Raw genomic sequence first — 72089 nt, forward strand, 5'->3', positions numbered from 1 at the left:
TATACCCCGGAGGTTGGATTTATTAACGAGTGGTGTCAAGGTGAGTAGTGAGCGTGCTGAGTGTTCTTGTGCTCTCCGTGCGAGTCTCCCGGTGCTGGGTGCTCGTCTGTGCAGTTTCTCGTGGGTCGTCACACACAGTGTTTCTCGTCACACACTGGTGTCTTCAGAGAGAGGAGTAAACACAGGTTAGATCTCAGCCGCATTGGAGATATCAGCCTCCTCGTTGTGGCGTCGACCACGGCTTATCTGGCCGGCGGCGAACGAGCTTCAGGTGTGGCCGATCAGCTCGTGATGAGGCTCTGCAGGTGCAAGGTGTTTGTTTCCAGGGCAACGCTGATCTGTCCTCGGGACGCTCGTCACAGTAAATATATGTACATATATGCACACATATACATGTACATACATATGAACATATATGTAGGGGAATTTACAGTTAAAACCCAAGGACCAGATATGTCGCAATGAAGACCAGGAGTCAGAGATGAGTTCAATTAATAATAATAATTTTACTTAAAGAAAATAGTTTGCAATTTCATCAGCAGAAGTGTTGAGTGTCTGAATTAAAAGCAAATGCAATCCGTCTCGAACTGTGTGTAACCTCCCTTATTTCTCACACTTCATCTCACTTCTTCTTTATCGCTCTTCCCACCTTCACACAAACCGAGAGCTCCCTCTAGAGGCTAACTCAGAACACCACATATCCCTCTCTCTTAAGAACAATGATACTATAGGGACAAAGTCACAGTGCAATTAGTTAACAATTAATCTACAAATTACTATTCATTTTTTATTTCTTTGCAACCTTTCAATCCCAACATTGATTTGCAAACAACCCTTACTGAACGAATAGTGGTACAGTAATCCCATAACAGCATCACATAACAGTGCTCAAACACAATAATCAAAAAATAGCAAGAACATTATTTTCCTTATACTGTGTAGACACCTACTGTGTACTAGTAATGCATAAAGCACATTTCACATTACATAATCCTGAGTCCATGCGGGTGCATGCCTGCTCCGAACAGGCCGTGTAACTACTACAGATTGTTCACCCCCTGCAGGATTAGTATCCCCAGAGTCAAACAATGGCAGTTCACTGGACTCGTCTGCTCTGTATTGAGCAAGTGCGGGTGCCAGGTGGGATGCATTCCAGCATCGTCCATCTGATAACTTGTTTGTGTACAACCCTTTCTTACCCACAACCTTTAGGGGTTTTCCAAATTTAGACTGGGTCTTTGGCACAATTCCGGGTTTCTTTAAACCGACATATGATCCACGCTGAAATGAAACATGCTTTGTGCTGCGTTTTCTGTCACTGTACTGTTTCATTTTTTTCTGTTTATCTCTCACATGTGAGGCAAGCTGGTGAGGTGTGGACCTTTTGCCTGCAGGTGGCAAGCAAAGACCTGAGACGTTAAGTTTGGTTAACATGGCTCTCCCATGCAAAAGTTCAGTTGGTGTGCACTGTGTTGTAGCATGTGGCGTTGCACGGTATGCCTGCAGAAAGTCTTTGGTGAACTCCTTCTACCCTCTTCCTTCCAGTGAAGCAGTTTGTAAACTATCCTTTAGCTGCGATTAAAACATTCAACTTCCCCGTTTGCTCTTGGATAATATACAGATGATGTCCTGTGTAAGATTCCTCTGTTTTGCAAGAACAGCCTGAAGTTGTGCGAAGTGAACTGTACTCCATTATCAGAAATCAGCTCTTTCGGGTTCCCTTCCCTGCTAAACACTGTAGACAAAAACTTTATCACGGCTTGGGTGGTAGGATGTGAGACGAATGCTATCTCAGGCCACTTACTGTAATAGTCCACCAAAGTGACCAGAAAACAACAATCAGCAGGTGCTGCATCAAAAGGACCCATTATGTCTATAGCCACTTTCTCCCAGGCGTCAGTAGGATAAGGTACAGCTGTTTCTACTTGTTTGTCCATGCCAGGCCACCAATAGAGCTCTCTCAGCCTCCTTTTTGTCCTCACAATGCCCTGATGTGTATCATGTGCGAGTGCAATGAACTTGGGATGGAGACCTTCTGGAACCAGGAGGCGTGTGGTTCCCCGCACCACACAACCATCCTGAAGTGAAAGTTCATGGCGTACTTGAAAATACGGCTTTAAAGCATGATCCAGTGCCTTTGCACACTTTGGCCATTTTGAGGTGAGTAATCTGCGTAGCTCAGCTTGGACAGGACAAGAATCACATGCTGCTTTGAACTCAGAGCTGGTTATTGCAGTAAGCGTAGACGTGAGAGCTATGACTTCTAAATCATGTTCCAAACTAGGCTCAGTGCTAGGGAGTGGTAAGCGAGATAAACAGCCTGCAGTCTCGTTCTCATGCCCCGGCTTATACTGAATATCATAGGTAAATGCCATCAGCCTAGCTGACCATCTTGCTATGCGCATACCTGCTCTGCCTTGACCCTTGGATGACAGAAGGGTGGTCAGAGGGCTGTGATCCGTACGCAGTGTGAAGTGTCGTCCCCACAAGGAGGTCCTCCATCGCTCTGTGGCCCAAACACATGCTAGTGCCTCCTTTTCTACTGTGGAGTTCTTCCGTTCTGCTACAGTAAGGGTGCGTGAAGCAAAAGCCACGGTTCTCTCAGTGTTATCTGAATGTATCTGGGTAAGAACACCTCCTATACCATAGTCTGAAGCATCTGTGGTGACTATAGTAGGCAGTTCTGGATTGAAAAGTGCAAGGGCAGCACTATGCACGATCAGTCTCTTAACGTTCTCAAAGCTTTCCTGAGCCTCAGGTGACCAGATGAATGGAGCAGATCCTCATAAAAGCACACGCAATGGCTCCACTACTGTAGCATAATTTGGTATGAATTTAGAATACCAGGATGTGAGACCCAGAAATGAACAAAGGCTAACCCCATCAGCAGGAGGTGGTGCATCGGACACTGCAGAGACATGGGAAGCATCAGGCTGTAATCCTTTCTCAGACAGAGTATGACCCAGGAATGACAGTTCTGCTTTTCTGAAGTGGCACTTTGCCATGTTCAATTTTAGGCCTGCTTTATCAATTCGCTGCAGCACGGCTTGTAGATTTTCATCATGTTCCTTGAGCGTTGCTCCTGTAACCATGATGTCATCCAAGTAATAATGAGCTCCAGACTGCCCTTTAAGGATTTCAGACATCATCCTCTGGAAGCAACTTGGAGCTGAGGCCAGTCCATATGGAACCCTTTTGAAACGAAATAGCCCATCATGTGTGATAAAAGCTGTAAGGTTTTGTCTGTCCTCATGCAACATTACCTGGTTATACGCACTTTGGAGATCTAATGTGGAAAACACTGTTGCTCCACACAGGTTTGCAAACATCTCCTCCATATGTGTAAGAGGAAAGCTGTCTACTACCACTGCCTTGTTAGGCTCGCGTAAGTCGACACAGAGCCGAATCTCCCCATCTTTTTTCATAGAAACAACTATTGGGGAGACCCACTCAGATGCATCCACAGGCTCGATCACATCCTGTTGTACAAGTTTCTGTAATTCCTTGGACACCTCATTGCGAATTGAGAAAGGTAACCGCCTCAGTTTCTGCTGCACAGGCTGAATACCAGGCCGAATGTGAACACGGTGCACAAATCCTCTTGCACATCCCAGCACGTTTTCTGATTTTGCATCTATAGCTGAGGCAGTTGTAAGCACAGTCCAATAAAGAGGTCTCTTCCTAGCACAGCTCATCCCTTTTGAACAATGTATAAGTCTGTGGTAGTGCAATGGCCTCCATATGTTATGCTGGCTGGCAGGCATCCTTTCACTTCAACTGCATCGCCCCCAAAACTAACTAGACTGAGTTTCGGTGGTGAAAGGGGTGACTGAAAGATCCAGAGTAAATGGACACTGGTAATATTGACACTGCCGATCCTGTGTCCACCATTAACTGAATGTCCCGTGTTTGTCCTGTGCTCACACATATCTGTACTGTGCACATTATTTTGCCACAGTCACGAGCAGAATGTTCAATATTTAACACAGTCACTTCAGGTACTGTAATTTCACTCACCCGTTTGTTTCCGCGGCATATCTTTGCAAAATGTCCTGTTTTGTTACAGATTCTGCAAACCGCATTCTTCGCCGGGCATCCGGGAAAATTAGCTGTGTGCTGATCAGATCCACAACGGTAGCAAGTACGTGCACGGGTAAATTTCGTAGGTCCCCGTGAGGCGTTGGTTTTAATTTTGCTCCGTTGAATCGTGTTATGTTGTTGCACTGCTTGTACTGAACTGTCGGATGATGCAATCATTGCTTTTGCCTCCGCCTTAGCAGTTTCAATTTGCCGGGCAACAGTCACAGCTTTCTTAATGTCGAGTGGCACTTCCAGCAACAGCCGTTCTCTAATGCGAGATGAATTAGTCTTTTCAACCAGCTGATCACGTATCAAGTTTTGATCCACGCTTTGGACGGAATGGGTGGTTCACCCGGAGTTTGCAGGAACGGGGCAGGTTGGCTCAGACTCGTCGCCAATATGTTGAGTGTCTGAATTAAAAGCAAATGCAATCCATCTCGAACTGTGTGTAACCTCCTTTATTTCTCACACTTCATCTCACTTCTTCTTTATCACTCTTCCCACCTTCACACAAACCGAGAGCTCCCTCTAGAGGCTAACTCAGAACACCACAAGAAGTCAGCTTCAACACTCTCGAAGGAGTTCGCAGGCCGCCCCGTACAACTCAAAATCAACCACAGTTATACCATGACAGAGGATACTAATTGCGTCAATACATGAGTCAACAAAATTCTGATTGGTTCCAAAACCTAGATAAACTCTCCAAAGACGTATATCTGATACTCTGGACACTGGCAGTTGATCGTTTGTCCTGGGACTGTCTGAGCTTCTCCCTGTACAGACAGATACTAACACACATACACAGAGAACTTATCTAAAATTCAAGGCTTTCTAGCACTGGGGAGTGTCTTATCATAACGGTTGGAAACACACACATAATATGTGGACATTAATCTTGAGGAAAAGAAATACAGCGCACATAAGGGTACACATTTCACTCTTGCTATAACTTGATTAATAGTCAAACAAGAAATCATGTAATAATATAATTAATATCAGTGTGAAGGATATGGCAACTCGGCATCCACTCCTATTTACACACACACACACACACATATATATATATATATATATATATATATATATATATATATATATATATATATATATATATATATATATATATATACACTTATATGTACATATATGTACACATATATATGTGCATACATATACCTATATAGGTACATATATGCACGTATATATGCACCTATATGTTCACCTATAATAGTAAAATTAAAATCCATAGCTAAACATAAATAAAAGTCCAAAATGTAGTACACAACTAAAAATATAGTACAAGAACAAAAATAAGACAAAAAACCTGGTAGGCAACATAAATAAAAGTCCAAAATATAGAAATGTACATTATGTATGTACAAGAACAATCAAATAGTACAAGAACAAAAATAAGACAAAAAACTGAGCAGTATTTATTTATTTTTTTTATTTTTTTTTTTACAAAAACATGAACAAACACTGAACGATTAAATTTTTTATTAACTAACATTAACATGCATAATAAATGTATTGTTCCATGTTCGTTTATGTACCACGTGCAAGGTTTATCAGCAAATCCATGTCTTCTTCTCCGTTTTAAGTGTATCTCTGTAGCAGAATTACAGCACCACATGCTGGTCTGGCATGTATACTACATCGGTTTCGTGTGGACTCGGATATTTCTTGAAACGAGGGAAAAAAAGATCGGGGGTCCGTCTACGTGTGGACGGGGCCGAAGAAGTAACGGGTACTTATGGTTATGGATAGAAATGTAGCGGAGTAAAGAGTACAATATTTGCCACTCAAATATACTTGAGTAAAGTCATGAGTTCTCTCCAAAAATTATACTCGAGTAAAGTACAGATCCCTCAAAATTGTACTTAAGTACTGTACTCAAGTAAATGTACTCCGTTACTGTCCGGCTCTGTATATCATGTTAATATACTGCCATAGTTAAATTCCATAACATGCCAATTATATGTGATACCAATTTCATGTGTTCGCACATACATAAGTTCTTGCTTTTTTTCCGTTAATTCTTAGTTTTTGCCTTGATAATAGAAAATATGAGCTAGGCATCATGTATGACAGTCAAAAATGAGATATGAGCTACAAAATGACCAGATCCTACCATTAGCTATATAGAAGACATATCTTGTATATGAAGAAGCAATACAGGAGACCTATATTTCCTGTATATGCACATATATGCACCTCAATTTTGCCTATATGTGGCATATATACGCATATATGCAGCATATATGCTGTATATATACACATATATGCAGCATATATTTACATTTATATTACTTTTATTCATTTAGCAGACGCTTTTATCCAAAGCGACTTACAGATGAAGACAGTGGAAGCAATCAAAAATAACAAAAAGAGCAATGATATATAAGTGCTATAACAAGTCTCAGTTAGGTTAACACAGTACACGTAGCATGGGATTTTAACTAATATAATAAATAAAAAGAAAACAGATAGAATAAAAAATAAAAGAATATAGCAAGCTAGTTACACATACACACACACATACATATACAATTGCATAATAAATTAAAAGAAAATAGAATACAAAAAGATTAGAAAGGCAGTTAAATTTTTTAAAGAATAGAATTAGAATAGTGAGTGTTAAAGTTAGAGGGTCAAATAAAGATGGAAGAAATAGGTTTTAAGCCGATTCTTGAAGATGGCTAAGGACTCAGCTGCTCGGATTGAGTTGGGGAGTTCATTCCACCAGAAGGGAACATTTAATTTAAAAGTCCGTAAATGTGACTTTGTGCTTCTTTGGGATGGCACAATCAAGCGACGTTCACTTGCAGAACGTAAGCTTCTAGAGGGCACATAAGTCTGAAGTAACACATTTAGGTAAATGGTTGCAGAGCCAGTGGTAGTTTTGTAGGCAAACATCAATGCCTTGAATTTTATGCGTATACACTTCATATAGGTTTCATATATGCGCATATATCCACATATAGGTTCTTTCCATGTGGGGTGTGGCGATCAGTTTCAGCTTGTTCCTCTACACTTGGTATAAACTGTTGAGATTCAGAAGATTCGTGGGACTCACCGGCTGTATGCTGAGGGGGTCCATGACTACGGTCTGCTGAGTATTCCGCTGTTTCGGAAGTCCAGCAATTAACTTAGTTTCAAGAATCACAATCCTTTGTAGAAGTTTGCAGCAGTTAATGCAACAAGTACAGTAGATCCAACAGGAGGCATTTTCTCTCTCTTCTGTTTGAATGTAGGCAGCTGTTATCCCGTCTCAGGAATGTAAGCTGCTAGCAGTGGGAGGCAAAGTCTTTTTTTTTGTATAATTATTCCAGTCCCAATGTTTTTAGTTTTAGCGTTCGTGCCAAAAATCTGTTGTTTGAGCACTGTGCTGAGCTGCTGAAGTAAAAAATCTTAGAAAGATTTAGAGAAATGTACAGAAATAAGAAGCAAAGCGCAGAGCAGTAAGCTAGAACGTCCAAACGGTAACAAAACCGGACAGCTTTGTAACAACTTTAACACCGTTTTTAGTATTTTCAGAGTACAAAAAACTATCATTACATTTTTTATGTTTCGTCTATGTTCATAACCTTTTTCTGATAGTTTTTGACTTGTTGAGTTGTTTTACATAAATAACCAGTAAACAGGGGTCCAAACAGGTGTCCAGAACAGATGGCTTTTATAACCCTCATCAATCAAATTTTTTGAGCAACATTTTAGAATACGGTTTCTTACTTACTACATAACTAATAAGGAATTATTGAAGAACTAAGAGGTGATTATTCATTAACACTTAACTCAATATTGTTAACTACTAAGAAAGATGTGTTAACTAATCAGTATGTAATATAATTTTTTGATTGTGTTAAGTAACAGTTAGCTAATCAGTAACTAATATATTTTGTTATACCTCCTGAAGAACTACTATTAATTATCTACTAGTTAAGGTTCAAGAAAAATAACTATGAAATAACTACTACTGAACATTTATATGCAAAAAAATCACTATAATAATCAGGATGTGCCCCACAAATCAAGTACTTGAGTAAAAGTACAGATACCCCAATAAAATATTACTCCAGTAAAATTATAAGTAGGCCTATTCATTTTCAAAATTACTTGAGTAAAAGGACAAGAATAAAGTACTACTACGGTAGCAACTTTGTTACAGCCCACTTATTAGTTTATATTGGAAATGAAATATGGATTTTGTTTGCTTCTACATGTTTAACTTTTGATTATGAAATGTTTGTTAAATTAGTTAAAATGTGGGCAGTATACATGTTAAAATTGAATAAAATATGCTGTATTAAGAAATGTTCTCATCTGAAATAAACAGATTTTAGTCAAAATGATGTAGTTTATTATTATTTACTAATAGGTTCATGTTAGGATTCGGTTTCAGGTTCTAAGTAAGTCCTGCAAAATTATCTAATAATTCTTTATTAATTACTTATGGGTTCCCTATGTTTTCACTTTAGAATACTGCTTCAGGTTCTAAGTAATTCAATCAATCAATCAATCACCTTTATTTATATAGTGCTTTAAACAAAATACATTGCGTCAAAGCACTGAACAACATTCATTTGGAAAACAGTGTCTCAGTAATGCAAAATGATAGTTAAAGGCAGTTCATCATTGAATTCCGCTATGTCATCTCTGTTCAGTTTAAATAGTGTCTGTGCATTTATTTGCAATCAAGTCAACGATATCGCTGTAGATGAAGTCACCCCAACTAAGCAAGCCAGAGGCGACAGCGGCAAGGAACCGAAACTCCATCGGTGACAGAATGGAGAAAAAAACCTTGGGAGAAACCAGGCTCAGTTGGGGGGCCACTTCTCCTCTGACCAGACGAAACCAGTAGTTCAATTCCAGGCTGCAGCAAAGTCAGATTGTGCAGAAGAATCATCTGTTTCCTGTGGTCTTGTCCTGGTGCTCCTCTGAGACAAGGTCTTTACAGGGGATCTGTATCTGGGGCTCTAGTTGTCCTGGTCTCCGCTGTCTTTCAGGGATGTAAAGGTCCTTTCTAGGTGCTGATCCACCATCTGGTCTGGATACGTACTGGATCCGGGCGACTGCAGTGACCCTCTGATCTGGATACGGACTGGATCTGGTGGCTACGGTGACCTCGGAATAAGACAGAAACAGACAAATATTAGCGTAGATGCCATTCTTCTAATGATGTAGAAAGTACGGTGTTATGTGAAGTGTTTCCGGTTCCAGTTTACCTAATTAATGCAGCCTAAAAATCCTTTAACGGATTTGGATATTAAAAGCATATTAGTATGTTATGTGTATGCCAGGTTAAAGAGATGGGTCTTCCTGCAGAATTATCTAATAATTCTTTATTAATTACTAATGGGTTCCCTATGTTTTCACTTTAGAATACTGTTTCAGGTTCTAAGTAATTCCTGCAGAATTATCTAATAATTCTTTATTAATTACTAATGGTTTCCCAACATTATCACTTTAAAAAAGGCCTAATGTTTCAGGTTCAAAATAAGTCCTGCAGAATTATTTTATAATTCTTTATTAATTACAAATACCTGTATTTTCACTTTTCCTCAGGCTTTGCCTTGCATAAAGAAATTGAATTAATGGTAATGTGGTATATGCTGATGAGGCACACATACAGTACTGTATATAAAATATAAAAACTAAGGTAAGTTATCGCAAGGCACTGGAGTCATGGTGGGGTTCCTATTGGAAGCTGATTTCCTACAAAATACACTCACAAAACAATTTACTACATAGGCAAAACCTCTATAAAATGTTTTGCATTTATTAATATTGCATTTTCATACTACTACTACTACTACTACTACTAATAACATTTATATGAAAGGGTCACAATTCAATGTAATTGTGTAAAACTGTTAATTAGTAGTTACTTCATAGTTATTTGTCTTGAACCCTAACTAGTAGATAATTAATAGTAGTTCTTCAGGAGGTATGACAGAATAGATTAGTTACTGATTAGCTAACTGTTACTTAACAATCATAAAATTATATTACATACTGATTAGTTAACACATCTTCCTTAGTAGTTAACAGTAGTGAGTTAAGTGTTAATGAATAATCACCTGTTAGTTCTTCAATAATTCCTTATTAGTTATGTAGTAAGTAAGAAACAGTATTCAGTTAACAGTTAACAGTTTAACAGTTACCATTTTTTTGAGACAAGCCGCCCAGGACTCTCTCTAATGTACTTCCTTACAGTCCACCATGGATTATTTTTAAAGTGAATGTAACATTTATTTTCAGAATATTAACAAATTGTTGCTAACTAGATCAGAGGCTGTATCTGAAGGATTCGGACTGGTCATACAGAGCACTTTTCAGCTGTCACATTTGCTGCTGAACATTGAGCTGTACTTTGCCCTATTTTTAAATTATTATTATTATTATTTTAAGTTTTTTATGCTTCATTTAAAAATAATCTGGCTTTCAAACTTGTCTATATATGATAACCATGGTCAAGAGAATAAACTATATAAAATCACACCTTTGTAAGATCAATCAGCATTTTAATGCTACGTGTGTGTGTGTGTGTGTGTGTGTGTGTGTGTGTGTTTTGTAATTTTTCATATATGTATCATTACATTATCAAGTAAGATCCAAGCCAATACCTTTCTTTAAAGTTGATATCAAGCAAGAATACAACAAACCAGTGTAACCTACTGTACCCGGCATTAGTATTGGCTAAGCCCTGAAGCATTCCCATCATCTCCTCCATTATGACGTACGACATAAAAACAAAAATGATAAATTCTGGCTCCACCTATCCTGTCAGGATTGTCATCTCATCAGCTGTCCTCTAATACCGTTGCTATACAACAGAGCAGTAATCGGGAACCCCTAGTGGCACAATTATGAAATTTTAAGAAGGTGAAGTGCCTTTCATGCACTTCGGAGAGTCCTTTGTGCACTTCGGAGGTGTGGCCTTGTAAGTCTATTACTTAACTTTGGGACACAGCTACAGTCAAATGCTTTGTTCCTGAATGAATCAGCCTTTTTGAACAAATATGCTGAAGCTCAATTGCTGTGTTCCAAACTTAAGTGCATGGACTCCGAAGTGCGCATTTGAAGTGCTAATGCATCACAGCAACGCGACGAAGGGTGTGCCAAACTGAAGTGTGTTTACTCTAAAGTGCGGATGTGAAGTGCGATTGTGTGCGCATTTGAAGTGCGAATGTGTCGCCGAGGCTCGATGAAGGCTGACGAATTTCGAAAGCGTCTTCAAAATGCGCCCCTCGCCGTTTATTTGCTAAGTGTCCTGGGACAGGTGAGGGGTGAGTGGAGCTGCTCAGGGAGGACATCAAACTCCAGAGAGAGAAAGAGAGAGAGAGAGAGAGAGAGAGAGAGAGAGAGAGAGAGGGAGGAGCACAAGCTTTCTCTTCTTGAGAGAATGCTTAACAAATACATTCTTCATTAGCCAAGAGAAAACAGTGGGGAAAATGGGTACAATACAGTTTTTCAGTATCTTTTTTAAATATCACATTGTCAATGAAACAACCTAATTTCTGTAGTTTATTTTTGTGGTGCAAGTTGCATACATTATTAATTTTTTGTGTGTAATTTATTTTGTAAATAAGTACTTTTCTGTACATTTTGTATTTTTGTTTTGCATATTCTTGTGCACAATAAAAGTACTTATGTACGTTGTTAATTTGTTTAAAGAAGCTTATACATTTTTTCTCAAAACATTCTTTTAATTTTTTCATCCTGTAAATATTTTTTATACATTAAAACAAATTGCTCTATAACTGAAAGTACTTTTTACAACCATTTACAGCATAGTTTAGGTTTAACATCAGAAAAACAACATCAGTTTGAGCCCAGCGCTGCCTCCATGTGTTCTGGGGACTTCAGGAGGTGAGTCTCTTGGTGAAGCAGAGAATCGGAGGTCAATGCAGTGACAGTGGAATGAGGCACATATCAAACACTCTGGAGACCATCTTTATGATGTTCCACTGGCAGCAGATAGAAGAGAAACACCAGGGTCTGGATTGCGGCACCCATTACTGTTTACATACACTTCTCAGAAGATCCAGCAGCACTGTCAGGCCAGACCATTAAAAAACTGTCCAGCGCTGGCACATTCAGCTTTATCCTGCACAAGGGTCTAGTCTGATTAAGGGAAAGAAGGAAAAGAGAAATTTTTCAGCTCCATGACAACGTAACTAGTAGAAGAAATATTGAGATACTTAAGTAAACTACTTTTAGTAACTACCAATACCATATTGGCTAAAATCACTAGTCATGTTTAAAACCCTTGCTAAAGGGATAGTTTACCCAAAAAGGAAAATTACAAACCTGGAACAACTTATGGGTGATTAAAGGATCACAGAATTGTCATTTTTCACTGAACTATCCTTTAAGTAGAAGTATTATCTTGCATACTCTAATATACTTAAGGTATTGAGAGTAAAGGTATGTACAGTATTGTTCTGAAAAATAATTTGCCAGGATGGTTTTACATTAATATTACTTATGTGTATGTTGCAGTTTACTTCTAAATATATTCAATGTTATTCAATTTAAAGTTGCCTACTAATACTACTGTTGGGTAGTTTAATCTACAACAATGCATCATGTTGTAAAATACCATATTTTTGTAGTGCTGCTGTCTGTGAGAAAAACAAAACAAAACATAGTACTTTATATTTGTATATTTGAGTAAACTTATCTGAAGTACTTCCTTACAGTCCACCTCTGATTAAAGTAACAACATTTATTGTCAGAATATGAAATTCAGACAGAGCACTGTTCATACTATGCACTTTTTTCAGTTTTATTTTCATGCTTCACTGCTTAATAAAAACGGGTTGAAAACCTGTCTACATGTGATCACTGTGGTATTATGGAATAATAGTGTAATAGTTTTGGAAGTAACAGGAGGTGACGTCTGTATAGGAGGCGGGGTTAGTGAAGGGCGGAGGTCATGTTATGTTCGAACACATGGCGGATGGCTGTTGTACGGAGTTGCTAAATAAAGACAGTCACCGATTACGTCGTTGTACGAACCTCTTTTATACATAACTTGACATGGTGTCAGAACGGGACGACTTGTAAGCGGAAGAGGAAAAGAAAAGTGTAACGTTATCGTTTGGCGGAGGAATGGGAGACGAGCCGGCTGATATGGCGCAACCTACACCAACTGCTACGTTCACAATACAACCTCCAGAGCCATTCGATTTTACCAAGCCTCACGAATGGGAGCGTTGGATTAGGAGATTTGACCGCTTTCGGCTTGCAAGCAATTTAAACGCAACCTCGGAAGAAAACCAGGTAAACACGTTAGTGTATTGTATGGGCGATGAAGCCGAAGATGTGCTTAAAGGGCTTACGCTAACTGAAGATCAGATGAAGAAGTACACGGATGTTAAGGCGGGCTTTGATGCATTTTTTGTGCCTAAAAAGAATGTAATATATGAAAGAGCCAAGTTCAATCAGCGTGTGCAACTGCCGGGAGAAACGGTGGATTCCTTTATCACTGCTCTATACGGATTAGCTGAACATTGCAATTATGGACAGTTACAAAAGGAGCTGATACGCGACAGGTTAGTGGTCGGGCTGAGAAACGTCTCAATGTCCGAAAAGCCACAGCTAGACAGAGACTTAACACTTGAAACTGCTATAACAAAAACAAGGCAGTTTGAAGAAGTTAGACGACGGCAGTGTGATTTAAGAGGAGAAAATGGCGGTGCTAGCAAATGCTCCAATGTTGATGCTGTGCATGCTAAAAATTACAGAAACCCCAAATTTCCCTCAAAGCCTCAGCCACAAGCACAAACACCAGGCAAATATAAACCTACTGCACGGCCACAGCAAGGTTCAAAGGCCTGTTATAGATGTGGGAAAATGCCGTCACATGGAAAATCAGAATGCCCTGCTGCAGATGCTGTGTGTCACAACTGTGGCAAAATGGGACATTATGGCAAAGTGTGCAGAAACGCTGCAAAATCTCTGAATGCTGTCACTACAGAAGATGAAGAAAGTTTCTTTTTGGGAGCCGTGGACGCTGGAAAAGACCCGTGGACAGTGCAGCTACAAGTAAGACAAAAAATGTGTGCTTTAAAATTGACACTGGTGCTGATGTCACCGTCCTGCCAGCCGAGGTGTACTATGACATTACAGGACCTGATGTGAAGCGCCTGGCAGTGTCGACACGCCCATTGTTTGGGCCAGGTGGCAATGTGCTCTCTGTCCTAGGTGTAGCCAGAGAAACACTGCGCAGAGGCAAAATGACAGCCACAGAGGACATTTATGTTGTAAAAGACCTACACACTGCATTGCTGGGAAGGCCTGTTATAGAACAGCTTCAGCTTGTGTGCAGGGTTAACAGCATCACCATGGAATCTGTGAAACAACAGTATCCAAAACTGTGTAGCGGCCTGGGTCTTGTTCGGAGGCCATACTCAATCAAATTAAAACCAGAGGCTGTGCCCTTCTCTCTACACGCACCACGCAGAGTCCCTCTGCCGCTTATGGGAAAAGTGAAGGAGGAGATTGATCGTATGGAGAGGATGGGCGTAATCACAAAGATTGAGGAGCCGACTGCTTGGTGCGCCGGGATGGTGGCGGTGCCAAAAAAAGCAGGTACTGTCCGCATTTGTGTGGATTTCACAAGGATGAATGAATCAGTTTGCAGAGAAAAGTTTATCCTGCCTTCAGTTGAACACACTCTGGGCATGCTAGCTGGCCCAACAGTATTTAGCAAATTAGATGCCAATATGGGTTTTTGGCAAGTACCATTGACAAAAGAGTCTGCCAAATACACCACCTTCATCACGCCCTTTGGGCCCTATTATTTAAACCGGCTACCCTTTGGCATAGCTTCAGCCCCCGAGCACTTTCAAAGGATGATGATGACAGAAGTGACAGGTGGCCTGGAGGGAGTACTGTGTCGCATGGATGACATCCTGGTCTGGGGACAGACGCAGGACGAGCATGATGGTCAGCTACATAAGGTGTTAGAGAAGGCACAAAAGGCCGGCATTACGCTCAACATGGACAAATGTGATCTCACACGCCATACAGTCAAATTCCTGGGTCATGTGATTTCAGCAGATGGAGTGAAGCCAGATCCGGAGAAGACGAGAGCGGTGCAGGAGATGGACGCACCCAAAAATGTCAGCGAACTTAGAAGTTTTCTGGACATGGTCAATCAGCTGGGCCGCTTCTTGCCTAACCTGGCCGAAAAAGACAAAGTGCTAAGAGACCTGCTGTCCAAAAAGAACCACTGGTACTGAGGGACAGAACAGTAGGCCTCATTTGACCAGTTAAAAACAGAGCTGTCATCCACACTAGTGCTTGCACTATACAACCCAAACAGTGCACTAAAAATCTCGGCTGATGCCTCTTCCTTTGGCCTGGGTGCAGTCCTGTTGCAGAAGAGCGATGCCAGGTGGTCACCTGTGGCATATGCATCCAGGTCAATGACACCAACAGAGCAGCGCTATGCTCAAGTAGAGAAGGAGGCACTAGCTGCAACGTGGGCTTGTGAAAGGTTCAGCTGTTTCATCCTGTGAAGACCATTCGAGCTAGAAACGGACCATAAGCCGTTAGTCAGTCTGCTGGGCGGGAAGGCCCTGGATGACCTCCCACCAAGAATCCAAAGATTTAAAATGCGACTCATGAGGTACAATTATTCAGTCAATCATGTCCCTGGCAAAAGCCTGTGGACAGCCGACACCTTGTCGCGTGCTCCCCTAAGAACCGCAACAGCACACACAGATACAAGCCTACTAGAGGACACCAACATCTATGTAGACTCTGTCATCAGCAACATTCCTGTCAGTGGAGATTATCTGAGCAGTTTACGCGAGCACCTAAAGGCAGACAGCACATGCTCTGCACTGATGGAGTACTGCACAGACGGCTGGCCTGACAAAAGCCAATTGCAGGGAGCGCTGAGACATTACTGGCCTGATAGAGCAGTGCTGACTGTGCATGATGGACTGCTGCTGCGGGGAACAAGGCTTGTCATCCCATTCGCCTTACAAGGGGATGTGCTGCAGAGAATACATGAGGGACACCTGGGGGTGACAAAATATAGAGGCCGGGCCAAACAGACAGTATGGTGGCCAGGGCTCAGTGGCCAGCTGAATGACATGGCACTGAAATGTAGAACCTGCATTCAGGAGAGAAAGAACGTCAAAAAGCCGTTGATACCAACGGAGATGCCGGACAGGCCTTGGCAAACTTTGGGAGCTGACCTGTTCATGCTGAAAGGCAAGACCTATCTACTAGTAGTAGATTATTTTTCAAGGTATGTGGAAATTGCCCTGCTGTCACCCACAAGGTCCACAGATGTGGTGGTGCACCTGAAATCCATATTTTCTCGTCATGGGATTTGTGAATTCCTTAAAAGTGACAATGGCCCCCAGTTCTCTGGTAGCCACTTTAAAGCCTTTGTAGCAGACTATGGCTTTGTGCACATCACAAGCAGCCCCAAGTTTCCCCAAAAGCAATGGGGAGGCGGAACGCGCTGTACAAACTGTGAAAAACCTGCTAACAAAGGCATCAGACCCATACCTTGCTTTGCTGGCCTACAGAGCAACCCCTCTACAGAACGGCTATAGCCCAGCCGAGCTGTTGATGGGGCGGCGCCTCCGCACTACAGTTCCTGCCCTCCCAACCCTGCTGAATCCAGTTCTGCCCGATTACAACGTGCTGGAGGCCAAAGAAAGGGAAAAGAGGGCTGCGGAACACGCTGTACAAACTGTGAAAAACCTGCTAACAAAGGCATCAGACCCATACCTTGCTTTGCTGGCCTACAGAGCAACCCCTCTACAGAACGGCTATAGCCCAGCCGAGCTGTTGATGGGGCGGCGCCTCCGCACTACAGTTCCTTCCCTCCCAACACTGCTGAATCCAGTTCTGCCCGATTACGTGCTGGAGGCCAAAGAAAGTGAAAAGAGGGGGAACGACGCATAATTCTTCAACAAGAGACACAGCGCAAGAAATCTAGAGCCACTCGTACCTGGGGAGGATGTGTGGATCACCGATGCATGAGTCCAGGGCACTGTGCTATCTACACACAACACCCCTCGCTCTTATATCGTCCAGGTGCCTCAGGGGACACTGAGGAGGAACCAACATCACTTGGTGCCACTGCAGACCAACAGTGGGGAAAGCGACGCGGATAAGCCACTGGTGGGAGAAAATCCACCAGTGACAACATCACCAGAGCCAGCTCCACCAGTGGTAACATCACCCAGCAGAGAGGGTCCTACCACAGAGACTGTGCGGACCAGGTGTGGGAGAGAGGTTAGAAAGCCGCAGAGACTTGATTTGTGAAAGAGAGAAAAAAAAAGAAGAGTGGAATGTGATTGTGAAATTGTTCTGCTTTACTGTTTACATATGCCTGAAACCTGAGAGTTTAAGTTTTGAAGAACACAGCCTGCTAAAGTAATAGTTCAGAGTATGGTAATGTGTAAGTTATTTGTTTCTGTTTTGCGTGCTTGAATCAGGGACAGGTCTTCCAGCAAAAGGGCAGAATAAACCCCTTAAGACCTGCAGAGACAAAGGTAGTCCACCCTTTGTTCTCAAAGAAAGGTAGATGTGGTATTATGGAATAATAGTGTAATAGTTTTGGAAGTAACAGGAGGTGACGTCTGTATAGGAGGCGGGGTTAAAGAAGGGCGGAGGTCATGTTATGTTCGAACACACTGGCGGATGGCTGTTGTACGGAGTTGCTAAATAAAGACAGTCACCGATTACGTTGTTGTACGAACCTCTTTTATAAATAACTTGACAATCACCATGGTCAAGACAATAAACTACATAAATCGCACCTTTGTAAGATATCAGTCAGCATTTTAACTGCTATGCTATGTATTTTGTAGTTTTTCATTTTTGCCAGTACCTGCAATTAAAGTTATAATAAAACAAAGGATGCAGCAAACCAGTGTAAATTACCTGGCCTAGGTCTTGGTTAAGCCTGAGGTACAGAGCCGGATTATCCATAAGGGCACTTGGGCACTTAACAACAATAAGAAGAATAATACATTATACATAAATAAAGATTACATGACCACTATCAGTCCCCAATTTACGTCCCCAATCTGTCAGAGTTGAGTTGGTCCACAACAAGTACACGTAAATGTGTCAATTTTGTAACGGCTACAGAAAATGAATCAAAATGGACATACGTCAATTGAGTGGTTTTGCAAAAAGAAAGTTAAAGAAAGAAGTAAGTTCGGATCCAGGATGTCATTGCGTGGGACCCATGAACGTTGGTCCTGGACCATATCCTTCCCAGTCCACTAGATATTCAAGTTGTCCACCACGCCGCCGGGAGTCCAGGATGTCTCTTACTTCATAGGCAGCACCGTCTTCTAGGAGGAGTGGGGGGTGGGGGGTGGGGGCTTTGGCTTCACCAGATTCTGTGGAGGGAGAGACAGAGGGATGCTGGGTTTCAGGAGAGACACATGGAAAGTGGGGTGAATCCGGTACTCAGGAGGTAATTTGTAGTTTGTAAGTGACCGGATTTATCTGCTGAAGGATGGTGAATGGGTCAATGAATCTGGGACTCAGGCGCCGGTGGATGTCCCGGGTTGACAGCCAGATCTTGGTAAGTTGGGGCCTCGGATCAGCGAAGGTCGGCTGTCGTTCTGCGTCTACGTAGGGCCCGCTGGAGTTGGTGGTGGGCCGCATCCCAGACCCTCTTGCTCTCCCGGAACCAGTAGTCAATGGCAGGGACATCCGAGGGTTCACCTTAACAGGGGAAGAGTGAAGGTCGGTAGCAGAGTATGCACTGGAATGGAGTGAGTCCGGTGGTAGGTTGTCGCAGGGAGTTTTGTGCATACTCGGCCCACCATAGGAACTGGTTCCAGGAGTTCTGGTGGCCGTGACAGAAGGTACGGCATAATAACTTGTCCGTTTCCATGGCCATGGGCAGACCTTTTAGGGGGAGAAGACGACATGACTTAGAAAATCTATCCACTATGACAAGAATGCAGGTATTATCTGAAGGAGGAAGATCAGTAAAACAATCCACCCCTAGGTGTGACCACGGACGATTAGGGATGGGCAGAGGATGGAGCTTGCCTGATGGTAGATGGCGTGGTCTCTTGTAGATGGCGCAGTCTGTACATCCGTTCACGTACCTTCTGACATCCGAGGCCATGTTGGGCCACCAGAAGCGTTCCTTCTGGTGAAGAGTGGAGTGCGCCGTGTCCTGGGAATGTACTGGTGTCCCGATTGGCAACCTGGCAGGGTGTTGGTAGCAGGACCGGTTGGAGGCAGGGTCTCAGTGGACCAGGTAATGGGGCTGATGATGATTTTCTTCAGGGAGCGTGACACCGGGACAGGGCGTCAGCCTTCGTGTTCTTTACCCCTGGGCGATACAAGATGTTAAAGTGGAAGCGGGTGAAGAATAGTGCCCAGCGGGCTTGTCTTGGTTTTAATCTCTTGGCAACTCGAAGATACTCCAGATTTTTGTGATCCGTGAGAACCAGAAAGGGGTGTTTGGCTCCCTCCAGCCAATGCCTCCATTCTTTCAGGGCCAAATTGATGGCCAACAGCTCACGGTTGCCGATGTCATAATTTACCTCCGCCGGGTTGGGCTTCCAGAAGAAGACGGCACATGGGTGGAGGTGACTGGGATTCCCCTACTGCTGAGATAAGACCGTTCCTACTCTGGTAGTCGAGGTGTGAGGGCTGGTGATGGTAATGTAGTTCTGGATGAATCATCTGTAGAAATTGGCAAAGCCAAGGAATCGCTGGAGTTATTTGATGGTGGTAGGAGTGGGCCAATTTCTTACAGCATTCACCTTCCCCTTGTCCATCCGGATGCCACTGCTGCTGATGTTGTATCCAAGGGGCTGCACTGAGGGCTGATGGAAGGAACATTTCTCGGCCTTGAGGTACAGCTGAAAGGCCCTCAGGCGTTGCAGGACCTACGCAACGTGGCAACGATGTTCCGCTAGGCTACGGTAGTGTATGAGGATGTCATCAATGTAGACGAGGACGAACTTATGGAGGAACTCCCGGAGCACCTCATGAATAAAATCCTGGAAGACGGAGGGGGCGTTAACCAGTCCATACGGCATCACACAATACTCATAGTGGCCAGTAGGGGTTATGAAGGCAGTTTTCTACTCGTCCCCCTTTTATATCCGGAAGAGGTTGTAGGCGCTGTGGGGGTCCAACTTGGTGAAGACAGTGGCACCAGGGAGATGTTCCAAGTCAGCTGGGACGAGGGGAAGTGGGTATCTGAATTTGACGTTTATGTTGTTGAGAGCCCGATAATCGATACAGGGTCGTAAGCCTCTGTCCTTCTTTTCAACGAAGAATAAGCTCGAAGCAGCAGGGGAGGTAGATAGACGAATGTAACCCTGGGCCAGCGCCTCCTTGATTTATTCCTCCATGGCCTTCTCCTCCGGAGTGGAAAGGGGGTAGATCCTTCCTTTAGGCACTGGTTCACCCGGCAGCAGATCGATGGCACAGTCCCACAGCCGGTGTGGAGGCAGCTTGGAAGCCCATTTGGGGCAGAGGACGTCACTGAAGGGGGCATAGCATGTATGGATGGAAATGGATTGGTTTTCCACTGGGCTCTCTATGGAGGTAGAATAAACTGTAAGAGGTGCAGGGGAAGGTTTGGCTGTGACAGGACAACCAGAGATGCAGCTCTTGAAACAGGCGTTGCCCCACTTCAGGACTTCGCCTGTTTTCCAGGAGATGACAAGATTGTGCTGCTCCAACCATGGGCGCCCTAGAATGACGTCAGCGGTGGATTCCTCCAGAACCAGCAGTTGTATCTCCTCGTGGTGGAGTAGTCCGGTTTGGAGGGAAATGGCACCCACACTATGACGTACACATCTTCTACTCAACGGCCTGCCTGTTATTGTGTGGACTTGGTAGGCTGACGGCGTTGCCGTGGTAGCGAGTTTGAGTTGACGGCAGAGGGCGCCAGAGATGAAGTTGCCGGCTGACCCAGAATCGAGGAGGGCGGAAACTGGAAGAGAGATGTCAGCGGCAGTAAGTGGTTTCATTTGGTACTTTGAAGGGAGAATGGCACTCACCATGGGACGAGGAGGACTGACGGGGCATACAATGATGATATGCCCCGGGGCTGCACAGTAGAGGCATAGATTCTGGGCCAGCCATCTTTGTCTTTCAGCCATCGAGAGTCGATATGAGTCCACTAGCATGGGTTAACTGGCTGGTTCTGGGGAGCTAACGGACTCTGGTCGGCAGAGTGGCGAGGTGGAATACGCCTGGCCCTGGTGCTCTTCTAAGCACGACTGAAAACGGGTGGTTAAGCGGATGGAAAGCTGGATGAACCGTTCAAGACCGATGGTGTCCTCGTATGCAGTGAGATGCAACCGCACTCGAGGTTCCAATCACTGATGGTAGGAAGTCAGTAAAAGTGAAAGTGAAAGTGACGTGACATTCAGCCAAGTATGGTGACCCATACTCAGAATTTGTGCTCTGCATTTAACCCATTCGAAGTGCACACACACAGAGCAGTGAACACACACACACACTGTGAATACACACCCGGAGCAGTGGGCAGCCATTTATGCTGCGGCACCCGGGGAGCAGTTGGGGGTTCGACACCTTGCTCAAGGGCACCTAAGTCGTGGTATTGAAGGTGGAGAGAGAACTGTACATGCACTCCCCCCACCCACAATTCCTGCCGGCCCGAGACTCGAACTCACAACCTTTCGATTGGGAGTCCGACTCTCTAACCATTAGGCCACGACTTCCCATGACTTTAAGGCCTGTTCGTTCCATCCACTGGAGGCCGCTAGAGTCCTAAACTGAAGAGGATATTCATCGACAGACATTTTTCCCTGTTTGAGGTTATACAGCTTCTCACCAATTGATGAGTCCCAAACTGGTCTGCCAAAAACTTCTCGGAAATGGTCGATGAAGCTGGAATAAGACTGGATAACTGGGTTATTTTGAGTCCATACTGAATCTGCCCATAGAAGGGCTTTACCTTGCAGTTGAGATATTACGAATGCTACCTTGGATCTCTCTGTGGGGTATAAGTGTGGTTGCATCTCCAGGACCAGCGAGCATTTAAGGAGGAATCCGCTGCACTCCTCCGCCGAACCAGAGTAGGGCGCCGGCCTGGCCATGGGACTGACGTGAATGGAAGGTGAGGAAGTGCTGGCATCGTTGGCGGAAGTGCTAGCTGGGAGTGTCCTACGGAGTGCATCAACCAGGTCTTGAAATGGGTCCGTGAAGCTCATGCTTGTGCCAAGCGGTGTTGGTCCAGTCTTCTGTTACAGAATACCCAGGAGGCTGAGGAATAACAGAAAGATAGTTTATTAAGGCACAAGCAGAGGAGCGGGAAGTGCTGGGTAGAGTGATGAATGGCAGTGATGAATGGATCCGTAATAGCAAGGTGAGGACGTCAGAGGAGGGAGGTGTACCACACACACACACACACACACGCACACACACACACACACACACACACACACAGTCATTTTTAAGAAACAAAAATTACATACAAAATTTTCATTTGAGGTCTTTTTTCATAATATAACTGAAAAAAAATGCATTTTTTATTTTTTTTAAAAAACATGCCAAGTGGGGACCTGAGTGACGTCTACCTATCCAACAGAGGACCTCCATAGACTGCAATGCAACTGTGTGTGGAAACATTAGGGCAATTGTACCAAGTGTTTCTTTACAATCTAACTGTATTTAAATGCAACTCTAAACTTTGAAACATGCACACTATATCACCATTGAAGAAATATTCTGATAGAAATCCAAAATGTTTAATAAATTAGTATGACGTGCAGATATTTTCTGGGCTTGACACTAATACAAATACACTTCTCAATAAATGAAAGCAATCACACGGATATATATATATATATGTATATATATATATATATATATATATATATATATATATATAATTTGAGTATAGCATAAATAAAGTAAAATGAAGAGCTCTTTAAGATAACAATTGCATGTCAATACTTCTGACAGTAAAGAGTGCATGTGGTAGATAATATGAGTTTGGTCCCCAGTTAGATGGTGACGTGTGACGCCTGTTAGACTGAATCACCTCTTCTTACATCACAGACACATTAACATTATATGTTAAGTTAAGAAACAATATTATATATTAACTTAAGAAACAATATTATATGTTAACTTAAGAAACAATATTATATGTTAGCTTGCTGCATTGAAAATTTTCAGTTGAGTTCAGTAAAATATCTTTTAACCAGGCTACTTTAGCTGTTTAACACTGACATTTTTCAGAGGCTCCATTTTTAGGGTATTATCAGCATTGCCATTATATTCAGAAATAAATAAATAAATAAAAGTAATTTGTTAAATGTAAAGGCAACCAAACAGATCACGTCATGCTTCACCATCTAACTGGGCACCGGTTTGATCTTGGAGGCTAATTTTTTTTTTTTTTTTTTTTTTTAAAGATAGATAGATAGATAGATAGATAGATAGATAGATAGATAGATAGAATAGTGCTAATGTTGATCTGAACACGTAGGTCCCCTGTTAAATGGTAAACTGCGACATCTCTTTGGTTGCTTTGACATTTCTTGAAGATTTCATGTTGACTGAAAATATTCACTTGGCTAAATTTCTAAATCAATGTTACAATCAACATATATTGTAACATTGTATTATCATCCTTGCCATAGCATTCAGAGATGGTGAGAATGTGAATTATTGTTAAATGTAAGGTCAGCCAATCAGGCGTCACACTTCACCATCTAACAGGGGACCAGTGTTTTTATTTTATTTTTTTAATGCAACAATCAATATATAATTTTGAAAAACTCTGACATATTATAAACAGAAATTCTTCATAAAGTGGACTACCAGTAAATCTGCTAAAAATTTGGGACCAAAAATTATTCTGCCAATAGACCTGACCATTTTTTGCTTAAGTGCTATCTGACATTATCAAGATGAATTTGTTCTGACAGTTTAACTCTGAGTTCTTGTCATCTTTTATTACCATTATCTAAACTATAGCAAATAAACTGTGATAGCGTTTGAAATGTTCAAGGTGTCTGAATAAATGTAGTTTTTACTGTATAAATATATATACATACACAATATACGTATATGTACGTATAATACTGACACATTGAGAAGTGTCTTTATAGTTAGTTTGTAGGTACTTAGTTTCTTTATTTTTCAAATAATAATAATAGTAATAAAAAGTAGTAATATAATTAGAGTCAGCCAGCTGTCAACAGTTCAAGGGCAGAGGTAATGCCTCTTATAATTAACTATATATATATATATATATATATATATATATATATATATATATATATATATATATATATATATATATATATTACATTTATTTGACATTTTCTTGACTTAACCCCAGTACACTTCTCAACGTATGAATGCAACCAAAACCCATTCCTGAGAAGGTCCTATCAGTGATGATAATTTGATCAGACAGATAGATAGATGGATAGATGGATGGATGGATGGATGGACGGATGGATGGATGGATGGATAGAATAGTGCTAATGTTGATCTGAACACTTAGGTCCCCTGTTAAATGGTAAACTGCGACATCTCTTTGGTTGCTTTGACATTTCTTGAAGATTTCATGTTGACTGAAAATATTCACTTGGCTAAATTTCTAAATTAATGTTACAATCAACATATATTGTAACATTGTATTATCATCCTTGCCATAGCTTTCAGAGATGGTGAGAATGTGAAATATTGTTAAATGTAAGGTCAGCCAATCAGGCGTCACACTTCACCATCTAACAGGGGACCAGTGTGTTTTAGTCTAGAGAAAACACCACTACATGCACAGACCTGTTGCTTTGTACGTTTAGTATGTACAGTTTAGCTTGTGTGGAATTGTTTTTATTATTTGACTTTTTTTTGTTCTACACAAACAAAAATGACCCTCATTGGCCGATAAGAAACATCAAAGGAGGATTCGTTGTAGAGTGTCTGTCAAAATTAATGTCTTGTAATCTATAATGTACGCTCAGCACCGCCGAGTGATCCCGCGATCATTAAATCGAAACATGTACGCGTATTTAAAAGCAATTTTAATACCCAGCATTTTGAGAGTGTCTCCCTGATGCTCGCAAGTTAGGCTTCATAACATATCTAGACTGTTATTAGTATGTAGACTATAACAGGTTTTGTAGTTGTCTACAGATCTGTCTTGATTGAAAAATTTCTCTATTTGCACTATGAATATATAGAAAGCACTTATTGTTTCTACCTAATACGACTATTATGTTATTTGTTATGTGTTTATTTGTATGTTCAGTTTGTGAAAAGGATTTCACTTTCAGTCAGTCACTCTCAACGTCACATCGGTGATGACTGACACATTGGGATCCCACTTCTAGAAGCTCATAATTCATGTACGGTTTCAGTGTCTAAAGAGACTCACATAAAATCATGCAGGAGAGAATCCAGTCAGTTGAACAAAACCTTTTACAGAGCTTGAGTGTTGTTGTTTTTACTGCATATGATAATTCATACTCAGAAAGTAGAACTGAAATTATATTGATTTCAAGATTATTTTTCCAGTCAAATATTTTTAGACCAGTAGTTGGTCATTGAGATTCCTTTTTTTTTATCTGTAAAAATCTTGTTTTGTGGCTTGAGTTAAGTGTTGGTATTAATGCTAATCAAACAATAAAAGGCGAGGAGAAAATAATTACATTAATTTCTCAAGTAAAGCATTATTAGTTTGTTTAATTTACATCAACAAAACAAATTTATGGGTTAAAAAGAGCAGAAAGAGCTCTTTAAGATAACAATTGCATGTCAATACTTTTGTCAGTAAAGAGTGCATGTGGTAGATAAAATGAGTTTTGTCCCCAGTTAGATGGTGACGTGTGACGCCTGTTAGACTGAATCACCTCTTCTTACATCACAGACACATTGTAAACATTATATGTTAAATTAAGAAACAATATTATATGTTAGCTTGCTGCATTGAAAAATTTCAGTTGAGTTCAGTAAAATATCTTTTAACCAGGCTACTTTAGCTGTTTAACACTGACATTTTTCAGAGGCTCCATTTTTAGGGTATTATCAGCATTGCCATTATATTCATAAATAAATAAATAAATAAAAGTAATTTGTTAAATGTAAAGGCAACCAAACAGATCACGTCATGCTTCACCATCTAACTGGGGACCGGTTTGATCTTGGAGGCCAAATGGGAATTTTTTTTTTTTTTTAATAGAGTTACATAGAATGCAACCAAAACCCATTCCTGAGAAGGTCCTATCAGTGATGATAATTTGATCAGACAGATAGATAGATAGATAGATAGATAGATAGATAGATAGATAGATAGATAGATAGATAGATAGATAGATAGATAGATAGATAGATAGATAGATAGAATAGTGCTAATGTTGATCTGAACACGTAGGTCCCCTGTTATGGTAAACTGCGACATCTCTTTGGTTGCTTTGACATTTCTTGAAGATTTCATGTTGACTGAAAATATTCACTTGGCTAAATTTCTAAATCAATGTTACAATCAACATATATTGTAACATTGTATTATCATCCTTGCCATAGCATTCAGAGATGGTGAGAATGTGAACTATTGTTAAATGTAAGGTCAGCCAATCAGGCGTCACACTTCACCATCTAACAGGGGACCAGTGTTTTTATTTTATTTTTTATTTACTTCATTAAAATCTTCAGTTGGCTGCAGTAAATTAAATGAACTGAATGTCTTTTAACATTTGCACATTTGTAGAACCAACTGAAAATTCTCAATGCAACAATCAATAAATAATTTTGAGTTTTGACCTTCATGTGTGTATTAGTGTCAGGTGTTGTATGGAGAGCTACAATAAAATACTTTTTAAGCATTGGCACTTTAGTCGTTTAACACACTGACATTTTTCAGAGCAGCACTTGATTTAGGGGCTCCATTTTTATTATCAACATTGCCAAGAAAAGTAAAACAACAAATCAAAATGAAAATAATAAAATTTGTTTATTTAAAAAAAAAATTAAATAGTTCAAAATTACAGTGGCTTACATCAAAGTTATAACAGGTCTAAAACAGAGTCCCAAACAGGAGCTGAAAACAGCTGTAGTCAATCATTTCAATGCTATGAGGCACTGATGCTGCATGTACATGGACCTTCAGTGTCACGGCACAGTTAGGACTCAACACTGATACTCCACATCACAAGCTCTCAGGGTTTATGGGCTCAGTACTGTTCACCCAAACTTCTCTTAACTGAAATTATTCTGTTGAGCACAAAGTATTTAACTGTTTTCCAGTCTCTTCCATTACCCTTTAGAATCCTGTTTTCATTTATGCATCTTTCTCAGTCCACTTTTCCAGGAGCCTTCATTTCCTCAAAGTAGTTCTTGAAACAGTGTTCTATGACTTTCCTCTCTGTTTCTGACCAGGGCTTTCTGGCTCTTGCTATTTAACAAAATTAAAAGATAAAAAATATATATAGTGAATAAATATATGATTGAATTAAAAAAAATTATGTCAGTAATACATACTTTACAAAGTTGAAAACACGAAAAGACAATGATCTTTAGATCTTGTGTATTGTTTATGGTGAATGGAACATACCGTTTTGATTTAATGGCACTAGTGATTTACTGATGTATCCGAGACTGAAGGCTGAAGTCTTTTCTGAGCTGTAGCTGTTTGTGGTTGATATTTGATAAGACTGGTGATCAAACCTGTAAATTCACACTAATACTTATATCCAATCATTTTAATGCTTATTGTAAACTCTACAATAAGTCTTTGCACATAGTTTTGACTTCCTGAAGGCTTTCCTCAATAGTAGGATGCTCTTCCAATGATTTGCTCATCATTCTGCTTAAGATATGTTTAGTCTTTCATCCCATTGAAGACTGAAGTTACTCGTTCTGACATGTAGAGACAGACCAAGTGGATCCTTGGTGTAGGGTGTAGTTGTCTGATCAGGGTGTTGTCCATCCGTCAGGATGTAATGGACCAAGCATCCTGCTACCTGTAATATAGAAGATTCATTTATAACAATGTCTAGTAATGGCCACCTGACTAAGCTGTACAGAATTAATACAATTAATAATTATATTGTTAGGAACGCTGAAAGTGACATGCAGAACAATTCAACAAGTGCTCTTTTTTTGTAAAACTGATTTTATCATTGCATACATTAAACTTGTTGACTTGCATCCCCTTTTATACTCAAACCCAGACCCAAATTAAAATATGTAATTCATGTAATAACACACTAGTAATTAGTGATTAACCTAACATTTTAAGGATCCAGAATTGTGTATTAGTTAAGAATAAACAAACCAGTAATTAATTATTAACTTTTTCACAATTATTGAGTGGCACTTACTAAGTGATATTCAAGTTTATTGACCAGAATAAGCCAATAATTATTGATTAATTAATGCATTATTCTGGATTACTAATGCATTATTCCCTTAAAATAAAGTGTTGAAGTGTAAAGTTTCACTTTACAATAAGTCAGGTCAAGTCAATTTCTATTTATAGAGCACAACATTAACACAACCATCATTGATCCAACTGCTTTACAAGAAAAGGTTACTTTAAAAGCAACAGAGATCAAAAATTAAAATAAAAAATATGTATATATACACATTTTAAAAAATTAAAAACATACATCAAATTTTCTTCACTTTGATCAATAATCTCTATTGTGTTGTAGTGCTATGTGCCCTGTTCATGCTCTCTCTCTCCCCCACAAACATTCACACCTCTCACAGGATCAACACACCTGACCAGTGAGTCTGGGATCAGGAAGATTGGTTTAATGTTTTTAAAAGAAGACTTTTCTCAATCAAGGCTGCATTTACCTGATCAGAAATATTGTAAAATGAATTTAAAATGGTGAAATATGTCAGCATCATTACTCCACTCTTCAGTGTCAAATGATTTTCAGAAATCATTTAAATTAGCAGAATTGATGTTCTTTTATGATCAATTATTATTGGTTCTCAATCATTAATAATGATTCTTATATTATCAGTGTTGAAAGCATATTTTCCTGCTTCATAGTTTTGTGGAAACTGTGATATATATATAGTACTTTTTAGGATATTCAATGAAAATAAAGGTCAAAATTACAGCATTTATTTAAAATAAACTGAATAGACCTATTGAGAATGAGAAGTTGTCGTCATAGCACAAAGCCCCTCCCTCGATATCACGGTCTCCGCCATGTTGGAATCCTAATCAGAATGAGCTTTATTGACAGATATGTTTACACATACGAGGAATTTGTTTTCGTGACAGAAGCTCCGCAGTACAACAGAATGAAAGCGACAACGAATGATACCGGCGGCGAAACAGGATTGTTTAAATGTGTTGTTAAGAGGAGGTTCTCGCAATTCTGCACTGTTTTACCATGCCTGGAAGTTACTGCTGCGTTAAAAACTGCTGCAGTACCTCACACGATACATATGGAAAACATAGGAACATTGAAATACAGTTTTTTTAGGTTACACCAAGCGCAAAACAGCGGTATTTGGAGAAGCTCTCAAGCGGCACAGAGACCTGGACCATTTACCTCCACGCACACATATGGACATTGGGAATTATATTGTTTTTGGTTTAAGTTACTACATAATGCAGAAGTTTAAAAGCCACAAGTCTTTGGAAAGTTACGAGGCTTTCTGCTGTGGCTGGGTCCATTTACAGCAGGTGATGAAAACAGTGTTGTACTGGCCAAAGTAAGTTTATTCACATGCGTTTTAGCGTATTGTAATTACATTGCATTTAGAATTAACTGCGACTGAACACTAGATTGTAACGAGATGTTCAATGTATACGAACGTTTCCAACATGTTTTGATGTATGCTAAAGCTGTGTATGTTTAGTTATAATTTGATTTTAACCCAATGACACATACTGTACCAGTTTTTTTTGTTGGGGGCTGCAAAGTGGACAAACCAGTTCTGGGTTAGCTAGGGTAGTTAAGTGTGTGATTGCGAGATGTAAATGTCCTGGTTAGATTAAAGCCATTAACAGCGTGAATGCAAAGTGACTTACATCGTAAACAATATAATTCCCAATGTCCATATGTGTGCACTGAGGTAAATTGTTCAGGTCTCTGTGCCGCTGCAGGGAGCTGCCTGAGAGCTTCTCCAAACACCGCTGTTTTGCGCTTGGTGTGAGCTTGTTCCTGTAAGGTCCACTTTCTTTCGCCTTATGTTTTTGCATTGCTTTACTTTCTTCCTTTTCTTTCTCGTATTCGTAGATCCGTCTAGATCTGTTCCGCCGACAAAATAAATGCGCAAAAATGAAAGCGCTCTGAAATGTTTAGTCGCGCCTCTGTGAAGTTCTGAAGGCATTGCCCCTGGCAACAGATAGCGTATCCTTCCATCAGGGACGACCGGCTCAGACCCCTCCCATATCAACCCAAATCGGCACGTGACTTCTCATTCTCAATATCGAGATATCTATAGATATCTTGCCTATATATATATATATATATACATATATAATACTTGATAATACTTGCAGACTTGGTGAGCAGAATATTCTTTTAAAGACATTTAAAAATCGTACTGATCCCAAACCAAACTGATTTAACATTGTTTGTAACAAGTTTGCCAAGTTAATTCCATTATTTTACATTAAAACTCAAAGTAAATTTGATTTACTACAAATAAATAACAATTCATGAAATAACTCAGAAATATGAGCTAATTGAAATAGAAATGTATCTGTCTCCATGAGCAGTCAGGATCTCCGCAGTCGAACATCATTTCTTCTCCTGTAGTGATGTTTGTGGTCACAAATGCACACAAATGTGCTCTTTTCTGTTCATCAACAGTCTGTTGGTCACAAACACATACACATGCACATATTAGCTTTAGAGAATACATACATTTATGATACATGTTTAATATGCGTCCCAGTTGTTTTCGAGTTCCAATGATTATCAATATTAAACATTTTATCAAGTATGATTATCAGTACATTACAATCTTTATAACTGTGCATCAAAATTAAAATACACTAAATATTCAAGCCACTGATTATCTATAATTTCTGTTTCTGTATTTTTTCACACTGCACACTATGAACAAGTAATAACATTGCACAGTACACTTCTAGAAATTCATAAGCTACTATGCCAAGTATTTAATTAATATTTGCAGTCATACAGTATTGGAGACAGAGTCTTAAATGATAACTTACCTTTCTCTTGACTCTTGACTGAAATGTGTCTTTATCTTTCCCAGATGCGATGAATTTCAAAGCTTCCTTTTCAGGACAGACTCTTCTGGGTCTCATTTTCCTGTGAAATATTCAAGATCTTTTTAGGGTACACTGCATTTGCCAAAATGAAAAACAATATTTAGAAACAACCACACACAAAAAAATCAATCAATCAATAAATGAACAAATATATTCAGTAAATAGAGATTAAACAGCACTAACATTTACTAAGAGACTACATACAAATTTTAACAGTCTGCATGCATTTTTGACACATTTATTTTTTAAGTATACTATTTACATATTATCAGAATCTAAATTCAGAATGTATAACTTACCTTTTCAGTCTTGAATGGAAAAAAGAGATGAGAAATGGCCTTAGTAGGCTTTGTTGTATGTGGTCCCTTGTAGGCAATGTAGGAATCTCAAAAAGCTGTTTGTCCTTCAAGGTTTTAGAATTTTATTTCACAAAAAAAAAAAAAAAAAATCAATGAAGATTCTGTCAGGAAAACAGTATATATATAACCCCACCCAGCTATCTGGAGCGTGATTGGATGAGACTCAGTTAGTTGTTGGTACTGTTGCGTTGAAGAGCCAGGTGATAATGCTCAGGAATGTAGAGACATTGGTTCCATTAACATATAAAAAGAGAGAACAATCAGTTTACCAGACGCTGCTGGGGGAATTGGGGGATGTGGGGATTCTTTAAAACAAGTCACTTTGACCGGGATTGGTTTGCTTTAAGATTATGTAGTTTGAAAAATACTTTTTAAAAAAAGATTATAAAAGTATTTAAAAGTATTTGTGTTGTATTCAAAGTCTTCTGAAGTCATACAATAAGTTTCTGTGAAAAGTTTCAACATTGAGGTATTAATAACTGAAAATGATTCCACTCCATAAACACAGTCATCATAAAATACAGCTGAATTAGAGTTTGAGATAAAAGACATCAAAACTGACGTAATAAATGTCCCTGTCCACAGCGTTTGTCTGTTGATGCAAAGGTATCTTAATGAAACCAATGAAATACCCTGCACATGGAAAAACTGCACTAAATGGACAAACTAAAAATTGACGCCAAGGGCTCCTGACCAAGAGTCAAGGATTGAGAAAGTGTAAAAAATGGTCCCCAATGAGACTGTGTATTGTGACGCCTGTTTGGTTGCCTTATATTTATCATTATTTAATATTCTGTTTATCTATGAAACAACAATGTTGATAATAACACTAAAACAGCCATTCTTTCCATCAGAAATAGTTAAACTTAAGTAAAAAACATAAGACAGAGTGACTCGTCAGGTCGAGATGCATTGCATAAGAGAATGGCCAGCATGCTGATGACTGGTCATACAGAAGCTGATCATACAGATGACCGGCCATACAGACCGCATCGTACAGACAGTGATCACATCCTGATGTAACCAATCGCTCTCCAGCTGGAGGAAGTGCTGCTTTATAATCACAGAACATTCACTCACTATTAAAATGATTCTGGCTGCTAGAAGGGAGAACATATCCTACAACATGAGTAAGTTCTACATTTTCTAATCACTTATTCTACAAATTTTGCAACTATGTTTAAACATGTTTAACAAAACTGTCTTTACTTTTTTCTTTTAAGAAAAGTCAAGTCAACAGTTCACATTGTTCACTCTAAACAAGAATTTCACTTCATCAGAAAGTACAGTCCTCAAAAAAAAGGTATGTTGCTACTCAATATATTTTGAATATAAAATGTTCTGAATACAAAAATATATACTCCCCAAAACAGAATTGCCACAATCAACAAGAATAATAGATGTCAATCTCATTTCAAGACAAGTAAACCTCTTAGTGTTAGTGTATAGTAATTTGAATATCTTTCAGTTTCAGGGACCAGCTTTAACGTTTAAACCTGTGAATTTTGGCTGTCCATGTTAAAGACTGGAAATGTAACAATAAAATAAACATCCTATAAACAAATTTTTAAGCAATTATGGAACCTCCAAAGATTTGAGCCATAATTAATAATTTGTATTGTATATTTTCTATCAGCTGCATGCAGAATCTGGATTGTTGGGACAGCTACATTGGACGTGGTGAAAAGCGAGCAAGGGAAACCATGGACACCAATCTCAGTGTGTCCTCCCAGGTCCAGTGGTTTGGGGTGACCTCCTTCCTTTCTTCCAACAGTGTCTTAAAGAAAGAACTGAACAAATGAAGATTATGCTTTCTTCAATCGACCCGAGCCACCACTGGAGGAAAGGTGGACAAAGTCAGGAAGTTTGTGAACAATGTGATGGCCAAGTTTGTTCTCTGTGTTAATGGAGCATTGTCCAACATCCACACATAGTGCTTGACAAACCTGAGCTATATTTAAATGATGAGGTTCATTTAAGCCCTAAGGGAAATGATATATATTTTTTAACTGATATTATCCAGTGTTTGAGAGACCACAGACCATAAGCCTGATGCTGGATTGGTGCATGTTATGGGAAAGAAGGTCTCCTGTATTTTTTTTAAGTACCTGTAAAAGTACCCAGCAGTGTGTTCAACAAATGCCTGACTTAATAAAAGTATTCCCCTGACTTACTGCTATGATCTTATTTTATTTATCTAGCATTTAAAAATAAAACAATATACAATGCATAAAATATAAACAGCTTCTTTGTTAAAATGTTGAGTTTTAACCTAAATTTAATAATAATAAATTAATATCTGGTATAATTAAATACTATTTGTATCATTTCATTTATAAAATACACTTAAATGGACCTGCTTTCTTTTCTGTGCTTTGCTTGAATGTCCAAATATCTGCTCGCTGTGAGAGGGCAGGTGATAATGTGGAGGCATTAGTGTTATTAGCATATGAAGAGAGGAGACAATCAGTTTACCAGACAGGGAACTGGGGGTGTGGGGAGTCTTTAAAACAAGTCACTTTGATTCGGATTGATCTGATTTAAGATTATGTAGCTTGAAAAATAATCTGATTTTATTTTACTTTTTTATAATGCACTAGCCAGGAAAGACCATCATATACATTGTAGATACTGATATATATATATGTTTCAATGTTTAGGTCTCCATTTTGTTCACTATTGCATGGTCATTTCTACACAGACTAAACTGTACATGCTAAACTTACACAGCAACAGGTCTGAACCTGAACTGTACTACTAACTTAAAAAGAACACCGCAATTAAAGTCTTTTAAATCATTGATGCAACTTATAAAAATTACATTTTCTGAATGAGGAATTGTTTTATTTTTTTGTGTGGCTTAACGTGGGGTTTTGAGTAGACTTTTCTATTTAAATTATTAATTTAAAGTTTACTCCGTGACGTCACGTTGTTGTTCTAATCGACGTTCAGAAGAATCCGTTCAACACGGCGGATAATCACAAGCGACTGGAGCAAACTTATGGAACAACTTGTAAGTACATCAAAACAATTGTGAAAATGTCTTATTGAATATCACGATAAAGGGATGTTTTTATTTTTGGGAAATGCTGTTTTTACACAGTGCCCAAGTGCTTTTGAATGTGCATTGATTTGGATTCTATTTTAGCATCACTGCTTACAGTATGATGTTCACGTCAAAGAAGGACACTAATCTTAACGTTAGCTGGCATTTCGTCACTAAACGATTTGAATGTCACTGATGTTAACTGTGATGTTTAGGACTGCGTTTATCAAAAGCATTATGAGCAAGTCGATTGTTGAGACCATTTGGTGTCAAATGTTTCTACGCTCATCCTAGCCATACAGTGCTTTTTTGGGGAAATGCCCTGATAAACGTGTGTTTGTTTGTTTTTTGGTCTGTTTCTAAACAACTAGCTTCTAAGAGTACTAATCCAAAATTAGGTTTAAGCTTACACACAGACATGAATATTGTAATATATTAAAATTACAAAAGAAATGTACAAACTTGTAGTAAACCTTTACAAATCTTTCTTAAACTGCAGGCTGAGCTGGATGCTGAATATAACAGAGTGAGCCTCAACACTTAAGGTACTGTAACTTCAAGTTGTGTGAAGTGTCCGAACATAACAGGACACAGACTTGGCTTTCTCTTTTCCAATGTCGGTTAAACACTTTACGTTTTTGTGGTTTTCTAGGTTTCACCATATCAGAGACCTGCAGGATTTCACAGACATTCATGACATTCTAAACATCTGATCTTCATGTGAGGGCAAATCACAAACACTAACTGCCTCCATCACAGTTTTTTTATTATTATAGTTTTTTTTTTTACATGATGTCAACATGAAAGGAGCCCTTCATGCTTTCCCAGTGTACATGTGTGAGAATAAATGTTCTTTAGGACATAAAATGTAAGAATTAACTGCCATAATAGATCTGAAATAAGAGTGGTGGAATTATGACGTCAGAGCTGCGGGTTGCTTTGAGATTTTCATATGTTTTTTTTAATGGAGTTTTTCAATTTATGAATAAAATAATGCCTGTGGTAAACATAACTTGACGATGCTTCTATTTATTTTCTACAGTGTAAACTGCACACACTCACAGCCTAAAACTTTCTTATTTAAATTAAAATTAAATTAAAATTTAAATTTATGCATTTAGCAGACGCTTTTATCCAAAGCGACATACAGTGCATTCAGGCTATCAATTTTTACATATCATGTGTTCCCGGGGAATCAAACCCCCAAACTTGTGCTTGCGTGCTATTTATTAAAAACATTGTTTTTCAAAAATGAACATAACTGCTTCAATATTTGTGTCTGATGTTGTCTACACTGGATGTGACACGATCCCCATCAGTGAACTGATGCTCGTTCTGTTTATGATCAAATACACTGACACTACGTTCGGATGATGTGACACTATAGTGTGATGTCATCAGGTTTACACACACTTTCAGCTCAGCGGGGCACGGCACAACTCTCACCTTCGGTGTAGACACGGTTAGACAGTGTCTGCTCTATTACAAATAATTTATATTTAAATCAATCAATAAATAACCTAAACCTGTGGCATTACAAGATGGAAAATATAGCCTAGAAAATATATTTCCACTTGCTCTGTACTCCGTCCATGACACTGTTTCACTGCAGAGCTGCAGTTTAATCTGAACAGCTCTTAATGCTGAGTGGATGGTTAGATGCATGATGGGCTAGTATAAAAAAACAATAAGGTCTTTCCAGCTTTAAGGTAATTCTGCCTTTTTATATATATCTTGTCTCAGTTTTAAATTTGACTGTTAAATTATAAATAATGACATTTTAATTGCTTTGGAACTACTTCTTTGTCATCTGAATATTGATTTTAAGTAGGGGGAAAATCAATTAAAATTGTAAATCAGATTTTTTTGTGAAAAAATTAGTTTTTTGTTTGTTTGTTTTTTAGGCCATATCGCCCAGCTCTAGAACAATCCCATGGTGAATTACTCTTCTGGGTTCTGATGTTAAAGTTCCCCCCACTCTGTTGGCATTACATATTAATGTCTACTTTAGTCTCTGACGCTAAAGTTTTCCTCTCTGCGCTTATTGCAGAATGAATTGAGCGAGACATCACTGACACAAGCCCCTCTCCTGCTGATTGTGTTATCATGGACAATGAAATGTCCTGCAAGCACTGCAGCTGTGATGAGATGATCTTCCAGTGTTTGACATTCAGAAATACACAGATCGTGCGGTTTAAAAAAGGCTGAATATTTTTTTGAGTTTTTGATTCTTTTTTTAGTTAGTATTTGTAATTTATAAAGTACCAAAATAATTGCTAAATGAAAAACATTATGTATGATAAACAGTTTTAAGTACACTGCACTTAAACATTAAGCAAAAAAAAAAAAAAAAAAAAAAACTTTTTAGCTTGACTTGACTAAATTAATTCATGTAATTATTATAATGTATAATTAAATAAAAAAACATGTAGTTGCTTAAATATTCTTTTTTTTTAGATAATTGGTGTCCACAAAAAAATTGGAGTATTCACAACTTATCAGTTTTTAGAGTGTAGAAGTGATGTGACTAAACACTGGCACACTGGTCCCCTGTTAGATGGTCAAGTGTGATGCTGGTTGACCTTACATTTAGCATCTTCACTATCTGTGTATGCAACGCCAATGTTGATCATAACACTAAAATACCTGTTCAACAAACACTGTAAAAAGATTATAGGGTAAAAAAAAAAACCATATTAATACTACTAGTGAACAATGAAAAGTAATTTAAGTAATTTTTAGTAATATAAGTAATATACTAATATACATTATAGTCAAAATTGTGTATAAAGACAGATAATATGTGTAACTCATTTGTCATTATTACATTCAGAAATAATGTAAAAAATGGCTAAATAGAATTAAACTTAGTAGGCTTCTCATGGCAAAATCAGCTAAATAGACATCACAATTCACCATCTAACTGGGGACCTAAGTCATTCTAACAAAATCTCTTGTGTGTCTATTTCCACACTGCTTAAACTCTCTCATTCTCAACCGGTCACATATTGACAGAAAACACTGTTTCTCCACATGCAGGCGCTCCATGGCTTTGAATGAGAAACCTTTAGCATCAAAATGCAGAATCTATGGGCAAATGTTATTTCCTGATGAAATAATATATTGGGGTATATATACTCATGGGCATTTAGTCCAAGAAAGATTATAAAAGTATTAAAAACTATTTGTGTTGTATTCAAAGTCTTCTGAAGTCATACAATAAGTTTATGTGAAAAGATTCAACATTGAGGTATTAATTGCTGAAAATAATTCCACTCCATAAACACAGTCATACAGCTGAATTTAAGTTTGAGATAAAAGACATCAAAACTGACGTAATAAATGTCCCTGTCCACAGCGTTTGTCTGATGCAAAGGTATCTTAATGAAACCAGTGAAATACCCTGCACATGGAAAAACTGCACTAAATGAACAAACTAAATATTTACGCCAAGGGTTCACTGTAAACTGACATTAAGAACTTTTACTTACAAACTGTTGTTAAAATTAAATTTAAGATTTTAAGATGAAATGTAAGATTTTTTTCAAGCATTTTTTTACAACATCTGCTGAATAGTTAGTAAAATATGCTACTCATGTCAAACAAAATTGTTTTTGACAGAAAAAAAGTTGTTTCATTAAACTCGAAATAATGTAAAATTTGCGTATTAAATGAATAAAAACTATAAACACCGTAGTCCACGATAAACCCTTTAAATTTAACAGTATTCGTCAGTAATAGAATTGTTGAGTTTTAAGCTCCAGAATCTTTATAGTGCGTTTGTTATTCGAGAAAGGGCAAATCAGCCAGACATGTATCACACATCACTATCTAACTGGGGACCAAACTCATTTTATCTAACAAATGCACTCTTTACTATTAAACGTACTGACCTGCAATTGTTACCTTAAAGAGCTCTTTCTGCTGCTTTTACCCATACAATGTCAAAAGTTTTGTTGGTGAAAACTGAAGTGTAAATTTGGTTCAATGATGTTCAATAATTATTTTCACTTCAAAATCAGTTCATTTCAATGTTTCCATGTTTAGGTCACCATTTTGTTCACTACTGCATGGTCATTTCTACACAGACTAAACTGTACATATTAAACGTACACAGCAACAGGTCTGTGCATGTAGTGGTGATTTCTCTAGAGTAAAGCACACTGGTCCCCTGTTAGATGGTGAAGTGTGACGCCTGATTGGCTGACCTTACATTTAACAATATTTCACATTCTCACCATCTCTGAATGCTATGGCAAGGATGATAATACAATGTTACAATATATGTTGATTGTAACATTGATTTAGAAATTTAGCCAAGTGAATATTTTCAAAGTTAACATGAAATTGGCAAGAAATGTCAAAGCAACCAAAGAGATGTCGCAGTTTACCATTTAACAGGGGACCTAAGTGTTCAGATCAACATTAGCACTATTCTATCTATCTGTTCTATCTATCTATCCATCTATCCATCCATCCATCCATCCATCTATCTATCTGTCTGATCAAATTATCATCACTGATAGGACCTTCTCAGGAATGGGTTTTGGTTGCATTCATACGTTGAGAAGTGTATTGGGGTTAAGCCAAGAAAATGTCAAATAAATGTAAAAAAATAATAATTATATATCTATATCTATATATATATATATATATATATATATATATATATATATATAGTTAATTATAAGAGGCATTACCTCTGCCCTTGAACTGTTGACAGCTGGCTGACTCTAATTATATTACTACTTTTTATTACTATTATTATTATTTGAAAAATAAAGAAACTAAGTACTAACAAACTAACTATAATGACACTTCTCAATGTGTCAGTATTATAAGTACATATATGTATATTGTGTATGTATACAGTAAAAACTACATTTATTCAGACACCTTGAACATTTCAAACGCTATCACAGTTTATTTGCTATAGTTTAGATAATGGTAATAAAAGATGACAAGAACTCAGAGTTAACCTGTCAGAACAAATTCATCTTGATAATATCAGATAGCACTTAAGCAAAAAATGGTCAGGTCTATTGTGAGAATAATTTTTATCAAATTTACTGGTAGTCTACTTTATTAGGAATTTTTGGTTATAATATGTCAGTTTTTCAAAATTATATATTGATTGTTGCATTAAAAAAAAAAAAGCACACTGGTCCCGTTAGATGGTGAAGTGTGACGCCTGATTGGCTGACCTTACATTTAACAATATTTCACATTCTGACTATCTGTGCATGCAATGGCAATGTTGATGATAACAATAAAATAACAGTTCTTGACATTCAACATAAACTGTTAAAAAATTTTGGGGTAAAAAATATATAAATAAACCTTTTTTAGCATTAGAGTGAAATAATAATGCTAATAATTCAGACACTATTTTGCCTCACTGTAATGTGGTCCTCTTGGATGTTTGAGAATATGAATGTTTTAAGAGTTTAGGAGTTTAAAAGACTGGTTTGTGTTCAATCTCCTCTCAGAGCCTCTCTGGAACAGCAGGCATTCAGACAATAGAGGAGTGTGAACGACATGCGTGAATTTGCCCTTACAGTTCCTGCCCCAGCCTACAGGGGCGCTGCTGAGAATGAGTATAAACACACACGTCCAGGTCCCCACTTGGTCAAAATTAAAAAAAACTTCACCAGGGGCTTTTTCAGTTGATTTTAGCATGATTTAAGGCATGTCTAACAGGGGACCTGAAAAATGTCCCCTCTTAGCTCAGAGGGGCGGGCGGACGCGGACGCGGACGCGGACGCACACGCACACGCACACGCACACGCACACGCACACGCACACGCACACGCACACGCACACGCACACGCACACGCACACGCACAACAGTTAGCATACAGGTAAGACCTGGTCACGAATGAGACCGGATGCTGACTGAGTGCGTGTGTGGTATTTATAGTGCCGATGTGATTGGATGGTGATGAGGGTCAGGTGGAAGTGATTAGTATTCCGGTGAGGGCATGCATTGTGAATGAGTGGAGGTGGAACCTGGCGTGTTTGTAACAATAGTCAGGTGCGACTTATCAAAATTTATTTGACATGAACCAAGAGAAATGAATCAAGTTAAAACATTACCATCTACAGCCTGGTTATTTTAGAACCAGCAACTTGGTTCTTGGTTCTAAAATAAATGTGATTTATAGTTCAGTGCGACTTATATATGCAACGTATACTTAGGTACGACTTATAATCTGAAAAATACGGACAAGTTAATGAATTAAATTTGAGAAATTTGAGATCACCTTAATTACCTCATTATGTCTTAATTATGTCTGATATCAACTTAATTATGTCCTGCTGAGGTACATCACCTTCTCCACTTTGACCTAAAGCATAAAAGCAAAAACGAGCAGTTCTGGCTCCACCTGTCCTGGCAGGATTGTCCTTTCAGCAGTGCTGCGCTCGCACCGTTGCTATGTGACAGAGTACTGATCCGGAACCTCTGGTGGCTGAATTAGAAAATACTCAAATTAAACTCCCTGTAATTCTCACAGATCTGCAAATATTTCTGCCTATTACCTTACCTTACCTCTCCTGTAATTGTGAAAATTTGCTTTTCCTCCATTTAAAGCTGTTTCCTTAGTGTATAACGTGCTGTTACTTTCAGGTAATAAAATGACAAAATAGTACAATTTGCATAACACATAACACAGTATTTGTCATAATAATCTAAGGAACTGCATTTTGACTTGAAAAGGAAAATACAAAGTCAAATTTGCATGGCCTCTAAAAGGAAAACTAATGGCTGCAATAGGATACAGTACAACTTCAGAGCTAGAAATTTTTCATGTTCTGGGAATGATTTTTAAGTGGCATGTTTTATTTTAGTTCCCAGAATGTTTTCCTAAAAGGTAGGATAATATTCTCTAAAAAACATTCTGAAATGTTCATTGACAACTTTCTTAGAACATTATCCTCTAACATTCTAATAAAACTTCCCATCACAAAAGATACGGACATTGCTCAGAAGTCAAACTGACTGAAAGTGAAAACCCAACCTTTGTTTGATGTCAAGCTCCTCAGTAAATAACTCCAAAAAAGCAGATCCAGTTTCGCTTATAAACCAGACTGATTTTATGTCTGACGTACATTTACAAAAGTTCTTATTGAGATTAACAGAGGTTTAGATGTTGATGTTTATTGAAAATAATGGTTTGGTTTGACGTCATCATTATGGTGATCAGTAGTTAGGCAGTGTGACTCAAACTATTTAATGTTAGTTTTTATTTGGCTGCTATAACTATGTTTGTTACAGCAAAAACAGAGAATGAAAAAGATTTGATCAGGAGATGTTGGCTACTTGATGTTAAAGATTTCATCATGTAATGATCTGATCTCATCTAGAGTCTAATCTGTGCTATTAATTTTGTATTACATAAAATCAACATCTAAGATACAGCAGTTTTAATCAGATAATCTGTATTTCTGTCTGTAATTTTTAAATTACATTGTTCACAAATCATTTTAATTATTGAACAGACACACACAGATATCAAGAATCAGTGTATTAATCTCAATGGTGGCATGCTATATCCTTCAGTGCATTGTGGGAGCCATGGATAAGTTTTGTATGGTGCATGTTGCACCCAGATTACATAACAGCATGGAAAATGTCAACATTGTTGAGATTCATACACTGATTTTTGATGTCTGTGTGGTAAGTTTGTTTTAACTCTCTGATTACAATTCTGCTTGGCCTCAGTCTGTAGAACCATTGCATTGTCATAAAAAATAATGTGCAACTAATAGCATAAATTATACTTAAGAAAATCAGACAATCATACCACTGCATGATGACATTTTTCATCATCAAGCAACCAGCATCATCTAATAATGTGTTCTCAGGCTTTTTTTTTTTTCAAAACATACACCGCTACAGCAGTGAGAGAAAAGCATTAAAAACTCAAGTGCACAATTGTTCAACTAAAGCAAACACGTATCACCATTTATCCGTATCACGTATCAACTATTATTTTTAAATAGACATCAACATCTAAATCTCTGTTAATCTCAATAAGAAATTTCTAAATGTATGACAGAGATAAGTGAAGTTGGAAATACTGTTTTTGGAGTTATTCAAGATGGCAAAGGTTGGGTTTTTACATTCAACCAAAATTTGACACCTGAGAAACATTTGAGTACACATCCAATGTCCAAATGGTATGATTCCTGTGTATCTTAATTTGGATGTTAGGTGATAATGTTCTAATATTGTTATCAATAAACATTTTTGGAATGTTTTTAGAGAATGTTGTCCTACATTTTAGGAGAACATTCTGGAAACTAAAATAAAACTTGCCACTGAAAACATTCCCAGAACATGTAATGTTCTCAGAACATTCTTAGAACAATAACACTCTTAGCTGGGTTAACCAATTAACATAATCTCTGATGATCAAATTAAATATTTACTACCACATATGCCCCCATCACTGACATAAAAGTCAGACAAGAAAGTAACTTAAAAAATGATAGAAAACCAACAGATTTTCAGATAAAACAAATTTCACACTGATGACAAGTGAGGGACATTCACTGATTCCAAAAGAGTAGCCAGGGGTTAAAACTTGATTTTAAGATCAACGTAAACTGCACTTATTTTTATTTCTGGGAAATGTAAGTATCTTCCAAAGCATCTGAAGGGCAGTGCTAAAAAAACAAACAAACAAAACGTTTAAATAATATGTTAAAAAGTTTCAAAATTCCCCCCAACCCCATCAAGTTTCTGTATGTTTTGACCTCAAAATCATACAGTGACTGCTGGAAAGGGTTAAAATATGTGAAAGATAATGGAAAACCAAATAATTTGTGGGACCTGGAGGATTTTTTGAAGAACAGTGGGCATCTTAACTGTTCAGGACAAACAAGGAACTCATGAACAACAGCCGTGGATAGGTAACAATACAAAGTATTAAGAATCAAGCATATGCAAACTTTTGAACATTTTTTGAATATCTTATTCTGGACTGTACTAAATAAAATCCCTCTTATTTTGGTAATATAACATTTTGCAGGAGTATATACACTTTTGTAAACAACTGTACATATATAAATGTCTTTTTTTAAACAGCATTAAACTTTAAGTAAACTTTAAATAAACCATCATTGTTTTGCTGCAGCATTAATCTCATCCAAAGCTGAAATGCCTCAGGAATTGACCTTTTTGACCATTAAAGTCAAGAGACAACCTAATCCAATAAGAAATGGAAATAGATTTATTGCGAAGATGAGATTTGAATCTCTCATGTGATGATTCAGAGGTGCTGTTGTTGTAGATTTCACAGTGACTGCTGGAGGAGGAATCCTGTTGGAAATGAAACAGAGAGACTCTTTCATGGCATAATTTGTCATGCATTATGATCATTTAAAGAAGGGAGAGATGGTCATGAGAGAAAGCGGTTTCCTCAAAACACCTCACATGATGTACTTTACTCATGCTCATGAATCATGTGATCTTGTTTAAGAGGAGACTATTCACAAACCTAACACTGTCTTTTAGGTCCATTCCTACATTTCTGATGTTGTCGTGTTTGGTTTACACTGAAAAATTAAAATTACCTATCAAGAAAAAGTTCAAGTTAAACTCAGTTTTATCTGAAACGTTAAGACTATTTACTTAATACCACATGACCAGTAGACACAGAGAATGCAACAACTTAATATAAAATACAGCATAAAAAAGGACACTACTTAAAATGAGGCTGTCCAGTCTAGTAAGTGAATCCTCTAATACAAATGATATCGTGACAAGATAAATTTTTTTTTTTTTAATTTCTACAGGATAAAGTATTTCCCCTTTCAGTGAAGAATAATTACAAATTATAAATATAAAATATATAAATAGCTAATTAAGCTGTGGCACTGTGAACTTATATGAATAAACAATGAACAACAGTATTTTCTACTACTAAGAATATCATTGATTAGCAAATGGTGTATACAATATATTGCTCATTGTTAGTTTACGTTATTGTATTAACTAATATTAATACCAGATACTTTATTTTACATTGTTACAACAATTAACTGGAAATGGTGTAAACAGGTTTTTGTGTTTTTATTGTCTTATAATTTTTTTTTACAACACATTTAATATAAAAAGTCTTACATAACAGATGGACAGCAAAGAAATATATAAATATTATTAAGAATAGCTACAAAAAAAAACTGAACAGATTCAGCAGGAATTATAACACACAATTAAATGATTAGTAAAATGTCTGAGGCCTTGAATCATGTGGAAGATTAATCATACAAGTTGTGTAAATCTCAAGTAAATCTTCTACTAAACACATGAGATAATCACAGTATAAGTTTGAAAGCATGTGCAAAACTGAGAAACACTGACAAATACACTATCCTTAAAGATACATAATTAACCACATCTCAAGGCTGAACCTCCCGAAAACAAAAACAATAAAAAAAAAAAAAAAAAAAAAAAAAAGTATAACATCTCAAAGCTAGTATTAGTAGTAGTAATAAATCACAAAATAAATATAGTCTTCTATTTTAGGGTTAATGTATTTTCTGGGCTATAGAAATGAGATTGTTGACTCAAACTATGCTGCAGCACAAATCCATATATGTGTGTGTATACACACCAAAAACAAACCGAGAATTTTTCCTTACAATCAGTTGCATTATTACATTTGGAAATTCTTTAAATCAGGAGCTTTCAAACCAGTACTGGAATACCCCCAGCACTGCACATTTTGTATGTCTGATTTAACACACCTGATTCGACTTATCGGCTCATTAGTAGAGACTGAATTGTGTGTGTCCAACGGAGGCATAATAAATGTGCAGTGCTGGGGGTGCTCCAGGAGTGGTTTGAAAACCCCTACATTAAATATACATGGAACTATAGAGAGCATGTGAAGTCACTTTTGATTTTGGTTGAATGTTTACACCACAATTCCTGAAGTAAGAGGAGTTGGACAAAACTTGTGAGCATTTTTCAGATAGTGTGACATGTGGCCGGTGCTGTGATGTTCAATCATTGTTAAATCATTCAGTTAAATTTGACTTTTTTAACCTTAGAGCATCTAGAAAACCAAAGTACAAAACCAAAGTACATGTATGCCAGTCAGGAGTGAATAGAAACTGGAACTTAAAGATATACAGGTGCATCTCAATAAATTAGAATGTCATCGAAAAGTTAATTTCTTTCAATAATTAAACTCAAATTGTGAAACTTGTGTATTAAATATATATATATATATATATATATATATATATGAATTGTTGGCCCTCTTGAAAGTATGTTCATTTACTGTTACATGTACTCCTTACTTTGTAGGGACACCTTTTGCTTTAATTACTGCCTCAATTTGGCATGGCAGTGATCAGTTTGTTGCACTGCTGAGGTGGTATGGAAGCCCAGGTTTCGTTGGCAGTGGACTTCAGCTCATCTGCATTTTTTTGGTCTCTTTATTTCTCATTTTCCTCTTGACAATACCCCATAGATTCTCTATGGGGTTCGGGTCTGGTGAGTTTGCTGGTCAAACACACTAACACCATGGTCGTTTAACCCAGTGGTTCCCAAACCTGTCCTGGAGTACCCCCAACACTGCATGCTTTCTTTGTCTCCCTAATTAAACACATTTGATTCAACTCATCAGCTCATTAACCCATGTGATAATGAGCTGATGAGTTGAATTTAGAACCACTGATTTAACCAACTTTTGGCAGTGTGGACAGGTGCCAAATCCTGCTGGAAAATGAAATCAGCATCTACAAAAGGCTGGTCAGCAGAAGGAAGCATAAAGTGCTCCAAAATTTCTTAGTGAACTTAACACTAGGCTTCAAGCAACATGGTCTGTGAGCTTCTCCACCCTTCCTCCAGACTATAGGACTGTGGTTTCAAAATGAAATACAAAACTTGCTCTTATCTGAAAAGTGGATTTTGGACCACTGGGCAACAGTCCAGTTCTTCTCCTTAGCCCAGGTTGGATGCCTCTGACCTTGTCTGTGGTTCATCAAATTCCTTGACACCTCTGTGTGTGGTGGCTCTTGATGCTGTGACTTCCAAAATTTTTCCTTCCACTCAATTTTCTGTTAACTCTGTGAACAGTCAGCTTCTTTGGTAATGAATGTTTGTGGCTTACCCTCCTTGTGAAGAGTGTCAATGATTGTCTTCTGGACAACTGTCAGATCAGCAGTCTTTCCCCATGATTGTGTAGCCTACTCAACCAAATTGAGAGAATTTTTTTGAAGGCTCAGGAAACTTTTGCAGGTGTTTTGAGTTGATTAGCTGATTGGCATGTTACCATATTCTAATTTGTTGAGATAGTAAATTGGTGGGTTTTTGTTAAATGTGAGCCAAAATCATCACAATCATCACACCTTTATTTATATAGCGCTTTAAACAAAAAAGATTGTGTCAAAACAACTGAACAACATTAAACTACTTCAAAGACTTGAACTACTTCAGTTTGTGTGCATTGAACTGTTATTTATTTAATACATAAGTTTCACAATTTGAGTTGAATTACTGAAATGAATTAACTTTTCCACGACATTCTAATTTATTGAGATGCACTTGTACCTATAATATCACCACATCTGCTTGTAATGAGTATACCTCCAGCTGACACAGAGTTAGGTTTTATGCCATTAGCTAAATTTTAAGTGCAATTTGTTGCCCACCAATACCTGTATGCAGACCAGTGCCTAAGTTGAAGTGTATGGCACGGCTATTGCTTTGTTCAGATCCTCGCTCTGTCACCTTCAGCTTCATGCAGGACTGTTTGTCATCCATGGCTAACATTTCAGGAGGAAGACACCAGCAACACAGACATGACTGAAAAGGAACAGAGGAGGATAAGGAATATTTTTCATGTACACTACAGCAGGAATTAAAACAGATATGCCCAATTGTTCACACTTGCATGAAAAATAAGTTGAGTAATGCCTTAAATATTAGGCAGTAGAATGCAAAAAAAAAAAAAAAAAAAAAAATCTGTGTGAAGTATTCCTAAGTATTGAACATGTTTATTATCAAATCCAGGGAATTTCATTACAGTGCTAAGACATAGCATTTATTATTCTTGTTTTACTGACAACGTCATATAAATGGAATCAACTATTTATACATTATTTAGTAAATAAAAAAATTATTTACTATATTATTTTTTTACAGTTTTACATTATAGCAGTTATCATTATCTGTCTGTCTGTTCTTACTCTGAAGCAGCTCTTGAAGCGCTTGCTAACCATATACAAAGCGATTGGGTTTATGCATGAGTTCACTGATGCCATGTTGATCCCGATATAATCAAGAACCAGGAAGAAACTACAGGTAAACAAACACACAAACAGTTTCATTATTATTAAGACTTTGATTTAACTCAAAAGATAGAGATTAGACTACATGCCGGAACTCTTGTCCTTCAAAAGTTAAATTTAACTGTTGAGAAGAACATTATAGTGTTTCAACAAGAAGATAGATGATGTGTTCTGACCTCAGAAGCTCACAGCGGTTGGGGTCCCTTTCATCATAAATGGTAAGCTTAAGAATACGACTGAGGTGCAGAGGAAGCCAGCACAGTGCAAAGACTAGCACCAGACAGAACACGGTTTTAGCCACCTCACGTCTCTGTAAGGCACAATCATGTCAATTGCTGAATTGTTCTTTTGTTTTAGTTTTTTGACAGTTTTAGTGCATTAAGACACCATGACAAGTAAACCATCTCCAGAGTATTAACAAACTTGTGTAGTGAGTGTATGGTCTCTCTTGAGAGAATATACAGTAAAAAATAATGAAGGACAGAGAGCTCTGACCTGTTTTAGGTGATCACTAAGAACAATTTGGACCCCATTCTTCTTTCGAAGCATTTCACAGGTCATGAGAGTGTAGAAGATAGCAGTACACATCAGCGGCATGCAGAAGTAGAAACTGAAAAGCCACCAATCTTTGGCTGACTTATAAAACTGGAATTTAAGAAAGATCATTATTAACATTCAGTAAGGCAACTTAATCCAGTTATTATGTATCCTGCCTAAAATTTTGTTGATCCAAATATTGTATGACATGCACCATCACAAACAACATGTAGCCTCTTTACAGTAAATATACAAACTGACCTGCATGAACTTGTTTTTCTGCATAGGGTGGAGCAAGCAAATCCTAAGCTGCTCTCCTTTGTAGTCCATTGTGATCATGTCAAAGGCAATGGCCTCTGGCACTGCAAGTATAATGGACAGCACCCATATCATAATGATTTCAATAGCTGTCCATTTAGGGACGCCAATGCCTTTAATGCGGTTCCACGATGCCACTGCTCGAAACCTTTGGGACAAAGTCAGTGCCAGGTTCCAGATTAAATGCTGTTACTAGATATTGAGGTAATAAGAACAAACTAAATACAACAAAATACAGATACCTGTCTATGCTCAGTGCACACAAACTTAGCACTGTAATGCCAACTGATGTCTTTTGTATAAAGGGAACCATTTTGCAAAGTCCAACACCAAATGGCCAATCTTCAGCCAGAAGCTGAAAGACAGGTACTTTTAGGTCAACAAGAGCCAAAATTACACAGAAACAGAACTGAAAATTACAGGAAAAATAAAATAAATACAAAATATAAAATACAAAAAGATTCAGTCAAATATTTCTTAAAGAGCTCTTATGACTAAAGGGTTTTACCAAACCACGCACATTGTTTGAGAAGCTGAGCGACTGCCTAGCAGGGCCTGCTCCAGGCATGAGAAATGGTGGGCTGAGCCCACGTAAATAACTATTGCCCCGTTTCCACCGCAGGAACTAGGGGTGTAACGGTATGCAAAAATCACGGTTCGGTACGTACCTCGGTTTTAAAGTCACGGTTCGGTTCATTTCCGGAACAGTAAGGGAAAGAAATGCAAACATTAAACTGCAGGTTGTTTATTACTATAAAATTTTTTTAACAATTTATTTACATAAATTATAAAATTATAATTATAAATTATAAAATAAATAATAAAATAAAAAAGAATAAAAAATAAAATGCTGCAAAGTTCTCTACTAAATAAAATACTCTCAGTCTCAAACCAATATCATATAATAAAATATAATGAAAAATATATAAATAACTATGATTACAGTGCAGCATTACCAATCCCAGCTTGTAGGCCTGCTCATATTTAAAAAAAAAATATTAATATATTAAAATATATTATAACTTTTCCAAAGTGTAAAGTTGCAGCATTAAAAGTTTCAGTTTTTAGACCTTCTCAGATTTCGTTTTTGCGTTGGACCGATCGGAATTAAGACAAAAGGTATGTTTAATGCTGAATTACAATCGTTTTTTTGCTAGTTGTAGTGATGTTCACACTCCCATGATGCCTTCTGAAAACCTTAGGCCGGTGACACACTGGCATATTGCACCTGTTAAACATAGTCTATTTTGCCGTCAATACTGTTGATGGTGTCCTTTATCAGTAGGCTTTATATTTATGCTCAACATGAAGTATAGATATTGTTGCCGTGAAGACAAGATCCTGGTCTGTCGGCGGTCTCCCTCTATGTCACCTACAGTAGCAGCAGCACGCCAGCGCCGCGTCAGGCACAATTCTGGTGTTTAAAGTCACAGAAAATGTGAAGCAACTGACATGCAGCAGAAACTCCACGCTCACGCCACGAAGCCAGTGTGTCACCGGCCTTAGCATCAGCTGCAGGGCGGGATTTGCGCTGAACACGGAGACTTCCTCCACTTAATATGTTCATTTTGAAAAACTAAAATGTACCTATGTTCCCCAAACAAAATATTGCATTCGGTCATTCAGTACACACGTGCACCATACCGAAAGCCCTGTACCGAAACGGTCCAGTACGAATACACGTACCGTTACACCCCTAGCAGGAACTTTACCCAGGAACTAGGGACTTTGGTCTGGTACTCGGTGTGTTTCCACCACAGGAACCAGGAACTAAATAAAGTTCTGGGTAAAAAAATGCCCCTCAGAAAGTCCCTGCTGGCGAGGTAGTACTTTTGGGGGCGGGACTTGGGCGCTAAACATCCTGATTGGTTGAGTTCAAGCATCATTGGTTGAGTTCAACCACCATTTATTCGGATCATTTTAAAAATATTACTGTTCTTGTGTCATGAAATGGGAAAGTAAGCAAGGGAGGTTAGCAAGATAAGAGATGTGATCCAGATGAGGAGTTAGTGCTTTTCATCTTGATTACAATGATGCTTGAGTATCTGCTAATTTCCCTTCATATTTCCTGGATCATGTGGCCAGGTCACAGGCTTCTGCAGCAGCCTTATTGATCATCAAGCCCCCAGCATGGCACTGCAAAATTTCCTGGATGTCCGGGCTAGGCTTACACTTTCTGGCTGCCTTGTCTGGTATGCCATATCTAGGTCACCCTGATGGGCTTCCTGGTCACCAGGATATCCCCTCTTGCTGAGGGATCAAGTGGGAAGTATAGGTGGCATTTGCGACAACCTTCTTGTGTAATGCTGTCTCAGCCAGTGCTCCCCTCGCCTCAGAGGGTTGTATTTGAGCTTGCCTCTCCCGTTTGCCTCCGTGCTTCCAAGAATTTTTGAACAGATGCTTGGGAAGCTCTTAAATCCATGCTTGGTAGGTGCACACACTAGGCTTTGTTCACATTCTGAAATCCACATAGTGGTAGGTGTGCACGCTGAGCACCCTGCGCACTTTCTAAAATCCACATAGTGGTAAGTGTGTGGTAGTACTAGTAAAGTGCAGTGAAGTGTGCAAGATGTGAATTTAAATTTTATTTATTTACAGAGGTATATGATGTCACACTTGTTGTGCAGCGCATATCCATGAATTAATGTTCTGAAGTGAAGTAAACTTCAACAGATTTCCCCTGCTCAGGGAGTAGGGAGCAATAAACACTGTCTAGAGACAATGTCAATGGGAAGAGAGTTCATGCATGGAGCTCACTTCTAACAAGCTGATTATCTGAATCAGGTGTGTTAACAAAGAGAGACATACAAAATGGGCAAAGCAGAAGGTTAGAAGGTTAAAAAAAAGCAGAGGTATTTCCTGCATGTCATAGCATAGCCCATTCTCCCTTATCAATGTCTGCATTAAATACCTCTGCATTTAATTAATGCTATGTTGATACAGTAAGTATTAAGCATTCCAACACAATCTTAAGTTGAATCATGTAAACATAAAATAATATAAAATGTCTAACTTAACATTCACTACAGACCTTGTATGAAAGTTAAATTGAAACTCGGTATGGTAAACAACTCAAATAACATGTGGATTAGTAATTGATCTCTATAGATTTATGTGAACAGTGGTTTGCATTAAACATAAGCCCTTGCACCACAAATAGAATAAAAAAATCATGTACTGAAACTTTATCGTGCGGCAAGCTCATCGATATCCAGCCACTTGTTTGCATGGATTGTTTCATTAATTCATTTATTTAATCGCTTGCATAGTTGTTTGGTTCATTGTAAGAATCTTCAACTTGGTTCATTCAAGTCAAGGTATTTATAGAGCAATATTGTTTCAAAGCAGCTTCTAGTAAGTTCTGTTACCGCTATAATGGCTTAATTCTTTACACTGAGCACTTTAACTGGACAATATGATGAAATATAACATTAATAAATCAATTAATTAATCAAACACTGCTTGAAAGAGTGTCAACATACTAAAAATAATAAATAAATTAAATTATTAACGTGTTAATGTGTGTTTATTTTGTTCTCAGAATTTTAATAGCATTTAATGATTATGAACATAAAAACATTACAAAACAATTGTTTTATATAATATTAGTAATATACCATAGATGAAACAACAAATCTATGTACATGTAATATAAAAGTACTGGCAATGTTTAGCTTTTGCTGTGTCTGAAATCGCTCACTCGTTCACTCAGTCACTCATTCACTAATACCTATATAGTGTATGGCAGTTGAGTACACTATATCAGAAAGGAGTGGACAAATAAGTGACGGATTCAGACGGTGACGTATATACTGTGCGTGAGACTTGTAGCTGTTGCAAAAACATTGTTATACTGTATGTACTTTTAAATTATGTATCTGATTTTAGAAAAGAATATTAATAGCAATAATACTCAAAATGACTTTATATTGCAATTATACATACCTCCACTTCAGCTTTGTGGTTTCATCAATGTATATAATATTTTTTTTTTAAATGCATTTTATGTTCATAATCATTAAATGCTATTAAAATACTGAGAACAAAAATAAACACACATAAACTCATAATTCATAATTTTATGTATTTATTATCTTTAGCATCTTGACACTGCTCAAGTAGTGCTTTAAACTCATGTAAGGTGGGTGTAGAGTGCCCTCAGGAGACTGTTAATTTTACATCAGAATGAATACTGTGATTAACCGACATTTTTAAATTATCCACCAAAGTATCATCATTTTTGTAAGGTAACAACAATGCCACCTCAGTAAATTAATGAGTTATTGCCTACATAACATATTTTAATGCTCCCGCTCCCACTCACGCTCTCGCTTCCAGCTCCCCTTACGAAAATTAACAATGGTTTTACTACAAAATAAAACCGAAAAAGCATGGTTACTATAGTTAAACAATGGTAACCAAAAATTAACCATAGTTTAACCATGGTATTTGTAGTAAATCTGTGGTTATACAAATGGTAGTCAAAACGGCAAAAAAACATGGTTACTACAGTTTTACTGTAATTAAACCATGGTTAATTTTCATAAGGGTCATCACTACTCCGCGTTGGATAGTGGGAAATAGTGCTTCAGAGAGTGTACATCGGTTGTACACTCGAAATCAGAATTAGTTGTGGGTAAAAAGTAGTGGAAAAATTTAGGGAATAATGAAGTCATTCACTCAGAATTCGGAAAGCGCTACAAAATGGCTGACACCCAATATAGTGCACTATATAGTGGATAGGGAGTGATTTCGGATTCAAGATGTGTTCTTGGCCCACCCCTTTTATCAAGGATGCATCCAGAGGTGATCTGGTATCCCTGATTGCATTTCGCACCAACGATCGTTAATGGCAGAAGAGAAACCCTGCAAGTTTCAAAATTGTATTATTGTGTCATGAAATGCAGTTCTACAAGTATTTCAGGCGAGAATGTAGTTGTTTAAACTCAAATATGTTATTTATTTATAAAGATAGCACCTGTTTGAAAATTTGCTTTGCAAATTTCGGAGATGTGACCTCCAGGCGCTCACCGGGCACTCAGTGCTCATGTATCTGCCGTGAGCAGTCTCACCTCACCTAGTCCGTCTGACATTTGCTGCTGGCTCAGATGTCTCTGTTGTCATTAAACATGAGGTAAAATATGTTTGGGGTAAATCTAACAGATGATCTTTGGTCTCATGAATCTATTATTCTTCCAGTTCATATAGTTTTGATTGAGCACAAGTTATGTTTAATAAATAAGCCTATTTATTTTTTAATCGTAATACAAAGCTGACTTTGTTGCATAGGCTACATTTGACCAAATTGTTTGCTTTTGTCTTTATTTTCTATTACATAAATATCTTATACTTTACTTATTATTTTATGACTATATTGTTCACTAAAACTCACGTTTAACAAAAAAGGATTGTGCTTGTCATATTTAAAGTTATTATAGGCTATACAATGAAGACAATCAGAGTATATGTGCACACACTACCTAAAGCACATATTTTATATTTTAAATGTGGGACAAGGCAGTGGTCTTTTTATTTCATTTTTTTATAATATGGATTTTTGTGAGCATATTATAAATAAACAGGAAAGAGGCAGTGCTATTTGATAAAATTTTTCGTTTCACTGAAATGTATGTAGGCTACGACTACATTTTTGTGGCTATTAATATTTTTTTTATTAAATCGAAAAGAGTCAGTGGTGTTTGATATCATATTTCGTCTTATTGTATACATATAGTGAAGATAACCAGAGTAGCCAGTCAAGTACAATTGCTGTTCCATTTGCAGAATTACCAGACTTGCGAACTTGGTATTGAGAAACGGCTCAAAATTGAATAGTCGAATAAAATCGACAAATCGCAACAGCCCTACTTGGCAGTGTCTCGGGACTCCCAAATTTAAATCAGAAGCATTTCAATTAAATAAGCTTCAGTGGAAAATTTGAATGCTCATTGTGCCAGCGAAGACCTATTTGTCAGATTCCATAAACACTTGTTAAATTTGCAACAAAAGACACAGAATAAAATATGGAATACAAAAAAAATAAAATAAAAAAATCATGTTTACTTTTCATTTATCTGTTTATTTTTAAGGTCATAAAAGAAGTAAACGTGCTATATATATATATATATATATATATATATATATATATATATATATATATATAATTATTAATATTATTATTTATTTAGCCTATTTATTTTAATGAGAGATTAAATATAAACGGTCATGAAAAATGTGCTTACCTTATAGACGTTAATGGGAATGTCTATGACAATATGCAAAAGATCCCCAAGCGCCAGGCTTGCAATGAGGATATTAGGACCGTTTCGCATGCATTTATTTTTATAAATGATTCTGAGCAGCGTAGAGTTTCCGATTATCCCAACTACAAACACAATGCACGAAACCACGGTGTTAATATACTTGAAAGTATCTCTTATTTCTGTGGGACCTGTGCACATAGGCGGCAAAACTCTTGGTCGTCGAGGCATTGACTCATTGACCACTCTGCCTTGACCAATTGCAGATTTCAGTGTCGGAGACACGAGCGCCGTGGAAAGTTGCCTAGTCCCTGGAGCACTTATCATGACGAAGTTTCCAGTCAGGAGAATGAGCAAAGTAGCAACGCATCTTGATTCCATCATTTGTATGAAACGTTAAACACTATGCTAAAACTGTTTATCAGTTTAATCATTACATTGATTGCCAAATATCTTCAGGCTAGAATTTCAAAGTAGTCCTTTGCTATTGTCAGTTCACGGTAATAAAGCAGATATTTTAACCCTTCGTTTAAGTTATTCGTATAGAATCGAGAGAAAGTCCTTCACGTCTTCTGACAAGTTCGTCCATCAAAACTCCAGAAGACTTAATTCGCGCACATTTCCTTCCAAACGCAAGTATTTCTTTGATATGACCACAACGTTACGTTTAACTGTGTTATCTGCATCTGCGGCGTTTCCTCAGTCATTTGACTCTTTTTCCCACTGGCCCTCCCACATCTATGAAACCCGTTTCCGCCTCAGTTGAGAAAGAAAGAAAGAAAGAAAGAAAGAAAGATAGAAAGAAAGAAAAATAATAATGAGAAACTCTCTAAAAGGTATGACTTAGCTAAATAGGCTACCTCATTATATAGACGATTTCTTATTATAGGAAGAAGAGGAGAAAAATCCCTAAATAGTGAGAAACTATTTTATGATACTTCTTCTTTGTATTTATTTATTTTAATAAAACTTAGTTTTTCATAATGGTTTAAATGGGTTTATCTCACTGACAGAAAATTATTCGTGGCTGTTCATGACTTCAGAAGTCGTCTAAAGGGGCTTTCACACTGACAGTTTAGTGCGGAACGGGGCATAGTTCGCATGAAAAAACGCTAATGTAAACGCTGTCATTGGACCCTGGTGCGCACTGGGGTATCGAACCCGAGACTACCTGGAGAAGGTGGTCTGAGTTCGGTTGCTCCTGAACTGTGGCGCGGTTCGCGTGAATGTGCAAGCAACACGGACTTGGGTGCGCACTTGTTCAGCAAATAAGTATTCCGCGCATGCGTAACACTGTCGATAACATTGTTTCCTCAACACCAGAGAGCCGAGGTTGATTCCGCACACTCCTAAAAGTCAAAATTAAATTAAATTAAATGCAATAATTCTAATTAATTATTATGCTGTTTATAATAGCACCAAAAAAAAAAAAAAAAAATGCAACTATGGTCAGTCACGTTTAGTTCTCCAGGCGTTTAACGCAAACTGCAAACGCACCTGGGTTTGATACAACTATTGAGTGTGAAAGCAGACCAACGCTGCGGTCAGGCAGAATGGAGAAAAAAAAACCTTGAGAGAAACCAGGCTCAGTCGGGGGGCCAATTCTCCTCTGACCAGACTAAACCATCAGTTCAATTCCAGGCTACAGCAAAGTCAGTTTGTGGAGAAGAATCATCTGTTTCCTGCAGAGGTGGGACAAAGTCATCGTTATGCAAGTCACATGTAAGTCTCAAGTCTGCCCTCGAGTCCCGAGTCAAGTTGAGTCAAAGATGAGGCAAGTCCCGAGTCGAGTCAAAAGTCAAAGCCAACAAGTCTCAAGTCGAGTCCAAAGTCCTACCATTTTAGTTTTGAATCAATTCAAGTCCTCTTACAACAGAAATAAAATGTATACAAATCATGTATGTCTGTAAGATTTGTATTTATTTAAACCTCTTTTTATACAATGACATCAATCAAATACAGTAAAAAAATTGAAAATTTAAATTTTCACAAAAAAATGCTTGTATTTCAACAGCATATTGCACTAGAACAATGGCCTGTTTTTGTCTCATGTGTGTTGGAGAGACTGACGTATACATTTGTGTTTATCAGTCTAGCAGCAAGGTAGAAATGGTACTTTAAAAAGGACGTTGACATGATGTTTGCAAGGTTTTCCATCTGAGTGTGCTACACTCATGTACCTCATATAATCCAGGTTCAAAAATACCTATTTTTGTTAGCATGAACCAGCAAGGGAGACATGCTTTTACTGTTTCGTTGATACAGTATGTTACATCCCAAAGGTGCTTAGCATTCATTCAAAACCTACCTTTCTTTGTGCAACTTCAGGTGTTTTACAAAGTTGGAAATTGTGGCAGCTCCGTCTGTAATCTTCGACTTGCATGTTTTGCAAATTGCAACTCTTTTTTTTTTTCAGCTACCTCGTAATTTTTATAGCCAAACAAAACTATCTTTGGTATAATTTTGCCAACTGGCGTGTTGTTTCTTTTTTTTGCGCTTCAGTGGTTGTCTTGCAATGTGCCTGCTTAGATGCTGTCAAATCAAACCAACGTGGGACTACAGTGATTGGATGTCGTGCAGGCAGTGTGCATGCTCTCTGCATGCATACAGGTGGTGCACATTTTTTTCACAGATGCAGATACACTGAGAGCGGCGTGGCCGTGTGAACATTTTTTTCACCCAGGTTTTCATGGGAAGTAGCAAGTCTTCTTGAGTCAAAAGGCGCAATTCCAAGTGAAGTCACGAGTCATTGATGTTAAAGTCCAATTATTATACCTGGCTAATATGGTCATACTTCCTGGTTCTAGTAAGAACTCTAGTTTCTACATTTTGGACTACCTGGACTAGCTGTGAGGAACAACCACCCAATACACTGTAAACCCTAGTAAGTTGAGACTACTCAAATGATTTGAGGAAAGTGGTTGCGTAAGTAAAATTGAGTAATGGCAAAATTGATTCAATTCAATTGTGTTGACCTAATGTTGGTCTCTTCATTGAATTAATGGAAAGGTTCAAGTACAGATAACTTAAAAAGGCAAATAGACTTAACTTAAATTTTATATATTTTATATATAAAACATACGTTTTATATGGTTGTTTACTTGTTTTAACGATTTATAAATGATTTAATACAAATATAAATTTAATACAATAAACTGCTTTATTTGGTTTATACATTTACGTTAATTTAAGAAACATTGCTCACATCAAGCTCATATTTTAGTCACATTAAGACACTTGAACAGCACTTTGAGCTCATATTTCTAACAGTAAGCTCACATTTTAAAAAAAACAGTTAGCTCATTTTTAACAGGAAGCTGCATGTTTAACAGTCATTATTAAAAAACAGTGAGCTCACATTGTTAACTGTCACAGTGTCTGGGTTATCCACTAGATGTCCTCCTTCCCCACGGTGTCTGTCACTTCATTAACCACATTCCTCACATCTCTGCCTAAATCATTGCACCCAGCTGCCACTGGTTATCAATCATTACACTCTGTCAATTCCCCATTAGCGTTTGTCTCCTCCCCTGTGTATTTATACCCGGTCTGTCCTAGTATGTGTCACAGAGTTCTTGTTTAATTAATGTCCATCACTTATCGTGCCCTAGCCTTGTGTCCTTGTTTAATTCATGTTTGGGTATGTTTGGTATTGACCTCAGCCTGGACTGTTTATTCTTTGGATTTGCCCTTAAATAAAGACATACCGACAATTGGATCTTTCTCTGTGGTTTCCTGTATTCCGGCCGTGGCAGAAGGACTCCATCACAGCAAGAGCCAGCGGTATGTCTGCTTATGTCTCCTCCCCAGCCACAGAGTGGGAGAGGGATGGTTTCGAGGGAACTCGCCTGGTGGTTTTCCGGGGGACCAGGGGAGGTCGCAGAGGAGGGAGTGGTCGAGAGGAGGCTCAGCATCCCTCTCAACCATGGCCCCCCTTCGACCCGGGGCTCGTGTGGGATGGATCAGAATCAACGTCTCACCATGGAGGACGGAGAGGGGAGAAGAAGCGCACGTCCACCATGGTAGCCACACTGCCCATGATGGCTGCTAGGCCAGCACAACGCCAGCACAGCGCCACAGCACAAAGTGGTCACCAGTCCAGCGTCATGGTGCAAGATGGCCGCCAGCTCAGCGCCAACACCCAAGATGGCCGCTGACACGTTTTTGGATTATTTCTCCATGCTGTCAAAGATCCTAGAGATTCCCAAAACTGTTCACGTCACGGCTGCTGAGCCAGCGCCACAGCACAAGATGGCCGCTAACCCAGCGCCAATGCCCAAGATGGCCACCCGTCCAGAGTCATGGCCCAAGATGGCCGCCAATCCAGCACCACAGCACAAGATGGCCACCAGCCCAGTACCACAGCACAAGATGGCCGCCAGCTCAGCGTCACAACGCAAGATGGACATCAGCCCAGCACCGCAGCATGGGATGGTTACTAGCCCAGTGCCACAGCACAAGATGTCCGCTAACCCAGCGCCAATGCCCAAGTTGGCCACTGGTCCAGAGCCACGACCCAAGATGGCCACCTGTCCAGAATCCTGGCCCAAGATGGCTGCCAGCCCAGCACCACAGCACAAGATCAAGTACCTTGATTACTTTTAAGAATGCAGAGAGTTCCATGCAGAGAGTCCCATCTTCAACTATCAGATAGATAGATAGATAGATAGATAGAAATAGATAGATAGATAGATAGATAGATAGGATGAGTTTGAATGAGTTTAAATTGATTAGCATCAAAGCTTGATTGAGTCTAATGGGATTTGGAGCTTGGGTCATCTGAACAGATGACAGTTTATGGGATTTTTATGACTTTTAATATAAATTTTTAAGAAAACCGTAACTAAAAACAATCTGAAAAGATATAGCACACCAAGTCAGAACAGTGTGAAGGTCTGACCCGAGTTTGGAGTATGTAGCTTTAACGGTCTAGGAGGAGCTTGTGTCCAAAAATTTTGCGGCCAGAAAAAATAAGAAGAAGAAGAACTAGAAAAAAAAGTTTGTTGAGACAAACTTTAAGTTGGCTTGAGAAAGCCTGACCAGAAAGTTTGAAGAAGTTTAAAGTTAGAAGTTTATAATTTAAAGTTAGATTGATAGATTAGGTTAAAAGAAAGAAATATATATTAGTTAGAGAGAATGACAGATAGATTAGTTAGAAAGAATGATATAGATTAGTTCAAAAGAAAAAATGATAGATACATTAGTTTGACAGAAAGAATGCATGCGACTAATATGTTTCTAGCATGATTAGCAAGTTACTAGTATGTTGTTAGCATGACTAGCATGTTGCTACCATGCTTCTAGCATGACTGGCATGTTTATAGCATGTTTATAGCATGAATAACATGCTGCAAGCATGTTGCTAGCATGTTTCTAGCATGATTAACAAGTTACTAGCATGTGGTTAGCATGATTAGCATGTTGCTAGCATTTTTCTAGCATGACTAGCATGCGACTACCATGTTTCTAGCATGATTAGCATGTTAATAGCATGTTGCTATCATATTGTTATCATGGCTAACATGTTGCTAACATGTTTCTAGCATGATTATCATGTGACTAGCATGTAGCTAACATGCTTCTAACATGATTAGCATGTTGCTAGCATGTCGTTAACATGTTTCTAGCATTATTAGCATGTTGCTACCATGTCGCTAGCATTTTGCTAGCATGATTAGCATGATTTTAGCATGTTTCTAGCATGATTAGCAAGTTACTAGCATGTTGTTAACATGATTACCATGTTTCTAACATTTCTCTAGCATGATTAGCATGCGACTACCATGTTTCTAGCATGATTAGCATGTTAATAACATGTTGCTAGCATATTGTTATCATGGCTAACATGTTGCTAACATGTTTCTAGCATGATTATCATGTGACTAGCATGTAGCTAACATGCTTCTAACATGATTAGCATGTTGCTAGCATGTCGTTAGCATGTTTCTAGCATTATTAGCATGTTGCTACCATGTCGCTAGCATTTTGCTAGCATGATTTTATCATGATTAGCATGTTGCTAGCATGTTTCTAGCATGACTAGCATGCGACTAACATGTTGCTAGCATGATTAGCATATTGTTATCATGGCCAACATGTTGCTAACATGTTTCTAGCATGATTATCATGTGACTAGCATGTAGCTAACATGCTTCTAACATGATTAGCATGTTGCTAGCATGTCGTTAGCATGTTTCTAGCATTATTAGCATGTTGCTACCATGTCGCTAGCATGTTGCTAGCATGATTAGCATGATTTTAGCATGTTGTTAGCATTTTTCTATCATGATTAGCATTTTTCTAGCATGCGACTAGCATGTTGCTAGCATGATTTTATCATGATTAGCATGTTGCTAGCATGTTTCTAGCATTTCTCTAGCATGACTAGCATGCGACTACCATGTTTCTAGCATGATTAGCATGTTAATAGCATGTTGCTAGCATATTGTTATCATGGCTAACATGTTGCTAACATGTTTCTAGCATTATTATCATGTGACTAGCATGTAGCTAACATGCTTCTAACATGATTAGCATGTTGCTAGCATGTCGTTAGCATGTTTCTAGCATTATTAGCATGTTGCTACCATGTCGCTAGCATGTTGCTAGCATGATTAGCATGATTTTAGCATGTTGTTAGCATTTTTCTATCATGATTAGCATTTTTCTAGCATGCGACTAGCATGTTGCTAGCATGATTTTATCATGATTAGCATGTTGTTAGCATGTTTCTAGCATGACTAGCATGCGACTAACATGTTGCTAGCATGATTGGTATGTTGTTAGCATGTTTCTAGCATGCGACTAGCATGTTGCTAGCATGATTAGCATGTTGTTAGCATGTTTCTAGCATGGCTAGCATGGGACTAGCATGTTGCTAGCATGATTTTAGCATGATTAGCATATTGCTAGCATGTTGCTAGCATGTGTCTAGCATGATTAGCATTTGACTTGCATGTTGCTAACATGATTAGCATGTTGTTTGCATGTTTCTAACATGATTAGAATGTTTGCTAGCATGTTTCTAGCATGACTAGCATTCAACTAGCATGTTGCTAGGATGATTAACATGTTGTTAACATGTTTCTAGCATGACTAGCATGCGACTAAAATGTTGCTAACATGTTTCTAGCATGATTAGCATGCGACTAACATGTTTCTAGCATAAATAGCATGTTGCTAGCATGTGCTTTTAGCATGATTAGCATGTTTCTAGCATGATTAGCATGCGACTAGCATGTTTCTAGCATAAATAGCATGTTGCTAGCATGTTTCTAGCATGATTAACATGTTGTTAGCATGGTGCTAACATGATTAACATTTTGTTAGCATGTTTATAGCATTACTAGCATGCGACTAACATGTTGCTATCAGGATTTTAGCATGATTAGCATGTTACTAGCATGTTTCTAGCATGAATAGCATGTTGCTAGTATGTCTCTAGCATGTTGCTAGCATGTTGTTAGCATGACTAGCATGCGACTAACATGTTTCTGGCATGATTTTAGCATGATTAGCATGTTGCTAGCATGTTTAACATGTTGCTAGCATGTTTCTAGCATGTTGCTAGCATGCGACTAGCATGTTGCTAGCATGATTAGCATGTTGTTAGCATGTTTCTAACAGGACTAGCATGCGGCTAGCATGTTTCTGGCATGATTTTAGCATGATTAGCATGTTTCTAGCATGCGACTAGCATTGTTGTTAGCATGATTTCTAGAATGATTAACATGCGACTAGCATGATGAACATGTTGTTAGCATGTCACTAACATGTCTCTAGCATGATTAGCATGTTGCTAGCATGTCGCTTACATGTTTCTAGCATGATTAGCATGCGACTAACATGTTGCTAGCATTATTGTAGCATGATTAGCATTTTGGTAACATGTTTCTAGCGTGATTAACATGTTTCTAGCATGACTAGCATGCAACTAGCATGTTGTTAGCATGTTTCTAGCATGATTAGCATGTTGCTAGCATGTTTCTAGCATGACTAGCATGCGACTAGCATGTTTCTAGCATGATTAGCATGCGACTAGCATGTTTCTAGCATAAATAGCATGTTGATAGCTTGTTTCTAGCATGATTAACATGTTGCTAGCATGGTGCTAACATGATTAACATTTTGTTAGCATGTTTATAGCATTACTAGCATTCAACTAACATGTTGCTATTCGGATTTTAGCATGATTAGCATGTTACTAGCATGTTTCTAGCATGAATAGCATGTTGCTAGCCTGTCTCTAGCATGTTGCTACCATGTTTCTAGCATGTTTGTAGCATGATTAACATGCTGCAAGCATGCTGCAAGCATGTTGCTAGCATGTTGCTAGCATGAATAGCATGTTGCTAGCCTGTCTCTAGCATGTTACTAGCATGTTTCTAGCATGAATAGCATGTTGCTAGCCTGTCTCTAGCATGTTGCTACCATGTTTCTAGCATGTTTGTAGCATGATTAACATGCTGCAAGCATGCTGCAAGCATGTTGCTAGCATGTTGCTAGCATGTTTCTAGGATGACTAGCATGTTTCTATCATGATTAGCATGTTAATACGTGATATGTAAAAATTGATAGCCTGAATGCACTGTAAGTCGCTTTGGATCAAAGGGTCTGCTAAATGCATAAATTTAATTTAATTTAATTTTAATAGCATGTTGCTAGCATATTGTTATCATGACTAACATGTTGCTAGTATATTTCTAGCATTATTAGTATTTGACTAGCACGTTGGTAACATGTTTCAAGCATGATTAACATGTTGTTAACATGTTTCTAACATGATTAGCATGGGACTAGCATGTTGCTAGCTTGATTTTACCATGATTAGCATGTTGCTAGCATGTTTCTAGCATGATTAGTATGTTGCTAGCATGTTTCTAGCATGACTAGCATGCGACTAGCATGTTGCTAGCATGTTTCTAGCATGATTAGCATGTTGCTAGCATTTTTCTATCATGACTAGCATTGCGACTAGCATGTTGCTAGCATGATTTTAGCATGATTAGCATATTATTAGGAGAGATAGAAAGATAGATAGATAGATAGATTTACCATAGTTTACCATGATTTTCCACGATTTACCATAGTTTACCATGATTTACCACGATTTACCATAGTTTACCATGATCTACTATTGTATACCACGATTTACCATGTTCAAGTATGATTTATTGATTCTAGCATGATTTACCATAGTTTACCATGATTTAACATAGTTTACCATGATTTACCACGATTTATCATAGTTTACCATTATTTACCACGATTTACCCTAGTTTACCATGATTTACTATATTATAACACGATTTACCATGTTCACCTATGATTTACTGATTCTAGCATTATTTATCATAGTTTACCATGATTTACCACGATTTTCCGTAGTTTACCACGATTTACTGTAGTATACCACGATTTACCATGTTCAAGTATGATTTACAGATTCTAGTATGATTTATCATAGTTTGCCATGATTTACCATAGTTTACCACGATTTACCATAGTTTACCATGACTTACTATAGTACACCATGATTTACCATGTTCAAGTATGATTTACTGATTCCAGCATGATTTACCATAGTTTAGCATGATTTAACATAGTTTACCATGATTTACCTTGATTTACCATAGTTTACTATTATTTACTATAGTATACCATGATTTACCATGTTCAAGTATGATTTACTATGATTCTAGCATGATTTACCATAGTTTACCACGATTTACCATAGTTTACCACTATCAAGATAGATAGATAGATAGATAGATAGATAGATAGATAGATAGATAGATTAGATGAGTTTGGCTTTCTCAAGCCAACTTAATAATTGTGGTTCCTGACGATACATTGGTGTCCTAAAAAACCAAATGCTAGGTCTATGCAAGACACTAAACACACACACAAACACACATATATACAGGCTTGAGAAAGCCTGACCAGAAGTTTAAAGAAGTTAGAACTTTATAGTTTAAAGTTAGATTGATAGATTAGTTGAAAGAAGAAAGATATATTAGTTAGAAAGAATGACATAGATTAGCTCAAAAGAAAGAATGATAGATAGATTAGTTTGACAGAAAGAATGCATGTGACTAACATGTTTCTAGCATGATTAGCATGCGAATAGCATGTTTTTAGCATGACTAGCATGTCGCTACCATGTTTCTAGCATGTTTATAGCATTATTAACATGCTGCTAGCATGTTGCTAATATGTTTTAGCATGTTTCTAGCATCATAAGCATGTTTATAGCATGTCGTTAACATGTTTCTAGCATGATTAGTATGTTTCTAGCATGACTAGCATGATGCTAGCATGTTGCTAGCATGATTTTGGCATGATTAGCATGATGCTAGCATGTTTGTAGCATGATTAACATGCGACTAGCATGTTGCTAACATGTTTATAACATGACTAGCATGCGACTAGCATGTTCCTAGCATGTTTCTAGCATGATTAACATGTTTCTAGCATGATTAGCATGTTTTTAGCATGTCGCTAGCATGTTTCTATCATGACTAGCATGCGACTAGCATGTTGTTAGCATGTTTCTAGCATGATTAACATGTTGCTAGCATGTTTCTAGCATGATTAACATTTTGCTAGCATGTTGTTAACATGTTTCTAGCATGTTTCTAGCATGATTAACATGTTGCTAGCATGTTGTTAACATGTTTCTAGCATGATTAGCATGCGAATAGCATGTTGCTAGCATGATTAGCATGTCGGTACCATGTCGCTAGCATGTTTCTAACATTTTTCTAGCATGACTGGCATGCGACTTACATGTTGCTAGCTTGATTTTAGCATGATTTTAGCATGATTAGCATGCGACTAGCATGTTTCTAGCATGATTAGCATGTTGCTAACATTTTTCTAGCATGCGACTAGCATGTTGTTCGCATTTTTCTAGCATGATTAGCATGCGACTAGCATTTTGCTAGCATGTTTCTAGCATTACTAGCATGCAACTAGCATTTTGCTAGCATGATTTTAGCATGATTAGCATGTTGCTAGCTTGTTTCTAGCATGACTAGCATGCGACTAGCATGTTGCTAGCCTGATTTTAGTATGATTATCATGGTGCTAGCATGATTTAGCATAGTTTACCATGATTTACCACGATTTACCGTAGTTTACCATGATTTACTATAGTATAGCACCATTTACCATGTTCAAGTATGATTTATTGATTCTAGCATGATTTACCATAGTTTACCATGATTTACCACGATTTACCGTAGTTTACCATGATTTACTATAGTATACCACGATTTGCCATGTTCAAGTATAATTTACTAATTCTAGCATGATTTGCCATAGTTTACCACGATTTACCATAGTTTACCATGATTTACTATAGTATACCACGATTTACCATGTTCAAGTATGATTTACTGATTCTAGCATGATATACCATAGTTTACCATTATTTACCACGATTTACCATGATTTACTATAGTATACTACGATTTACCATGTTCAAGTATGATTTACTGATTCTAGCATGATTTATCATAGTTTACCGTGATTTACCACGATTTACCATAGTTTACCATGATTTACTATAGTATACCAAGATTTGCCATGTTCAAGTTTGATTTATTGATTCTAGCATGATTTATCATAGTTTAGCATGTTTTACCATAGTTTACCATGATTTACCATGATTTACCATAGTTTACCATGATTTACCATGATTTACCATAGTTTACCATGATTTACCATAGCTTACCATGATTTACCACGATTTACCATAGTTTACCATGATTTACTATAGTATACCATGATTTACCATGTTCAAGTATGATTTACTGATTCTAGCATGATTTAGCATAGTTTACCATGATTTACCTTAGTTTACCATTATTTACTATAGTATACCACGATTTACCATGTCCAAGTATGATTTACTATGATTCTAGCATGATTTACCATAGTTTACCATTATTTATGATTTATGATAGATAGATAGATAGATAGATAGATAGATAGATAGATAGATAGATAGATAGATAGATAGATAGATAGATAGATTAGATGAGTTTGAATGAGTTTAAATTGATTAGCATCAAAGCTTGATTGAGTCTAATGGGATTTGGAGCTTGGGTCATCTGAACATCCTGTCAATGAAAGTCTATGGGCATTTTTATGATTTTTATATTAATTTTTAAGAAAACCGTAACTCAAACCAGTCTGAAAAGATATAGCACACCAAGTCAGAACAGTATGAAGGTCTGACCCGAGTTTGGAGTATGTAGCTTGAACGGTCTAGGAGGAGTTAGTGTCCAAAAATTTTCCGGCCAGAAAAATAATAATAACTAGAATTAAAAGTTAGTGAACTAACTTTGATGTTGGCTTGGCCATCTTGGCCATGGGGCAAAAGAGCCACAGTACTTGTGTGCCCAACATTCTTGAGTTGCCCCGCTGCAAAAAATAAAAAATAATAATACCATAAAAAATACACCTGCAACAGTCTTTTTCCATGGTCCCTTGCTGTTTTCTTTTTTAATAAAAAGCCTAGGCTATGATAACATCTACGACAGGGTTGTCTAGCTGAATGCGAAATAAGTCATGCAAAAACCATAATCTCCTAAATACCATTCAATTTAATGTTATTTTAATAGTACTGACAACATATTTTAAGCTATCACACTACTGAAAAATTAAAGAAGGGACAGTATATATAGTATACTTCGGTGAGTCAAGAGCTAAACAAAAAGTCCTGTTTCATTACAAAATACTGTAACTTTTATAAACGTTATACTATCACCACAAAATTTTAATTAATATTTATTAAAAAATAAATATTTCATAAAACTGAAACTTAAATATATTATTTCTATAGGCTATACAAAACAGAAAAGAAAAAAGACTAAATAATAAGGCTGAATAAGCTGATCTATAGCATGTTAAATGGTGGTTGCCTGTCTATGAATGGTACACCCCTCTAAGCACACAGAAGTGGTTTGACCCAAGCAGGGGCGTAGCAACCGGGGGGGACGGGGGGGACACGTCCCCCGCACTTTTAGAAACAGGTGATTCTGACCCCTGCTAATTTTTTTTTTTTTTAGGATCCAGCGTGAATATTTCCTGTAGTGTTCTCAGATTTGTTACTTAGATTTGAGTGAAGTAACATTCAGCCAATCACAGAGCGAATCATCTCCTGGGCGCGTCTGCTATGAGCTTCAAATCTCTTGTTGCTCTTCTGAATTTTCGTTCGTTCGTTTGTTCACTTTGCTATTAGGACGTCTGGGATAAAATGCACCCCAGAAAAAAAGCAAAGGACGATAACATCCTTTTTTCAAACACACACTGTAAGTATGTTACAGTATGTCGCGATGACACGAATCGCGCGATAAAGTTTTCATGTTATGATTTAACCTATTGAACCCGTATGGACCTCGTCACGTCGCGCCGGATTCAGTGTGTTAAATGCTCTCCTAATTGTCGCTTTGGATAAAAGCGTCTGCTAAATAAGACGTAACAATATTATTGGTTTCCGCTGTCTTTTGTTTGTCTACGTGCTGCTCGCGGAGTAAAATTATAATTTCACAATAAATCATATTTGTTTTGCAACGAATATCTTAAAATACTTTATCAAATTTTGTTCTTTTAATTCATAACTGTTACTTTATGTCCTAACTGGTCTGTAGGAAAGGCAGGCTGTGACGTCACTGGCAGAGAGAGGGGGCAGTTGCTCAACCTCTCCAGAATGTGTAACAGGTGAGATTTGTATAAAAAAAGCAGATTGACTATCTTAAAGCTGCGGTAGGGAACTTTTGACGCTCTAGCGGTTAATAAACAGAACTGCTTGCGTCTTGCGGAAGAACATCGTAGCCGGAACTACTTCTCTCTGTTTATGTCTATGAAGAATAACAAAGGTACTGGGTTACTCCGCCGCGGTATCCCCGAAGCAATCTAAAATAGTCCGAATATAAACACTTATTATAGGTGTACCCTAGTGATTCAGGACAAGCTAAAAACACGGTTTGGAAAGTGGATTCATGGTGTACTCGCTTATTATATACATTTTTCTACATTTTGAACACAAACAAAGTTACGGACCGCAGCTCTGATTGGTTATTTTTTACCGGGAGTGATGTATTTCTGCAAATGGCAATAGGACCACTGGGAGGAGCCAGAGGAGCTTGATTTTTTTCACAGATTATCTGTCTCATAATTTTCATAAAATGTATGTTGTATAAAATTACTGTAGATGTAATCTGTATACTCATTTAACACCTGTTTTTGTCCAACTGTTAAAAAGAAAAGTTATTGTTCAAATGTAGTGCAACTGAAATATTGTAAATGTCATAAAATATCTTTATTTCATAAAAAATAAAAAAAAAATTATAGATGGTCTCCCATTGGTCTCAAAGTCCTGCAGTATTTTTACATTTTGAGTATGATTTAACAAAAATAGGTTCCTGTAAGCTATCATGTCATGTTCCCAAATTTGAAAAAGTAAAATGCCAATTGGTATTCTATTTAGAATGTATTATGAACATCAGCTGTCCCCCCCACTTTTAAAATGGCTGCTACGCCCCTGGACCCAAGTCCTCAGCAGCCAATGACACTGACCTGTTCAAACTGATTTTTAAGGCATACTTCACGTGTATTTCACGTGTATTTAACGTGTATTTAAAACGTGAAATACAAGTTAAATACACGCTGATTTTTCACGAGTAAACAACGCGTATTTAACGTGTATTTGACCCTCTTGGCCTTCCATACACATTAGAAGGGAGACGTGAAAAAAGGACATCGCGTACTTTATCACAGAATATTTGTTCGGCAGCACTTGTTTAGTTTAAAAGTAGACATGTCAAGCTTTCTATAGATATATCTCTCATGTCTCTTCGTTGAGTATTCATGGAGTTACAGTTCATTTTAATGACGTGTTTGTAAATGAAGATCAGCGCAGACAAGGTTGAAGACAGCACACCTTGTTTGTTATCTTTATTTTATAAGTGCACAAAGTTTTGTTGTTATTATGTTTGTATCCAAAAAAAAGTAGACCCTTTACAGATTCGATTGATGTATTGCTCTTATCTGTACGTTTAAAACTGAAAATGTTATTTAAGTAATTGTCAGGGTTATCAGCAGAAAATGACTCAAAACGCGTATATGCGTTAATCGACTCCAGAGTTAAAAGGCTGTCTTGACTTTTTTCCTTCCAGTATAAGCTGTATCACGCTGTCAAATTATATGTCATTTTGCACACATAAACATATCAAAAACACCTGAATTCTGCTCTTGTTGTGTTCTAATGGGTGGATTAGTGCTGTGATATTATTTTTGGAATCTCTTAAAAAAATGCTGATGAAGTTCTCATTTCTCTCTCGTCTTTCTCTCTGTTCTTTGGTCAGAGACATAATTTATTAATGAGATATCTGACCCGGTAATAATAACATATGTTGATTTAGCTTGTCAGTGTGAATGAAATGTGTAGCCTATTTATTTGTCTGATCTCGCCCTAAACGCGGCTGTCATGTGACTTTTTTTTCCCTTCGCGATGTCAAATATTGCATTTTGCACACATACACGGCTCAAAAACCCCTGGATTTTTCTCTTAGTGTGTTCTAATTGGTGGATTGTGTGCATTCGCAGGAATATTTATTTTAAGAAGCTCTTAAAAATATATATATAAATGACTTTACCATGTTGTGACGATGGATAACAATTGATGTGAGGTTCAGCCTGACAGATAAAATATCACAATCACATATAAACACTCATTTTCATGTGTATAATATATTCTTCTAATTGTTTTGTGCCGTTTCGCTGCAGTGTTTTAATGTGACAGGCTGTAAATTATCTTCAAGTGTTCAGAGAAATACATCGCGAGCTCGCGGGCAGTTGCGCTGCCGCGAATATATCATGTTATTACTTTAAACAGTTCAGAAACATCTGATTTTAGCTCTTGGTGTGTTCTAACGTGAGGATTGCGTGCAATCGCCGTTTTAAAAGGTCTTAAATAAGAATGAATTCGCTCGTTGTGAGCTCCGTGGAGACAGCAGCAGTGATTCTTCTCTCATCTTTCTGACTGCTCTCTGCCCAGAAATCAATTATTAATGAGCCCTGACCCCTGTAATAATCAGATATGTTGGTTTAGCTTGTCAGTTTGAGGGAAATTGTATTATTTACTTGGTATTTTTAACCGGTTTAAAAGTGAAACGAAACCCGGCCGACTCCTCCCTTAATCTCGGGTATTGCAACTAGGGGCGCAATTTTTCTCAGATAATGTAAGTCTATGGGTAATGTATTTTGACATTTAAAAATTAATTAAAAAAAAAACTTTAAGTCTGATCAGTCTGAAAAGATATAGCAACCAGCACCGCTCTATCCCGCAGGTGTCTGCCGAGTTTGGGGCTTGTGGCTTTAAAGCCCTAGGAGGAGTAGCGTTCAGAATTTCTGTCAGAAAAATAATAATAAGAAAAAGAAGAAGTTTAAATAGCATAACAGTATGTTGGCTTGTTGCCACAAGCCAACATAATAACTAGAATTAAAAGTTAGTGAACTAACTTTGATGTTGGCTTGGCCATCTTGGCCATGGGGCAAAAGAGCCACAGTACTTGTGTGCCCAACATTCTTGAGTTGCCCTGCTGCAAAAAAATAAAATAATAATACCATAAAAAATACACCTGCAACAGTCTTTTTCCATGGTCCCTTGCTTTTTTCTTTTTTAATAAAAAGCCTAGGCTATGATAACAGCTACGACAGGGTTGTCTAGCTGAATGTGAAATAAGTCATGCAAAAACCATAATCTCCTAAATACCATTCAATTTAATCTTATTTTAATAGTACTGACAACATATTTTAAGTTATCACACATTACTGAAAAATTAAAGAAGGGACACTATATATAGTATACTTCGGCGAGTCAAGAGCTAAACAAAAAGTCCTGTTTCATTACAAAATACTGTAACTTTTATAAACTTTATACT

The 72089-nt window shown here is 37.8% G+C and overlaps 1 protein-coding gene and 3 long non-coding RNA genes across 4 annotated transcripts; 1 reads left to right on the top strand and 3 right to left on the bottom strand.

The window, feature by feature from the left end:
* Positions 1-26967: 26967 nt before the first annotated feature.
* Positions 26968-30232, bottom strand: LOC128015488 (uncharacterized). The gene is made up of 3 exons (XR_008183935.1): positions 30095-30232; positions 27650-28058; positions 26968-27490 (listed from the first exon to the last, which is right to left on the bottom strand). It is a non-coding gene; the product is annotated as an uncharacterized LOC128015488 (long non-coding RNA).
* A 521-nt stretch (positions 30233-30753) lies between these two features.
* On the bottom strand, positions 30754-31771 carry LOC128014975 (uncharacterized). The gene is made up of 3 exons (XR_008183748.1): positions 31609-31771; positions 31250-31349; positions 30754-30882 (listed from the first exon to the last, which is right to left on the bottom strand). It is a non-coding gene; the product is annotated as an uncharacterized LOC128014975 (long non-coding RNA).
* A 68-nt stretch (positions 31772-31839) lies between these two features.
* On the top strand, positions 31840-33767 carry LOC128015536 (uncharacterized). The gene is made up of 4 exons (XR_008183946.1): positions 31840-32798; positions 32892-32971; positions 33137-33201; positions 33305-33767. It is a non-coding gene; the product is annotated as an uncharacterized LOC128015536 (long non-coding RNA).
* Positions 33768-45955: 12188 nt separating this feature from the next.
* Positions 45956-55813, bottom strand: ednrba (endothelin receptor Ba). Its single transcript, XM_052593130.1, has 7 exons — positions 55120-55813; positions 49120-49232; positions 48821-49025; positions 48518-48667; positions 48199-48332; positions 47921-48029; positions 45956-47537 (listed from the first exon to the last, which is right to left on the bottom strand). Exons 1-7 carry the CDS (start codon positions 55519-55521, stop codon positions 47355-47357), a joined length of 1296 nt encoding a protein of 431 aa, XP_052449090.1. The 5' UTR covers positions 55522-55813; the 3' UTR covers positions 45956-47354.
* Between the last annotated feature and the right edge of the window lie 16276 nt (positions 55814-72089).

The sequence above is a fragment of the Carassius gibelio genome, chromosome A1 (genome assembly GCF_023724105.1).
Source record: "Carassius gibelio isolate Cgi1373 ecotype wild population from Czech Republic chromosome A1, carGib1.2-hapl.c, whole genome shotgun sequence".
NCBI lineage: Eukaryota > Metazoa > Chordata > Actinopteri > Cypriniformes > Cyprinidae > Carassius > Carassius gibelio.

Coding starts and splice junctions, on each gene's coding strand:
- ednrba (XM_052593130.1), bottom strand. CDS start 55,521: ATGATGGAATCAAGATGCGTTGCTACTTTGCTCATTCTCCTGACTGGA. Junction 48,668..48,820: donor AGAAAAACAAGTTCATGCAG/GTCAGTTTGTAT, acceptor CTTAAATTCCAG/TTTTATAAGTCAGCCAAAGA. Junction 48,030..48,198: donor AACCGCTGTGAGCTTCTGAG/GTCAGAACACAT, acceptor GTTTACCTGTAG/TTTCTTCCTGGTTCTTGATT.